This window comes from Nicotiana sylvestris, chromosome 9 (assembly GCF_000393655.2).
Source record: "Nicotiana sylvestris chromosome 9, ASM39365v2, whole genome shotgun sequence".
Lineage (NCBI taxonomy): Eukaryota > Viridiplantae > Streptophyta > Magnoliopsida > Solanales > Solanaceae > Nicotiana > Nicotiana sylvestris.
Window position 1 is genome coordinate 16777228 of NC_091065.1, and position 72089 is coordinate 16849316.

Sequence of the window (72089 nt, forward strand, 5' to 3'; positions counted from 1 at the left end):
GTTGATATAAGTATTCTCGTTTACATAAAATATGGTCTAATAATGGGGATAACTATAAGTGAGAGGTGAATTGATATAATTCGTTACAATTAAGATATTGAAATATTCCGGAAGGTTCAGATGTGTATTTGCGGTATATGTAATGTCATTTTATTAAATCAATTTGTAGATTAGTTCTCTTTCTTAACAACAAATGGCCCATTTATTTTAGGAATGCGATTAACTCATTTTCTTATAAAAATAGTATATAAAAATAATGTCAATGATTTTTTACAAAGTATAGATTTAGTATTTGTAAATAGCTTGCATAAGCCGAGATAAAAAATTGGTTTGATTTTATCTATCCCAAACTCAATCATCGTAAGCAAATTAACCAAATAATTAGAACTTTGGACTAAAAACAAGTTGTGTAGAAGAAGATTGGATTTATGAATACAGATTGCGGCATTTTAAGTCAAAGATATACAAAGTAGAGTTCGCTCCAAGTAGAATAATGAAAATTCTTCGAAAAATATTAGTTTGCTTATCAACTAATTTTTTCCTAGTTTTACACGTAATTCGCTTGGCAAGTTTTTAAACACATACACTTAGTCCTAAGACTAGGAAAATAATAAATAACTTGTGCATATAATTATCAAGCACTAAAAATACATAAACGAATTACGGATACCGTATTCACGATAAAATGGTAATTTTAGTTGCACGTTATTTATTTATTTATTTTTCATCTCATTAACTCTTCTAATTTGAATAGTTTTGAGGTATATAATTCACACGTTTAAATCATATAACCTGTGGTCAACACCTAATAAATCTTTATTTTTCTGGAAATCTCGAGGCACTCCATTCAGTAATTTCCCATGGCTTTCATATTTAAAATAGACGGACATAATACACATTTGTAGAAAATTTATATTGCCATTAAGAATATTTTGTGTAATTGTGGACACGTTCGCGTGACATGATTACATTTCTAAAGACAATTCGGAGTATGCGTTCGCACAACTTCGAGCAAACTTTCTTAATAAAAGGGGGTTTTTCGGAGGTTATTAAATTAATTTATTTCATATAACCCGAGATGTGCAGTTCACCATTTAATCATACAAGAGTGACGAGTGTTCGTAAGTTTATTTTAAGCACGCACAATTTAGGCCATAAATTCATTTTTTTTATATAATAAAAATAAAAACATGCTATCAATCTTATTGTGTACACGTATGCGTGACACGATTATTTACATTTATATATATAAAAAATGAATATACGTACGCGTGATTCGTTTCATGATAGGTCTATAATTATAAACAATCTTAACCAAAAGCGGTAATAAAACTATGTAACAAGTTAAAAAAATGTATTTAGTAAATCAAGATAAATTAGGCCAAGTATAAATTGCTAAGCGACCGTGCTAGAAACGCGGAATTCGGGAATGCCTAACACCTTCTCTCGAATTAACAGAATTCCTTACTCGGATTTCTGGTTCGCAGACTGGTAAACAGAGTCATATTTTCCTCGATTCGGGATTAGAACCGATGACTTGGGACGCCATAAAATTCCCAGGTGGCGACTCTGAAATTAATAAAGAATCCCGTTTCGATTGTCCTTTGATCGGAAAAACTCTCTTTACTTATGCCCTCCTCCGGGATGTTGTGTAAAAAAGAGGTGTGACAGCTCTGGCGACTCTGCTGGGGATTAACAAACCCAGAATCTCTGGTTCAGGGTTCAAGAATTCGAGCTTAAAATAACTGTTATAGTTGGCTTTGCTTGTTATCTGATTTTTTTTTACATATTTATGCTTAATGTACTAAATGTTGCTTTTTACCGCTTTAATATTATCTGAATTATGCATATAAAACTGCTACGAAACCCTTCTTCTTTCTGAGTCTTCTGAATTTATGGTGCACACGTGCGCGTGGCCCACCTTTCTGTTAGAAGTCATACCAAATAAGACGAAGTTGGGACAAGTAACTAGGCCGGGTAGACTTTCGTGCTCCCGGTACGTTGCCCCCACTTCGGCTCAAGCTGTCCGTTTGGGTAAGCTAGGTCTAGAACAGTATGCCTCAGGTTTTTCACTTAGAATAACTCAGCCTCATACCGGATCCCTAGTAGGAACGTCTGTTTGCATCATGTGCATTTGACCTTGGAGACTCAACACAGGGGTTGAGTCTGTCTAGGACAGGTGCACCCGAAATGAAAAGACCATCCTGATGCATCTTACTTGCTACTTGTGCATTCATTTGCCTCGGATTTGCATGTTGACCAGCTTAATTGGGAAATGATAGAAAATCATTGTGAGAGCCGAGAAAGAAAATGGGCTGTTTTAGAAAATTCCCAAAATATTTTAAAATTTTGAAGAAAAAAGAGAAGAAGTGTCGTTTTTTTTTGTTTTTTTTTTTAAAAAATAAAAAAATAAATTTTTTTAAAAAATAATTTTTTTTATGAGTGTCTGTTGTCAAAAGGAGTCTTGATTTTGTTAAAATTAATCGCAGATACAAAATGAGCACCATCCAAAACCCACCATTCGCAAATGTAGATGAGTTTCTATTTCGGCTTCAGATATAGTGGCATGAGTTAGGAGAAGATGGTCAGAAATGGGTCATTAAGTATTTGGGAAGTCTCACATATATTATGAAAGTTAAACCACGCGATGATTTGATTACGGCGTTAGTAACTTTTTGGGACCCTGTTCACAATGTCTTTCGCTTCTCTGATTTCGAGCTTACTCCCACATTAGAAGAGATAGCTGGATATGCCGGTTTTGACGGAGATTTGAGAAACCAAAATCTTATATTCCCAAAGGCTCCTCAGTGCATCGATTCTTTGGTCTTCTGAACATCAGTAATCAAATCAGAAAAAGCAATGTTGTCAAAGGGTGTTGTTCTTTCAACTTCCTGTATTCAAGGTTCGGAAAGCCGGATGGATTTGAAATTCATAAAAGGGGCCTTACTAACAAGCAGAACAAGGACACCTGGCAGATTCACCGTCGCTTCGCTTTCATGGTGGCTTTTCTGGGAATCATGATCTTCCCAAACAAAGAACGGACAATTGATATTCGCATAGCGAGAGTTGTACAAGTCCTCACTACCAAGGAAAGTCACACCCTTGCCCCGATCATTCTCTCAGACATTTATCGGGCGTTGACTTTATGTAAATAAGGGGCAAAAGTCTTCGAAGGGTGCAAAATTTTGTTTCAAATGTGGATGATCAAACATCTCCGGCATCACCCCAAGTTCATGCAGTATGGTCCAAGCAATGACAATTTCATCGAGAGTTATGAAGAAAGAATAAAAGATTATAAATCTCCAGAAGGGGTGGAAGCCTGGATATCTCGTTTAAGATCTTTAACGGGAAGTCAAATTGAGTGGACTTTGGGATGGCTCCCGGTAAGAAAAGTGATACACATGTCAATCTTGAATAGTTATTTGCTGCTGTTGGGTTTGAGAAACGTCCATCCATATGTGCCACAGAGAGTTCTAAGACAACTAGGTAGATACCAAGTGGTGCCTGATGATGAGGATTTGAGTATGCAAGTGATCGAGCTACACCCCGAAGCCACTCTCCCCGAGGCTTTAATTCAGCATATGTGGAATGGGTGTCGATACTTGAAAGATGATACTCAAGTTCCAGATCCTGCAAAGGGCGAGATAAATCCAGGATATGTTAGGTGGTTTGAGAAAAGATCCCGTGTGGATGATGCACCAGAACCTGATCTTGGAAGGCCTATAAAAAGACCACATGTTCAAACCTTTGATGATAAAATCCAAGAATGATTGGCTTGGGGAGAAAAGGAAAAGGGATACAAAGCAACTATTCATGCCTTAAAAGAAAGTCTGAGGAACCTCAATTTGGAGAAAGACTTACAAGCACAAGAAGCAGAAGGTGAAAAGAAGAGTCTGATTTGTGAAAATAAAAATCTCCGCGCTCAATTTCAACAGATGAAGAAAGCTTCAGAAGCACCAGTGAGAAGTTGGAAAGATCAAAAAATCATTATCAATCTGATGGAAAAAATGCAAGATTATGACTCAATCTTGGCAAAGACTGAAAAGGAGTTAGGCAAAGCTAGGGAAAAAAAATCATACAATTAAACGAGGAGGTCAAATCTAATAATGAACGCCAAGTAATGAGATCCGAAGAAGACAAGGCACAATTCAAGAAAGAGAAGGACCGTTGGATACATTCAGAAGCTCAACTCCATGCACAATTGGAAGAAATGAGAAGGTACAATAGAGAACATTAGCATGCAGACATCGACAGAGAAAGAGCACAGGCAAGACTCGATCAGGCCAGACTTCGAGCTCAATTGGAGTCAGCCTTAGATCGCGAAGACCGCATAAGAGATATAGCCACCACTCGCCAACAGCAACTGCAAAACCAAGACCAACGTCTCCAAGATTTCAGGGCACAAATTCATGATTTGGCGGTTTACACCTCTCAAAGTTATGTGAACTGCCAAGGGATGGATTATGAAAGGTTTCTAGAGCATGCACCTACTTTTGCCCGTCATTTGGCAATGGAGTTAGAAAGAATATATCGTACACTAGGAGGTCAGCCGGGTCAAGCCCCACCGTGAGCAGATGTTCCAATGATTGAAAACAAAGGTGGGGAGTGGAGCATATTCACAGCTGTTAGGAGTTATGTCTTTTTGTTTGATTTGGGTTTGTGTCGAGTCTTTTAAACCATTTTCTTATAATGTTTTCCAAATGTAATGTCCTTTCCGTCTTTGTATTGTTTCAAGAATAAATAAAAGTGTTGATAATTGCCTTCTGCCAGAACTACGCACGGTCTGATTCATGCGGGGACATGATACGTAGGCAATCTCTATAAGATTTGACCACAATCAAAAGAAGGAATAAAATGAAAAGGGAGGGAAATAAAGATAAGAGTGAGTGACAATAAAAAGAAAGATCAAGAAAAGCTGGGATGACACAAGCAACCGAGCAAATACATGATAGAAAATGGTTAATTGCCTAGGAACATTGCATCTCAACATGTAATTGTATATGTGTTAAACTCTCAAAACTAACAAGTGTGCTCATTTCCAAAATTCAAGCAGTTAGTTTATCTAGAGTATACTGGCACATTATCATTATCAAACCAGATCAAAAGGACCGATACCCGAAAGCTTGTCTATCCCGGATGTCGACACAGGTGTTGAGATAGAGGAGTTGGACGTCAGTAAAATGAAAGAAGAGATGCTTAAACTTAAGCAACAGATGGCCGAGATGTATCGGTCTTGGTCCACAGGACAATCACCCCCAGCTTACCCTGCTAACCCTGCCTCCACCCCACCACTAGCTTAAACTCAGGATAATCCTACCACTGATCTATCCCCGAGTTTCCCCATTTACCAGCACTACCGAGGCACCACTTCTCATGCACCACAATCTCCCCCCCAAACCAGTTCCATACCCTCCTCCACCAGTAACTCCTGTCTTCGTAGCACCTCCCCCAGCTACACTCCACAAATCCCCTAGTGAGCCTATGTTCCAGGCCCAGGACAACCAATACTACCCCTTGGAGCCCACTTTGAAAGCTTCATAAATCCATTCATTTACTCCCCGTTTTGACCTCCTAACAGAAATTGACAAGCTTGTCAAAAATACCGACCAGGAAGAGATGTTCAGGAAAGTTAAAAGCTTAGAACAATCGTTACGAGACATGCGGGGGTTAGGAGGGCAGGTCAGTGTGGCCTACAAGGACCTATGTTTGTTCCCAAATATGTAATTACCAGCTGGTTTCAAGATGCCCAAGTTCGACCTATACAACGGGCACGGCGATCCAGTAGCCCACTTGAGGGGTTTTTGCAGCAAGATGAGGGGAGCTGGGGGAAGAGACGAATTATTAATGGCTTACTTCAGTTAGAGTTTGAGCGGATCAGCTTTGGAATGGTATACCCACCAAGACCATGGGAGATGGTACACATGGGATGACCTGGCACAGGCATTTGCTTGTCACTTCCAATACAATCTGGAAATCATCCGAGATCGACTATCCTTGACAAAATTTGAGAAAAAAGCACAGTGAAAGCTTTAGAGAATATGGTTTCCGGTGGAGGGAACAAGCAGCAAGGGTGGATCCCCCAATGAAGGAAAGTGAGATGGTAGATTACTTCCTACAGGCCTTGGAACCTACTTACTATGGCCATTTGGTCTCAGCGATAGGAAAATAATTCAACGAAGTAGTGAAGATGGGAGGTATGGTGGAAGAAGGCCTCAAGTCAAATAAAATCATGAGCTATTCGGCTATCAAAGCAACTACTCAAGCTATTCAAGGTGGCGTAGGAGGGATGGAAAAGAAGAAAAGAGAGGAAGTGGCAATGGTTGATTCAGGAACTTGGTCCGGATCCAGAAGTTTACCTCATTACTACAATCAACCTCGATCCCACCAACCAACTTATCACCACAATTCACCCCAATACTACTATCACCCGTCGGAACCTCATTTTTCCGTCCACCATGTGCAAGCATACAATCAACCACATGCCCGCGCTCATTGGCATGCTCCTGTCATACCGAGTACCTACCCATATCCGCGAACCTATCCCGGACCAGGTTTCAGGCCTAATCAAGCACTCAAGGGTGAAAGGTTGCAGAAAAAGAAAACCTTTACTCTATTGGGAGAATCCTACACTAGTCTGTTCCACAGGCTAAGACAACTAGATATGCTAAGGCCGATACAATCTAAGCTGCCAAATCCTCCTCCAAAGAATCTGGACTACACTGTTAGCTGTGAGTATTATTCTGGTACACCAGGTCATGATACAGAAAAGTGCTGGCACTTAAAAAATGCAATACATGAGCTGATTGATACTAATAAAATTGAAGTTCAAGCCCCCGAAGCTCCCAATATCAACAGAAATCCGATGCCAGCCCATCAGGAGGCCAACATGATAGAAATAGTGCGGGCTGATGGGGAAACCAAGAAGCCGTCACAAACCGTCATGATGATTAGGTCTCATGAAGCCAAGACAGATGAACAATTAGCAGATAAGAAGTCGGTACCTAAGCAGAACAAAAACAATATTGAGCCATCTGTGGTTGTTGAGAAGGGATCTTCGAGCGAAGTTGCCACGAAGCAGGAAGGGGTAAAGGTGATTGTACCAGGGGTGGCCAGCAAACCCATCATAGTCGTGGAAGGAGCCCGCGTAGATCGGGTTATTATCAAGCCAGTAACCCAGTTACCAGTGATCAACAACAAGGCTATTCCATGGAACTACGAACGGGTGATGGTAATGTACAAAGGAAAAGAAGTCAAGGAAGAAATCTGTGAAGTACAAGGTTTGACTCGCTCAGGAAGATGTTTTACTCTCGAGGAATTAAGAAAAGCTAAAAATAATCCAACACCAATGAAGAAAGCCGTGACTGAAGAAAAAGCGGAAGAATTCTTGAGAAAGATGAAGCTGCATGACTATTCTATCGTGGAACAATTAAAAAAGACGCCCGCTCAAATTTCACTATGGTCATTGCTGATCCATTCGGACGAGCACCGTCAAGCTTTAATGAAGATCTTGAATGAGGCACACGTTCCCGATAAGATCTCCTTGAATCACTTGGAAAAAATAGCCAACAAAATCTTTGAGGCAAACAGAATCACATTTTCTGATGATGAATTGCCTGTGGAAGGTACTGAGCACAACAGAGCTCTTTACCTCACATTGAAATGTGAAAACTCCGTAGTGACCTGGGTATTGGTTGACAACGGGTCAAGCGCAAACATCTGCCCTCTCTCCACTCTGAGCAAGTTGAAAATAAAAGAGGAGAGGATCCACAAAAATAGTATTTGCGTACGGGGATTTGACGGTGGAAGCAGAGATTCATTTGGCGACATAGGGCTGGAGCTGACAATAGGGCTGGAGCTGACAATAGGGCCAGTTGAATTCACAATGGAGTTTCAGGTGTTGGATATAGCTGTTTCCTATAATTTACTGTTGGGTCGACCATGGATCCATGCTGCTAAAGCAGTCCCATCAACACTACACCAGGTGGTCAAGTTTGAATGGGATAGACAAGAAATAGTTGTGCATGGGGAAGACAGCTTAGATGTTCACAGCAGTGCCATTGTACCGGTCGAGGGAATCAAAAATGACCAGGGACCATGGGTTTACCAGGTTTCTGACGCAATGTTGGTAGAGAAAATTCCGGAGGGGAAATACATTCCAAATCCAAAGATGACCGCTGCATCAGTCATGGTAGCATATGAGATGTTGAAAAATGGTTTTGTACTCGGTAAAGGTTTGGGCTCATCTTTGCAAGGCATCATACAACCAGTATCTCTTCCCGAGAACTTGGGAACATTTGGTTTGGGATTCATACCCACTCTCACAGACGTGAGAAAGGCCAGAAAGCTAAAACAGAAGGCATGGGTCCTTCCAAAGCCAGTCCCACATCTGTTAAAATCTTTTGTCAAGTCTGGTACCATAAATCACTCGATAACAACAATTCCTAAATCTATGATTAATCCTGAGGAGGAATTAATTGAAAGATTTGAAAAGCTGTTTGACGATGTGAACATGGTGGAAAGCGGTGAAGATTCTAGCAACGCAGAAGTTCAATTCGTTGCGCCAGAGATATAGCTTAATAACTGGAAAGCCACTCCTCTCCCCATTCGAAAGGAGTCTTGGTAGTTTATTTTGATTTTGCTTCAGTTTGTCTGGGTTATTTCAGGGTTGTAATCCAATTTTTTATCTTGCAGTTTGTTTGAAGTGTGCAAACCTTGTTATCTTTCATCATCCAATGAAATATATTTTCCTTTTCATTATCATTCCTGGTAGTTGTTCTTTTGTTTTTCTTCTCTTTTCTGTACAGTCCTTTTTACGCTAGCTCAAGTGATATGACATGCATAAGGAATCCTCAGCCCAGTCTTAAAAATCAATCTGATTCCGAAATAATAATTCAAGAAGTATATTGTGATTACGAATCAGAATATGATGAGGATAAGGCTTTCGAAGAGATTAGTAAAGAGTTAATTCATTTTGAAGAAAAGCCCAAACCCAACCTAAGTGATTCAGAAGCCGTCAATTTAGGAGACACAAATAATATCCAAGAAACTAAAATAAGTGTCCACCTTGAACCAAAGATCCGGGAAGAGTTAATTAAAGCACTCATCGAATTCAAAGATGTTTTCGCATGGTCATATGACGACATGCCAGGATTGAGAACTGATTTAGTGGTTCACAAATTGCCCACTGATCCAATGGTTCCTCCTGTCAAGCAAAAGTTGAGGAAATTCAAGACTGATATGAGTGTGAGAATTAAAGAAGAAATCACCAAACAGTTGGATGCAAAGGTCATTCGGGTCACTCAATACCCTGTTTGGTTGGCTAATGTCGTTCATGTGCCAAAGAAAGACGACAAGATTAGAGTATGCATCGATTACTGCAATCTCAACAAAGCAAGTCCGAAAGATAATTTCTCATTACCCAATATCCATATTTTGATCGATAATTGTGCCAGGCATGAGATAGGATCTTTTGTGGATTGTTATGTCGGGTATCATCAAATTCTAATGGATGAAGAAGATGCAGAAAAAACGGCATTCATCACACCATGGGGAACTTATTGTTACCGGGTAATGCCATTTGGTTTGAAGAACGCCGGGGCAACTTACATGAGAGCAATGACTACGGTGTTTTATGATATGATACATAAGGAGATTGAGGTATAAGTGGACTATGTGATCATAAAATCAAAGCATCAGGCCGACCACGTTGGGGATTTGAGGAAATTTTTCCTGAGACTTCGCAGGTACAACCTCAAGCTTAACCCTGCCAAGTGCGCATTTGGTGTTCCATCTGGAAAACTATTGGGATTCATAGTCAGTCGGCGAGGCATCGAGTTGGACCCATCAAAGATCAAAGCCATCCAAGAATTGCCACCTCCAAGGAACAAGACTGAAGTAATGAGTTTGTTAGGGAGGTTGAACTACATCAGCAGGTTTATTGCTCAACTCACGACAACTTGTGAGCCTATTTTCAAATTGTTGAAGAAGGATGCTACGGTCAAGTGGACTGATGAGTGTCAAGAAGCGTTTGATAAGATAAAAGGATACTTGTCAAACCCACCTGTGATGGTTCCGCCAGAACTAGGAAGACCTTTGATTCTTTACTTGACAGTCTTAGAAAATTCATTTGGTTGTATACTGGGGCAACATGACATCACCGGCAGAAAGGAACAGGCCATCTATTATCTTAGCAAGAAGTTCACAGCTTATGAGGTTAAGTACACTCATCTGGAAAGGACATGTTGCGCCCTAACTTGGGTAGCTCAGAAATTGACACACTATTTGTCATCCTACACTACTTACCTTATTTCGCGTCTGGATCCGTTGAAATATATATTTCAAAAGCCTATGCCAACAGGGAGACTTGCAAAGTGGCAGATATTGCTCACAGAATTTGACATCATCTATGTGACTCGGACTGCAATAAAAACCCAAGCATTGGCCGATCATTTAGCCGAAAAATCCGGTCGACGAAGATTATGAGCCATTGAGAACTTATTTTCCCGATGAAGAAGTGATGCATATCGGTGAGATGGAGAAAATTGAAAAACCTGGCTGGAAACTTTTCTTTGATGGGGCTGCTAACATGAAAGGAGTCGGGATAGGAGCTGTGATTATTTCTGAAACCGGGCATCACTATCCTGTTACGGCTCAACTTCGGTTTTATTGCACCAATAATATGGCTGAGTATGAAGCTTGTATTTTGGGGTTAAGGCTAGCTGCAGACATGCATATCCAGGAAATCTTGGTCTTGGGAGACTCGGATCTTCTGGTACATCAAATTCAAGGAGAATGGGAAACGCGAGACTTGAAGCTCATACCATACCGACAATGTTTACATGATCTGTGTCAACGGTTTCGATCAGTGGAGTTCAGGCATATTCCAAGGATCCATAATGAGGTCGCCGATGCATTGGCTACCCTGGCATCAATGTTGCACCATCCGGACAAAGCATATGTGGATCCACTGCATATTCAAGTCCACGATCAACACACTTACTGCAATATGATTGAAGAAGAATTTGATGGTGAACCATGGTTCCACGACATCAAGGAGTATATCAGAATGGGGATATATCCAGCACAAGCCACAGGGGATCAAAAGAGAACCATTAGACGGTTGGCAAATGGATTCTTCTTAAGTGGAGGAGTTTTGTATAAAATAACACCAGACCTTGGATTATTAAGATGCATAGATGCTAGACAAGCTACGACTGTCATGTCTGAAGTACATTCAGGAGTTTGCGGACCCCACATGAGCGGATATGTGTTGGCAAAGAAAATTCTCCGAGCTGGTTACTATTGGCTTACCATGGAGCGAGATTGTATCAGTTTTGTGTGCAAATGTCATCAATGCCAGATACACGGAGATTTGATTCATTCTCCACCATCCGAATTGCACACAATGTCGGCACCATGGCCCTTCGTCGCTTGGGGCATGGATGTGATTGGACCAATTGAGCCGGCAGCATCCAATGGGCACAGGTTCATTCTGGTAGCCATTGATTATTTTACCAAATGGGTTGAGGCCAAAACATTCAAATCAGTGACCAAGAAAGCTGTGGTCGATTTTGTTCACTCAAATATCATATGTCGATTCGGAATCCCAAAGGTGATCATCACAGATAACGGTGCTAATCTTAACAGTAACTTAATGAAGGAAGTATGTCAACAGTTTAAGATTACACATCGCAACTCTACCCCATATCGGCCCAAGGCGAATGGAGCAGTCGAGGCAGCCAACAAAAACATAAAGAAGATACTTCGGAAAATGGTAGAAGGTTCAAGACAATGGCACGAAAAATTACCATTTGCGTTGTTGGGATATCGCACTACTGTTCGCACTTTGGTAGGAGCAACTCCTTATTTGTTGGTATATGGAACTGAGGCGGTAATTCCTGCAGAAGTTGAAATTCCTTCCCTTCGGATCGTCGCCGAAGCTAAGATTGAGGATGATGAATGGGTCAAAACCCGTTTGGAGCAGTTGAACTTGATTGATGAAAAACGATTGGCAGCAGTATGTCATGGCCAATTGTATCAAAGAAGAATAGCAAGAGCATACAATAAAAAGGTGCGTCCCCGAAAGTTTGAAGTGGGTCAGCAAGTGCTGAAACGTATTCTTCCACATCAGGTTGAAGCAAAGGGCAAGTTTGCCCCGAATTGGCAAGGACCGTTCATTGTGACCAGAGTATTGTCCAATGGTGCATTATGTTTAACAGATATTGAAGGAAAATGCATAGACATGGCTATCAATTCTGACGCAGTAAAGAGATATTACGCATGATTTTTCTCTAGTATAATTATTGAATATTTGGCATTATTTCGAAGATTGGAATGACGAAGGTAATTTATTCTGCTATCTAAACACTGTACCCTTTGTTCCCCCTTTGAGCCACATTTGTTTCTTTCATACCCCTCTTTTGGAATCAATAACAAAAGAAAAGAAAAAAAAGGAAAAATATATAAAAAAAAAATTAAAGGGTGAACTACGTTTGACCTGATTCCTCAAAGAGGATACGTAGGCGCCTCATAGGGTGAATAATGTGCATAATGTGCATAGTATAACATGGTAAAGAAAATATCAAAAGACCCCCAAGCAAGAAACTGGGGGCTGAGGTTGTATTTTAATAAGAAATGTGACTCCAAGAGTTGTAATTTTAAACCCATATCAAATTGTTTTAAACCTTTGATACCCTTTCTTTCCAACCATATCCAAAAGACCTTTTGATCAATCTTAGAGAAATGCCAAGTCGAGCAAATGGAGGTGATTCATATCAGGATAACACTCTAGTCCAAACAGGAAAAAGCGACGAAAATGAGAGAGTCTTATAGGTGAAAACCATCACGGGCACCATGAGACGACGAAAGCTGAGAGAAAGTAAAAAGAGAGAGTCTTATCGGTGAAAACCTTCGCAGGAACCATAAGGCGAAAAGGAATTAAGAAATAAACAAATGAGGGATGTTTGTCGGTGAAAACTCTTTAGGACACTGCAAGTCGAACAAGGTCCGTAAGTTGGCGAAAAGTAAAATTGGGTTGTGGAAATTTTGGAGAACAAAGTAAAACATCTGAAAATGAGATTGGTTAAATAGACTGGGCTGATTAATCCAAAACGCATACCATGATCATTGGTGCCAGTGACTCCAATCAGATAAGTTCCTTATTCCTATCTCTAACAGTCATCCAAATTTGGATTTTCTTTTTATTCTTAATTGTCAAAGTCGTCATGTTTCATCACTGATAATCTTACTCATCTAAAGCTTTTGAGGTAAGTTTTGTTCCAACAAATAAAAAGGAATGTCAAAATATACTACCAAGATTCAAAATTGCACAATGCAAAGTACGGAATGATATGCGGGAGGTAATATGATGAAGATAAGATATGGGTGTGAGCAAAAGTTTAATCGGAGAAGTGGTTCAGTAATGTCATGAGAGACATATGGTTACGATTAGAAGGGTCAGAAGTGAAAACAACAGTTGGGGATTCTGCGGTTAAGAGTCAATTATGAGGACAAAACAGTCCTTTCGACCGCTTCAAAGCAGTAAAGCAGGACAAAGAGAAAACCACCCCCAGCAAGAATGCCACAACTAACCACCACGCCTTAAACTAACAAGATTTTCTTTGATTTGAAACAGGGGCAAAGACAATATTTGTTTCAGGAAACACCGGTGAGGGAAACAAGTACCATGCAGGTTTGGTTGTATAAATTTTCAGGACCCTCCTGCAAAATGGGGCACAGGTTAAACCTTAAAACAATCATAAGTAAATAAATATAGGACAAATAAGCACCAAAGGGAATGTAGGTTGGCGTAAAAGTTTGCGAAAAGTTTTCAGGGCCCTCCTGGATAATGGGACATAGTTTAAAATTGGTTTAGATGGCAAGGTCTAGTAAAAGTCATGCCTTTAAAAGACATAGCTTGTATTTGAAATTGTCGTTTAGTTAAAATGTTGTCGGGACCTCCTGGATAATGGGACACAACTTTCAAATTTTAGTAATAGTTGGTAATATGATTTAGTAGCTGTCCCCAACTACCAAACTGGGGCAGAAAGTTTTCGTTGCTTTTGTCTATTTTACAGCAATCAGGCATCCACCTAGAGAACAAGGAAGAATAGTTGAAATATCAGCAATCAGGCGTCCACCTGGAGAACAAGGAAGAATAGTTGAAGTAGCAGCAATCAGGCGTCCACCTGGAGAACAAGGAAGAACAATTGAAATATCAGCAGTCAGGCGTCCACCTGGAGAACAAGGAAGAATAGTTGAAATATCAGCAGTCAGGCGTCCACCTGGAGAACAAGGATGAACAGTTGAAATATCAGCAATCAGGCATCCACCTGGAGAACAAGGAAGAATAGTTGAAGTATCAGCAATCAGGCGTCCACCTGAAGAACAAGGAAGGACAATTGAAGTAATCGAGGTCAGGAGCCCCCCTGAAGAATGGAATGACGATTAATTTCGAAGTTGTTGAGATTTCGCCCGCCTGAAGAGAGGAATGGCGATTTATTTGTAGTCGAGGTCAGGAGCCCGCCTGAAAAGAGGAATGGCGATTAATTTTCAAAGTAGTCGAGGTCAGGAGCCCCCCTGAAGAATGGAATGGAGATTAATTTTCAAAGTAATCGAGGTCAGGAGCCCCCCTGAAGAATGGAATGGCGATTAATTTTCAAAGTAATCGAGGTCAGGAGCCCCCCCTGAAGAATAGAATGGCGATTAATTTTCGAAGTTGTTAAGATTTCGCCCGCCCAGAGAAAGGAAGGGCGATTCATTTGTGGTCGAAGTCAGGAGCCCGCCTGAAGAGAGGAATGTCAATTTATTTTCAAAAGATGTTGTCGAGGTCAGGAGCCCCCCCTGAAGAACAGAATGGCGATTTATTTTTGACATTGCCGGTCAAAGTCAGGAGCCCACCCATATAATAGAGGAATACACTTAGAGTCAATAAGGCAGAGGAATCCAACCGGAATCCCCAGCGGGAAACAACAAGAATCCCAAGCAGAGAAAGGAAGTACAAGACTCGATGAAAAACAATACAAAAAGGAAATAAGCAGTTCAAGATCGGTAGTCTAAGGAGAATACAAGACAAATCGGAAGCAAAAGATACCAAAGGAGTCACCAAGACATCAAAGCAACAAGCGACACAAGGACATGATCTAGATAAGATTTTGTAATTCATATACCATGGTCTAGTCTAGCTTTTTGTTTTTCTTTAAGCAGGGTGTAATAAGGAGGTCAGCAAGCAGTAAAAGCAGCATGCAACAACAATAACATCGCAGTCCCATGGTACTCCCAGCTACCAAAACTTCCCGAACTACATTGACCTGATTCCTTCATAGCCAAGGATATGTAGGAAACCTTTGAAGCAGAGGTTCGGTCAAATCTTTCAAAAAATGCTTCCCACGGAGTATTCAAACAGGCAAAAATCACTCGTATCCGCTTACTTTATCTTTGCACGAAAACTCTTCATGTTTCCGGACAAAGAGGGGCAGCTGTGAGTACGTGATTTTTGCCTCATACGAATTACTCCAAAATAACTCCCGAAATTAGGTCTTTTCTTTAATTAAGTGTTATTTTTAGGAAATATTGTGCGGTTTTCCTGTTTGTTTGCATAGGTATGTGTGCATGTGTAACTTTTATTAATGCATTTAAAAATACAAAAAAATAATATAATGTAATATGTGTTGCATGTGCATTTAGGATTTAGTTTTACAATTTAGGAACTAACAGGTTTGTTTTAAAAAAATAAAAAAAGGAAAATCACAAAAAAATATGTAATTGTTGTAATTTTGTCATTTAAATGTGCCCTTGTGTGATTTCATTTTCTTTGTTTTGTGTGTTAATTATTGTAAGTATTAATTAATATTTGTAGTTGTATTTAGATTTTATAATTAATTAATTAGGAATTGTATTTAAATCAGAAAATTAAAAAAAGGAAAGGAAAAGAGTTCAAAAAAGCAAAGAAAGATTCGGACTGGGCCTGTTTTAGGCCCAAGAATTGCACTTTCTACCCAACCCAGATCTGTCAACCCAAAAGCCATCAAACGACGTAGTATAGGGCAAGAGCTACGTCGTTTTGATGGTGCCCGTCTAGGTAATCTCAAGACAACAAAACGACGTCGTATTGGCATTTTCCATCTGGACCGTTGATCAAATAGATCCAACGGTCTAGTTTAGTTCTTTCATTAAACCAAACGACGTCGCATGATTGTATTTAATCGGGACCGTTCATTGATTTTTGATCTGATGGTTCCAGGCCTTTCCCCATGACCCGACCCACCTGCGTCTGAGACCGACCCATTCCCTAACCTAAACCAAACGACACCGTTCAGTTAAATGAGTTGATCCAGGCCGTAGATCTTACCTGATCCAACGGTCAAGATCAGACCACCCCTCCCCTATATAAACTGAATTCATACCCCAGCCCCCTAACCAAGCATCCCCCCTCGCCTTCCTGTTCATCATCGTCTCTGAGATGACACCCCCCAAACCCTAGCCGCCCTAGTTCCCTCTCACCTGAAACCCGGCGGCAACGACGCCGCCGGTCACCACCTTAACACCCTTGAATCACCTCGACCTCTTCTTTCCAACCATCACCATAACTCCCCTCGAATCAGGCCCCAACTCTTCGAATCTTAAATCGAAGGTTGGCCTGAAAACCCAACCATCTCCGATGATCACCAAACTAATACCCAGTGACCTTCCAGCCACCCCCAACACAGATCCTCAAACCGTTTGGCTCGAATCATCTCAAAGCTTTTCGAATCTTCATTTGAACATTCAAGCCAAATATGAACTTACCCAGTTCCGTCCCAAATTCATACCAGGTGACCCCAGGCTTCCCTCACCCCTAAAACACCATTGGTTCCTTTCGAATCTGGCTAGAAACACTCGAGCCCTAAATCTGAAAAAAAAAAAACGGAACCCTAAAATTCCGAATCATGGAATCTGTCCAAATTAATTGAAGGGTTGGGGTCTAATAGACCTTAATCGAGGTGTTCTCAATTGAGAACACTTCGATTAAAGTCTGTTCGACCTCAAAATGCTTAGGTATGAGTTCGAGCCTAGGTCAGAATATTTCTGAGGTTCTGATGTATTTTACTTTTATTTTCCTTCATTTTTGTATTCATGTTTTTCTATCTATGTATCTGTATAGTTTAGTTTTATTAATTTTCCATTTTCTAGCAATTAATTCTGCTCGTCTTCATTAGACTTTTTATTTTGTCCAATTCTGTCATTTGTTTATGTTTGCTATAATTGTTATATGTAATCGATTAATAAGTTGTGTCGATTAATTAGTTTCCAGTTAATCCGTGATTCTGTCAATAACACTAAAATTATCCGAATTGCCTATTTCTTTGTTTCTGATTTGTTCAATGTCAATTGTAATATGTAATCGACTAATTAAGCTTCGTTGATTAGGTTGTTCGTATAGTTTGAATCATTTGGCATTCTGTTGATTATAGTGTTCAACTGTTAATTGTCCGATTAATTCAGATTCTGTTTAATTATGAGCATTATTCTGAATCATTGGAACTCTTGTACTGGATGTATTTTTTCTGACTGGAATTGGTTTCTAGCTGTAATAATTTAGGTGATCAGATGGGAATTAGTTTAGTCAAATGTTTAACTTTCTTCTTTAAAATGAGTGGGTACAGCTGATAGGCAGTAATATTAATGGGTTTTCAAGGGTAATTTGAGAATAAAACAGTAGGAATAATATGTTAATGTTAGTGTGTTGTTAGTGAGATTTTAGTGTCTTTAAAATAATGTGATAATGGGCAACCAAAGAGAGTGGAGGGGCTGAAATTAAGGAAAAGCTTTCCTTAATAGCTAATTAAGTGAAAAATCAGAGAAGTGGGAAATTTCTGATTTTAAAAGGGGAAAAGGGGTCCGGGCAGTAGGCTGGAGGGAGGGGGAACAATTTGTATAAAAGGGGATGTTAGGATCAGATTTTAAAAAAGAGATTAGAGAGAAAAGAAGGGACTGGATTTTAAGAACAAAGAAAGAACAGAAAAAGAGAGGAAGAAAACTGACTGATTTTAGGAACAAGAAAAAAAGAGAGGAAAAGAAAGGGAGAAAAATCAGAAAAAGGTAAAAACAGAATTTTACATTAGAAGTTAGTGTTAAGGCTGATTTTGGAGATTAAGAGTTTCAGTTTGCCTTTCCTAAGTTTTAAAAAATCAGAAATATTGTTTCCTTGTGACTGTCCGGTTTGTTTGGTGATATTGATTGGTTCGAATCTGGAATTTCTGAGTTTTCTGTTACTGTTTTGTCTGGTTTTCACGGATTTTTTTTGGGGCTGTTCAATCTGCTGAACTGTTGTGTGTGTGTTGCTGTTAATTTCGCTGACCTTCCTATTTTTCTGCTGTTGGGTTTTTGTGCTGCTACTGCTGAATATTACCTCTTTTTACCCTCATTTCCAGGTATATATTTAGACCCATGTTATTGCAAAGTTTCAATGTTGCAGAGAAACGAAATCTGGAATTCCAAATATGTCCGCTATCCATTTAAATTCATTAGTTGAGTTTCAATTTTTTAGTTAACTAACATAGCTTATGCTCGACATGGGAGCTATTAGTCCATCAGGCCTCTTTTGAAGTTAGTATAAGCTTTGCAATAATTCTATTTATTTCGGAATCTCATTAAGTATAGTTATATTCGAATTGTCGAGACAGGGGACTTGGTAGAAAGTTGACTATTCTTTAAACTTTGTATTTAGACCATGTTAACTAAGCGCTTGGTAACATGGAAATATCGGGGAACCACGCTAGTAAACTTCGTCAAGCCTGATATTGTTTAATTCTAGTTGATATAAGTATTCTCGTTTACATAAAATATGGTCTAATAATGGGGATAACTATAAGTGAGAGGTGAATTGATATAATTCGTTACAATTAATATATTGGAATATTCCGGAAGGTTCAGATGTGTATTTGCGGTATATGTAATGTCATTTTATTAAATCAATTTGTAGATTAGTTCTCTTTCTTAACAACAAATGGCCCATTTATTTTAGGAATGCGATTAACTCATTTTCTTATAAAAATAGTATATAAAAATAATGTCAATGATTTTTTACAAAGTATAGATTTAGTATTTGTAAATAGCTTGCATAAGCCGAGATAAAAAATTGGTTTGATTTTATTTATCCCAAACTCAATCATCGTAAGCAAATTAACCAAATAATTAGAACTTTGGACTAAAAACAAGTTATGTAGAAGAAGATTGGATTTATGAATACTGATTGCGGCATTTTAAGTCAAAGATATACAAAGTAGAGTTCGCTCCGAGTAGAATAATGAAAATTCTTCGAAAACTATTAGTTTGCTTCTCCACTAATTTTTTCCTAGTTTTACACGTAATTCGCTTGGCAAGTTTTTAAACACATACACTTAGTCCTAAGCCTAGGAAAATAATAAATAACTTGTGCATATAATTATCAATCACTAAAAATACATAAACGAATTACGGATACCGTATTCACGATAAAATGGTAATTTTAGTTGCACGTTATTTATTTATTTTTCATCTCGTTAACTCTTCTAATTTGAATAGTTTTGAGGTATATAATGCACACGTTTAAATCATATAACATGTGGTCAACACCTAATAAATCTTGATTTTTCTGGAAATCTCGAGGCACTCCATTCAGTAATTTTCCATGGCTTTCATATTTAAAATAGACGGACATAATAAACATTTGTAGAAAATTTATATTGCCATTAAGAATATTTTGTGTAATTGTGGACACGTTCGCGTGACATGATTACATTTCTAAAGACAATTCGGAGTATGCGTTCGCACAACTTCGAGCAAACTTTCTTAATAAAAGGGGGTTTTTCGGAGGTTATTAAATTAATTTATTTCATATAACCCGAGATGTGCAGTTCACCATTTAATCATACAAGAGTGACGAGTGTTCGTAAGTTTATTTTAAGCACGCACAATTTAGGCCATAAATTCATTTTTTTATATAATAAAAATAAAAACATGCTATCAATCTTATTGTGTACACGTATGCGTGACACGATTCTTTACATTTATATATAAAAAAATGAATATACGTACGCGTGATTCGTTTCAAGATAGGTCTATAATTATAAAGAATCTTAACCAAAAGCGGTAATAAAACTATGTAACAAGTTAAAAAAAATGTATTTAGTAAATCAAGATAAATTAGGCCAAGTATAAATTGTTAAGCGACCGTGCTAGAAATGCGGAATTCGGGAATGCCTAACACCTTCTCCTGAATTAACAGAATTCCTTACTCGGATTTCTGGTTCGCAGACTGGTAAACAGAGTCATATTTTCCTCGATTCGGGATTAGAACCGGTGACTTGGGACGCCATAAAATTCCCAAGTGGCGACTCTGAAATTAATAAAGAATCCCGTTTCGATTGTCCTTTGATCAGAAAAACTCTCTTTACTTATGCCCTCCTCCGGAATGTTGTGTAAAGAAGAGGTGTGACAGAAGTTATGGCAACTTGACGTAAAAAATGCTTTCTTATATGGAGAGCTTGACAAAGATATTTATATGGTGAAACCACCCAGGTATATCTCTAACTTATATCCTGATCATGTATGCAAACTTAAGAAAGCCCTTTATGGCCTCAAGCAAGCTCCACGAGCATGATATGGAAAAATTGCTCAGTATCTACATTTCTGCGGTTATGATGCATCGCAATAAGATCCTAGCTTATTTGTTAAAAAACAAGGAGACTTGCATATAGTTGTTCTTTCGTACGTGGATGATATGATAATAACAAGAAACAATGAAGATGAAGTTGCTAGGCTTCAAGATGAGTTTTCCATAAGATTTGACATCAAGAAGTTAGGAGAGCTACACCTATTTCTTGGCTTAGAGGTGACAAACATGAACAAATGGATCTTTGTCACTCAAGAAGGATATGCCAAGAAACTCGTTGACAGGTTTGGATTGAAGCAAAGCAAAACATGTTCTACTCCTCTTGATATACGCACAAGGTTAAGGCGGGACGAAGGCTCACTTTTTGCAGATCCCAAGCCTTTTCGAGCTCTTATTGGAAGTCTCCTGTATTTGATTATTACAAGGCCGGACATTGAATTCTCGGTGGGACATGTCAGTAGATTAATGCAAAGGACAAGAAAGCCTCACTTAGAAGCTGAAAAGAGGATTCTAAATTATATCAACTCAACATCAGACATGGGCTTGTTCTTCCAGAAGAAGAATGATTTGGTGTTAGCTACTTATACAGATGCTGATTTTGGTGGTGATTTGGAAGACCGAAGATCTACATCGAGCTATCCTTTCCTTTGTGGTGGAACAAGTGTTTCTTGGTGTAGCAAAAAGCAAGACTCGGTTTCATTGTCAACCACAGATGCGGAGTATAAAGCAGTTGCTCTCACTGCTCAAGAATGTGTATGGCTGCAAAGACTTGCTGAAGACTTGCATCTACCTATATCAAATCCAATTGTGATCTATGGAGATAATCAAAGTTCCTTCAAGCTTGCAAACAATCCAGTATTCCATGCAAGAACTAAACATATTGAGGTGGAACATCACTTTATTCGGAAAATATTTTTGATAGAACTATCAATACTTTGGAAGTGCGAAGTAAGAAGAATATCGTTGATATATTCACCAAGTAACTTACTAAAGCTTCATTCGAGTTCTTCTATGACAAGCTTGGAGTAGTTTCCAAAATATCACTTCAAGGGGGAGTGTGAAAAAAAAAATAAGCTGGTATTTTGGAAAAATATAGAATTCTCTAGAATGTCCTAGTGTAGTATCCTTGATATTTATCTAGTAGACATATCTAGATGTTCTATAATGTTGTGGGAAGATAAGACATATCTAGATATTCTAGAGTGTTGTTAGAAGATAAAGTTACTAGAATCTTCTTTGTACATTATCTAGAATCATATCTAGAATCATCCATAGGCTAGTATAAATAGGGGGTGTCTTGTTCATTTGTAATGAAGCCAAAAATCAAGACAACCATCTTTCCAAAATAAGTTCTCCTATCTAAAATATATCTTCTCTTTTCAAGCTTGCCCTTCTTTAGTTGAATCCTCCAATCTTAGTTAACGATCTTGGGCTAGCAGAAAGTTTCCAAATAATACTCTTCTTCTGCTATTCTTTAACATACATACATACATACATACATACATACATACATACATATATATGTATATATATATATATATATATATATATATATATACATACATATATATGTATATATATATATATATATATATATATATATATATTGGAGCTCTGCTTATCTAACTACACAGTATAATTTTTCGATGAAGGGTGCTTAACTGACCGTTTTGCATTGTATATGTGATTTAATTCAATACTAACTATAAATTAAAAAGTATAACGTATAAATGAAAGAAATGAGTGAATCAAACCAGTGTCACTAGGATGTATCGACCTCGAGCCAAAGTGACCTCGAGATGGATCAAGAATAATAAAGCAAGAATAATAAAGCTAAAGGACAATTCTGATGAACGGTGAGCGAAAAAGTAAGAGAGTATATTCTTTGCCAATGAGTAGATGATGTTTACAATGATTGGGATCCCCATTATATAATAGGAAAAACTCTAAATAAGGTACATTTCTATTTATAGTAAAGAATCTTCTTGGAACAACTGTCTAATCGCCTAGTACAGATTCATACAAATCTATTCCTAGATTTATGCCATGATTTTGGGGACGTGACAGGAATCTTGCTCATTCTGTTATAAATCCATAACAGCATTATCTCGAGGCCTAGTCATATTACGCTTTGACATTCCTCAAACGCTTAATTCTTCAAGCCTTGTACTCTGTCATCGAGCTTGAGCCTGGTCCATCGAGCTCGAACTTGATCTATCCTGAATTCAGGCTTAAGTCAACCCCTCGAGCTCGGGAAATCGGGCATACCAGATTTCGATCGTATACAGATAGTCCCCACGTTTCTTAGAGTAAGACAATAAGAAATGATTTGATCTTCGATGCGCCGACGCCTTGATCATGATGTCAATCTCGTGATGTCAACGGCTGAAGTGATTGAAAATTTGCTTCCACATAGTTCCCAATGTCATTAATTGGAGGCGTCTAATAGTCGGCTATTTGGCTTCCCCAACACGCTTAAGCGGCCTCTATAAATAGGCCAACTTCACAATTTTTGCAAACTTTACTTCTCAAATCATTCTTAAAATCCCTTTAGCTCCTTCAACCTCTTTGAGTTCACCCCTCTCTCAATTTGCTCTTACTACAACATCTACTCCTTCTTTTCTCTTGAATTTACAAACCGCAATGGCTAAAACATCTAAAATTGTTCCTAAAAAAAGCCTCTTCATCATCGCAGCCGGCCAGAAGTTGAACGGTGGTGCCACCTTGTATCGAGTAGTGTATTCCTGGGCCATGCGAACTAACTTCCGATTTCAAAATCGATAAACCTACATCTACACCAGGCCGATGCGAGCCCATGCCCCGATACATCTGCTTGATAACCGAAGGTGAGCTTGAGCAGGTGAAAAAGGTTTGCAACTCGAAGAACAAAGATACGGTGATCCTTTCCCCTGAAGAGGATATCATTACTCATAAGGCAGAGTACTTAAGTGTGTATATCTACCCATTTACGTTGGGTCCCGTAGATCCAACTCTGGGTCCCATAGATTGAGTGATTCTTGATTTTTGCCAACAATACCAGGTGACGCTTGTCCAGATCTACCCTTTGTTCTGGCGCATCATCAATCTAATCAGATACTTCTCGAGCCTGGTCGAGGGATGCCTTTTACCCTCGACCACCTGATCAGTCTATACAACCCTCGCCTTTATCGAGGTGGCCTAATAAAGCTGCAATGTCGATCCACGAAATCTCTCTTCTCTAGTATCGATGAGGACAAGGACCGAGGATGGATGAGCCGGTTTGTCCGAATCAGGACCTCCAACCTGATTCTTGTTGAGAGGATGTTATTCCCCGAGGAATGGAACATGAAACGTAAGTACAGGTTTATTGATATTGACTTAATATTCTGCTTTCCTTACTCTTTCCCGATCTCATCCTTTTCTCGATCTAATCTCTTTCTGATGGTGCAACTGTTGCTTAGTTTCCTGGTGCAGTCCTGGACCTCGCAGGTTGGGTTTGGAAATTGGACTCTACTTTTTCATATGCGGAACGCAACTGGCGTGACTTGGCCAAGGGTCGATGTGAGGCTAAAAACCATGGTGAGTTCTCTTGTTTGCATATTTATGTTTCTTAGTGAAATACTTACTTTATCTTTATGCAGGCCTCGGAGACGTTGTTTCTATGCAGTCGCCCTCACCTGGTGAAGAAGAAATCTCAAAGCCCACCTAGGAAAATAAAAGGAAGAGGGGGTCGCCTACAAATTCCCCGAAGCCAAAGAAGAGCAAGGCTCGAAAGCGTAAGGCCGATACCGTAGCCCTATCTCTAGAAACGGCCCAACGTCTTCGGGGTGGGGATAAAGAAGAAGAAGATGATGACTGCTTGTTGGTAGCTCGAAAAAAGAGGAAGCACCGACGCTTCAAAGGCCGCTGAAACGATGGTGGTAGATGCGGTTCAATCTTGAATCGAAGATATTTCGGAGGGGAGCTCGAGCAAAGTCCTCGAGCCATCAGGTGGAGAAAGTGTGCCTCGTCCCGGGGGGACACTTGGTGGGTGAGCTCGAAGAGACTAATTATGAGGCCCGTCAAAGACAAAATAATATCCCAAGTGAATCACTTGGGGTAATCAATGTAGATAAGTCTCTGTCGGGCCCGCTGTTCTCCGAAGGGCAATTCAGAGATGCCCATCCATGAGGACTCTGGGTATGGGAACGACCCATGAAGAGAGTGACATTTTTCGGGAGTGTCTTGTGGGGATCGAGGATGGTCCCGATCCTGACGCCTCATTTATTTTTGATGAGGCCCAAAGGCTTTTTAAACAAGTAAGTTCTTGTCCTTAAAATAACACTTGTGCTTTATCCTTGTTGTACTGAGTCTTAACTTTTTCCATTTGTGAAGGCGGTGACGCTTCATTGAGAAGAGTTTTCCATGTCTCGTGCCAAGCTTGCTCGATGTGAGGCCGAGCTCAAAAATCTATCGGAAGAGTGGAACAGCCTCAAGATCCTCTATGTCAAAAAAGAGGGGGAGGTCAGCGAACTTCGAGCCGAACCGGCAAAGGCCCATCATGATATATTGAGCTTATTGAGCAGGTAATGCAAGTTCTTTTTGGGAGTTAACTGCATACTTATTTGATTTAGTGACGAACACCTTTAATTTTGCAGGCTCAGCAGAAGGGCGAGCTAGCGGAGCAGCTTCGAGAGGAGATTAAGCTGAAAGAGGCCGAGACCCTGGGGTGGAAGTAGCAAATGGACCATCTTGCCTCGGAGAAAGAGATGTTTCGGGGCCAGTTAGCTTCGGTGGAATGCCAACTTCAAAATGCGAAAAGGGAAAGCTTGACCCGGAGCTTAAATATTGAGGAGCTCGAAGCTAAATCGGCCGTCGAGCTTGCGAAGGCTAAATCCGAGGCAGGGGCATTTGTGGCTTCTTATCGAGCGGACGCCAAAGCTGATAACACTCGGGTACATGATATCTCTATTGCGGCTGAAGTTAAGTTATCATGTTCTCTCTACCATACCCGGTGACAGTCCCGGAGAGAAACCCTCGAGGAGGTACATGCTTGTGGCTTCGACCTCTCAGCCGACATTGAAAAAGCAAAGACTTTGGAGGAAGAGACTGTCGTTTTGCTCTTTGATGATGAGGATTCTGCTAGTGGTTCCGAGAGAGGGGGAAATGAAGATAAAGTCCCCGGGGAGGAGATTCCCGAAGATGCAGATCCCGAAGATGCAACTCCCGAGGATGTGGCTTCCAGAGATGTGGTTCTTAAGGGTGTGGCCCCGGAGTAGATTAGGTTCCTTTGTTTTGTGTTTTTGTGTGAGGTCCCCTCGTAGGTATTGTAAATATCTTTTGTAAACATCTTTTATAAATATAAAGAATTTCTCTGCTTCATCGCCGATTTGTACTGAATTTTATCTCATCTTCATTTGTGAAAAAGTTTGATGTTATACCTCTAACGATCAGTCCGAGTATTGGCTCGGACTCGGAATATAGTAAACCCTTAGGTTTTTTATTGATCAATGGGAGATATTTATAATAGAATAACTCCTAAAGTTTTTGTTAATCCTCGAGCTAGGTTTAAGTCTATTTGATGTGAGCTCGGGATGACGGGACTCTTGAGTCCGAGTTGAATGAGAGTAAGGTATCGAACTCCGCATGCTTCAGCCCTTAGGCTCTTTTATATTGGCCCTTAGGCTCTTTTTGGTCGGCCCTTAGGCTCTTTAAGTTGGGCCACTTCGGCCTCTAAGATGACTATAATTTTTCCCTCTTTTTGGCTAAAAGACTTAGTTAAAATTTCTTTATGCCTTAGCATGTGTTTTTTTGTACCCATTGGGTTTTTCGAAGGTTCGATCAATCGGAATCTCATTTGTAATCCGTTTGTGTTACGATAATTGAATACCTCTTGAAGTTTTTTTCGAAGGCTAATTTTATTGAAGCCTTTAAACTATTCGAGAGCTGATTTTATCGAAGCCCTTTTTGGAGGGTAGCTTTGTTTAACCGGTTTTTCAAAGTATTTGAAGGCCTTTAACTTATGGCGGAAGTCGGACGTCTCCAAATCGCATTATTTCGGCCATAGCCTTTTTATATGACCATAGTCTTTAATATGGCCGTAACCTTCGGGTATGTCTCTTGGACTTGTTTCCCGATAACCCTTTGAACTTGTTCAAAAGGTTAGTCCCCGAGTATGATGGCCTTGGCCTTTATGTCGAGGGGATGCCTCTTTGAGGTCTTATGAATTCGAGTTTAGATTACTCAAATGCGTCAACTATCGATGACAGTCCCCGAGTATTCGTGGTGTAATTGTGTTTTGGTCTTTGAGTCGTTTCTTGCAGAATCATAAGTATGACGTTCATATAGTAGAAAATTTCGTTGAGACATAAAGTGTTTTTTGATATATAAGGAATGTTTCTTTGAATAATTTGATACATGCGTACATGTTTTGTCGTCGGGGCTCGACTATTTTATATGGACACGGCTCATCTGACCATTTGGTCAATTACAAAATTTTTCTATTGAGGCCCTCTTTGGCGTGAAATATTTTCCTCAAAAATATAATCTCCGAGGGTGATGCACCCTAGTATTTGAGGTTGATTGAAAATAAGCCTTGGATACTGTTGAGTTCTCCTTAGGTAGCACATAGTTATTGCCTCGTTAAAAACCCTACCGGTAAAATCCATTTGGGACAAAATCCAATCTAAGGGAAAAAGAGTGCAACATGTGTTTTAAAACCCAAGGTCTGCATGTGGAAAGGTGCCCTCAACATCGATCGAACACCTGCAATGAGTTAGCCTTAAATTCAAATGAAAAAGGAGAAGGCCATACCTTACCAGTAATATTATTTGAGTAATGATACATTCCAATTGTTTGATAATTTCTCGCCTTCCATCGTTCTAAGTTTGTAAGATCCTTTACCGACAACTCCGATGACTCGGTACGGTCCTTCCCAATTCGGGCCTAGTTTCCCTTCATTCGGGTCTCGAGTATTGAGGGTGACTTTCCGTATAAATAAGTCCCTGATTCTGAAGTGTCGAAGGTTGGTCCTTGTTTTATAGTATCTCTCGACTCTTTGCTTCTGTGCGACCATCCGAACAAGTGCTACTTCTAGTTTTTCATCCAACAGCTCGAGGCTAGTACTCATATCATCGTGATTTGATTCCTCCGATGCATGTCAAAACCTAGCACTGGGTTCTCCGACTTCGACCAGGATTAAGGCCTCGAAGCCGTATACTAAAGAGAACGGAGTATCCCCCATGCTGAACTTTGATGTTGTTCGATATGCCCAAAGGACCTCTGGTAGGACTTCTCTCCATTTTCCTTTGGCATCGTCCAACCTTTTCTTTAGGTTTTGAATGATAGTTTTGTTTGTTCACTCGGCCTGTCCGCTCCCAGTTGGATGATATGTTGTTGATAAAATCCTTTTTATTTTGTGTACTTTGAGGAACTCTGTTACCTTGCTACCGATGAATTGCTTGCCACTGTCGCACACAATTTCGGCAGGTATCCCGAACCGACGCATGATGTGGTCCCAAATAAAGTCGATAACTTCTTTTTCTCTGACCTTCTCGAAGGCCTGTGCTTCCACCCACTTAGAAAAGTAGTCAATTATAAACAAAATGAATTTAGCTTTACTTAGTGTCGTTGGTAGAGTACCGACTATGTCCATTCCCCATTTCATGAAAGGCCACAGGGACAGAACTGACTGTAGTTGCTCTCCGGGTTGATGAATCATTGGTGCGAAACTTTGACATTTATCACACTTTTTAACAAACTCCTTATTGTCTTTTTCCATGCTATCCCAGTAATATCCTGCTCTAATAATTTTGCGGACCAAAGACTCGGCGCCGAGTACCTTCGTGGATTTCTCGTAGAACATAATCGGTGTCCCCCGGCCCTAAACATACCGCTAATGGTCCATCGAACGTCCTCCTGTACAATGTTCCATCTTCATCTAATGTGAACCTAGCAGCCTTGGTTCGTAGAGTCCTCGACTCTTTGTGGTCCGATGGGAGTTTTCCATTTTTCAAATAGTCAATATACTTATTCCTCCAATCCCAAGTCAAACTTGTAGAATTTATCTCGGCATGACCTTCTTCAATCACAGACGTCGATAATTGGAGGACAGTCCCTGGGATGATATCATCATCTTCTACAGATGACCCCAAATTAGCAAGTGCGTCGGCCTCACTATTTTGTTCTCGAGGCACATGATCTAGAATCCACTCCTTAAAGCGGTGCAAAGTTACCTGCATCTTATCCAAGTACTGTTGCATCCTATCCTCTCAAACTTCAAAGCTTTTGTTTACTTGATTAACCACCAACAGTGGGTCGCACTTAGCTTCAATGATTTCTACCCCCAAGTTTTTAGCTAACTCGAGCCTCATACTCGGCCTCATTATCAGTCAACCTAGAAGTTTTGATAGATTGTCTAATAGTACCACCTGTTGGTGGCTTCAAAACAATGCCGATCCCGGACCTTTTCACATTCGAGGCACCATCTGTAAAAAGGGATTTTAGCAAAAGTTTCTTTTCCACTTTGGGTACGAGGGTCGGCATAAAATCGGCCATGAAGTCGGCCAATATTTGAGTCTTGATGGCCGTTCAGGGTTGATATTCGATATTGTACCCACCGAGTTCGATTGCCCATTTGGCTAATTGGCCTGATAGTTCGAGCTTATGCAAAACATTTCAGAGAGGATAAGTGGTTAGCACACATATGGGATGACACTGAAAATATGGCTTTAGCTTCCTAGATGCGCTTATTAATGCAAGTGCTCACTTTTCTAAGTGAGGATATCTAGTTTCAGCATCTCCTAGAGTTTGACTTACATAATAAACAGGGAATTGCATACCTTGCTCTTCTCGAACTAGCACCACACTTACCGCTATCTCGTACACTACCAAATATAAGTAAAGCCTTTCATCTACCTTCAGGGTGTGAAGCAAAGGCGGGCTCGATAAGTATCGCTTCAATGCTTCTAAGGCTTGTTGGCATTCCGGGGTCCATGCGAAATTCTTTTTCTTTTTGAGTAAGGAAAAGAACCTATGACTTCGATCTGATGACCTCGAAATGAATCGACCCAAGGTGGCTATTCGTCCTGTTATCCTTTGTATGGCTTTCATGCTATCCACGATTGTGATATCTTTAATGGCCTTAATCTTATCGAGGTTGATCTCGATTCCCTGATTAGACACCATGAAGCCGGGGAACTTTTCCGAGCCGACTTCGAAGGGACATTTTTTCGGGTTAAGCTTCATGTTGTACTTCCTCAAGATTTTGAATGTTTCCTGCAAGTGAGTTAAATGGTCCTCTGCGCGTAGGGACTTAACTAACATATCGTCAATGTAAACTTCTATTGATTTACCTATCTACTCCTCGAATATTTTGTTAACTAGGCGTTGGTATGTAGCTCCTACATTTTTTAGCCCGAAAGGCATTATGTTGTAACAATAAGTTCCAAACTTAGTGATAAACGAGGTCTTCTCCAGGCCCCCCTAGTTCATCTGAATCTGATTGTACCCGGAGTAGGAATTGAGAAAGGTAAGGATCTCGTGGCGGGCCGTGGCATCGATCATGCGATCGATGTTAGGCAGTGAAAAAGAGTCTTTAGGGCAAGCTTTGTTTAAATCCTTATAATCTACGCACATCTAAGTTTGTTTTCCTTTTTAGGAACTACAACCACGTTAGCTAACCACTCAGGGTATTTTACCTCCCGAATAGACCCTATTTTAAGAAGGTTGGTTACCTCATCCTTTATGAATGTTGTCACACATCCTTTTTACTACTCCCGGAAGGATATAAGGGAGTTTTCTCTAATTTAAGTGACAATAGAAACGGGATTATTTATATTAAAATCAGAGTCGCCACTTGGGATAATTTATGGTGTCCCAAGTCACCGGTTTAAAATCCTGAATCGAGGAAGTTGACTCTTATTTATGGTCTGCAAACACAGAAATCCGAGTAAGGAATTCTGTTAACCCGGGAGAAGGTGATAGGCATTCCCGAGTTCCGTGATTCTAGCACGGTTGCTTTGATCATACTTGACTCAATTAAAATTATCTAATTACCTATGTGTATCTGCCTTTTTTAATAAGGAAATTATCTTGAAACGAGTCACGCGTACGTATATCCATTTGGTTTGGCGCGTCAAGAATTATATCACGTGTATGTGTCCATAACTAATAACGCTTTATTAGTATTAAGAAATTTGGCCGAAGTTGCGCGAACGCATACCTCGATTTATTTTTGAAAATTATAATTATATCACGCGAACGTGTACACAATCACTGTGATAGATTAATTAAGGGCGAGCATAAAGCGTTTTAGCGTATTTGGATTATTCCGATATCAATAACCAAATCGCTAATTATTAAAGAAATTGGGCGTAGGATATGGAATTAACATATTTGGCTTTTCTTACATGCTATTCAGACCAAATACCAGATGGCCTAATTAATTTGAAACCTTCCTCGTAGTTCCATGAATAAAAGAAATAATGAAAGTCTTAATCTAATGTCTTAACAAAATAATTCAAACATGGGCATGAGAAATGCTTAATGCCAATATTAATTAAAGCTTGAATAGAGCTAACCAAAACCCCAATAATCCATGTAAACACTCAGAAATCAGATGTCCCTATGAATGGACGGTATTAAAGTAACCAAAATCTTGAAAGAAGGCTAATCCTAGATCTTATATTTTCATTATTCATTGAAGTAGAACTAAACAAATAAAATAAAGAGGCATAATATATCATTTTAAAATAAACAAATCACGCAAACAATTAGGAAAAAGACAACAAAACATTCTGCTAATAATAACTTAGCCCACAAGAAGGGGAAGGGAACATATTTGAACAATACATGAAGAACTGGATGAAAAAAAGTTAAAAGATCGGACCTTTTATATAAATTATCTGAGTTGGAATTACACGAGCTTAACATCCGGAAAATTGTTGATCAGAGTGTTTACCGGCGACAACAAACAGAACCAAGCGACTGGAAAGAACTCAAACAGAGACAGCCGACCGGAGCTCAAACGGAAGCGCAGCAATTCCGAGACCTCGAACACAACTTCCAAATTTCAGCGAATTTGATGGCTGTTTTTCGTTGATTTTTGGCTTTTTCTTTTAGAAGTGTTTTGGAGGAAGAAGATCCGCAGCAGCTGCTGCGTTTTTATTACATGAAGAAGCTTCATTTTTTTTTTCTTTTCTACCTTTTGGATTGTCTTATGGGTGAAAATTTCTGTAGTTTTGGAGCTTTACATGGTTGGACGTTCATGGTGGTTTAAGGTGGGTTTCATGGCTGAAGTTTTGGAGAGGAGGTCCGGTGGCTGGAGACGGCTGAAGCTGTTCTTTCTCTTTTGTTGCTGAAGAAAGATGAAGGTTGATAGGGTTCAATGGTAAGGGTTGTGGGTTCTTTGGATAAAGATATGGGTTCAATTCCCCACTAAAGTAGTGTTTTTTTTGTTTCATTTTTTTAATACATTTTTTCACTACGACATCGTTTTCTAACTTAAGTACTTAAAGTTTCTTTTGTTTAACAGAAGCAATGTTTGCTTCTTTCTTTAATACTCAGAAGTCTTTGCTTCTTTCTTTGTTTAACAAAGGCTTTCTGGATTTTAATTTTTTAAAGACAAACTTTTTCTCCCAATTCCCAAATAAAAAAAACTAGGGTTCTGCTGGGGTTTCTTCCAATTCCCAAATCAAAGAAAAAGCTAGGGTTCTGCTGCTTCCTCTGCTAGGGTTCGTCAGTTTATCTCATGAAGTAAAGTTTGCTTCTCACCAACCCTACCTATCTTGACAAAAGTTCTGAGTTTCAATAGTTTTATTTTGGGACCAGTAAAGAAAGAATCTTAGGGTCCTAAATTTTGCTTTTTCCTCTATTAATTTGTGAAGTAAATTGTCATAACTAATAATCAAATCAATAAGACAAGTAGACAACTAAGCACGGTTTTAATTATTGAAACAGACAATGAAGATGTTTGCTTGAATCTGGAAATTTGGTGTTGATTGATGAAACTTGACACAAGTTAGATGTCGTCTCATACTTTTGTAATTGAAATAAAGTACATGATGATTTACTCTTTTACTTCAAGTAAATTTCTATTTTGTGATTTTTAGTTTTTTCTAGCAAAAGTCGATATGATCACGAGTTTTTACCAAGCTCAAGCTTCTGCAACTTCTTCTAGCTCTCCTTTGACAAGTTCTCCATGTCCAGTTATTAATAACAATATTAATCCTTCCCAAGCATCGGATAAAGTGTGTTATTATGAGCCCGATCCTGCTAAAAGAAAACCAATTTCAGAATATCCTCCTAATTTACGTGACCGTATAAGGAGAAATTATATACAAAATGGAGCTTGTCAACCCCGTGGTTTTGTCTTTCCAAAAAGAGATTTTGGGGGAATAATGCGTCACTTTAATCCTCAATGGTTTAAAACTTCATGTTCTCAATGGTTAGCATATAGCATTAAACAAGATGCAGCATTTTGTTTATGTTGTTACTTGTTTAGAAATGAGGTTGGAGGATATGGAAAAAAAGTAGGTGATGCTTTCACAACGGATGGTTTTAGAGGTTGGAATAAAGCTTTAGAAAGATTTAATTCACATGTGGGTAACGTGGGTAGTGTTCATAATCGATGTTTCAATATGATGCTAGATTTAATGAACCAAGAACAATCCATTCTAACTTCTTTGGACAAACAATCTGAGAAAATTAAAAGTGATCATCAAGTTCGTTTGAATGCTTCAATTGATGTGATAATGTATCTTTTGAAAGAAGGAATTCCTTTTCGGGGCCATGATGAGAGTGTAACTTCTACTAGGAGAGGCCATTTTTTAGATCTCTTAAAATGGTATGCAGATATGAAGGAAGATGTGAAAAATATGGTATTAGAAAAAGCTCCAAAAAATAATACCATGACTTCTCCTGATATTCAGAAAGATATTGTGAATTCTTGTGCAAAAGAAACGGTGAAAGAAATTATTGAAGACTTGAATGGGAATTTTTTTGGGATATTAGTTGATGAGTCTAAGGATGTCTCTCATAAGGAACAATTGGCTCTTGTTCTGCGCTATGTCAATAAAGAGGGTGAACTTATTGAGCGATTCCTTGGCCTTGTTCATGTTAAAGATACAAGTGCACATGCATTACAAAATGAAATATATTCTTTGCTTTTACAACATTCATTGAGTTCATCTTTAATACGGGGACAAGGGTATGATGGAGCTAGTAACATGCAAGGAAACATCAATGGTCTTAAAACTTTGATTCAGAAAGATAATCCTTCGGCACATTGCAAACATTGCTTTGCTCATCGGTTGCAATTGACTCTTGTAGTTGTTGCAAAGAAACACCATGATGTAAATAATTTTTTTGACATTCTTGCTAATATTTTGAATGTTGTTGGAGGTTCTTATAAGCGTAGGGAGATGCTTAGAGATGATCAAGCTAAAAAAATAGATGAGTTATTAATGCTTGGTGAAGTTCATACAGGAAGTGGATTAAACCAAGAACTTGGGCTTCAAAGACCAGGTGATACTCGTTGAGGATCTCACTTTAAGACATTGCGTAACTTTGTTTCTTTATTCTCATCGATTGTTCATATACTTGGAGTTCTTGCAAATGAGGGTTCAAATTATCAGGAGAAAGCATTAGCCAAAAGTCTAGTGGAAGATATAAGATCTTATGAGTTCGTTTGTATATTACATTTGATGTTAAAACTATTGGCAAATACATATGATTTGAATATGGCCCTACAAAAAAAAGATCAAGATATTGTTAGTGCAATGAAACTTGTTGATTTTACAAAGAGGCAATTGCAAACAATGAGAGAATCTAAATGGAATTCTTTGATAGAAGATGTCTCTTTGTTTTGTGATAAGAATGGTATTGTGATCCCAAAAATGGATGAGAAGTATGCACTTGGAAAGTCGAAGCGTAAAATCTCAACTGTTACATATTCCCATCATTTGTACGTAGAGGTTTTTTGTGCTACTATTGATTTGCAACTTTCGGAGCTTAATAGTCGTTTTAGTGAAGTGAATACTTCTCTGCGTCTTGGTATGACTAGTTTGAGTCCCGATGATTCTTTTGCGAATTATGATAAAAACAAGATTATGAAACTTGCTACATATTATCCAAATGAGTTCCCCGCTTCTAAGCTTGAAGATCTTAGTTATGAGCTTGACAACTATATTGACTATGTGCGAGAAATGGACAATGCATTCTCTAACTTGAAAGAGCTGGGTGATCTGTCAAAGACATTGGTTAAAACAAATATTTACAAGACATGGGGACTTGTTTATTTACTTGTGAAGCTGAGTTTGATATTACTTGTGGCTACTGCAACGGTTGAAAGAGCTTTTTCTTCAATGAAGTTTATTAAAAATGATTTGCGAAGGATTGGTGATGACTTTTTGAATGATTGTTTAGTTTGTTTTATAGAGGATGAAGTATTTGAAAGTGTATCTAATGATGCGATCATTGATCGTTTTCAAAACATGACAACTCGTCGAGTGCAATTGAAATGATAATGTTTATATTCATATATTGTGTTTGTCTTTAATTACTTTTTAACTATATATTAAATATCGATACTTATTCTTTAGTCGGTTTGATATTGTATATCAGTTTTAGGTTATAATCTTATTCTAAATTTTAGAACCCACATTCCAAATCCTAGCTCCGCCTCTGTGTGTAGGTGTGGAAGGGGTTGCGGCTAATTTTGGTAAAATTCCCATAATAAGAAATCAATGGCTGCTGTATTTTTAAAGAAGAAGAAGGAGTTTTTCGTGGGTGGTGTCGCTGACCTCTCTGCTTTTCACCGTTTTTTATGTGCAAATTCCCTTCCCCAGTTATTTTCGTCGTCCCCCCGTCTCTCCCCCCCCCTGTTCCCCCAGCCCTTTTTTTTCTTTTGTTCTCTGTGTGTTGATGATATATATAACTTGGAGAAAGAAAATTTTTGCTGACCAAATTCATGTGGTCCCCACAATTAGAATTGGGATAAAGAAGAATAAAGTTTGTTATGGAAAAAAATCTTTCAAATGAAAAAGTCACGTGAATATGGGAAAAAGTGGGAAGATGGGACCACTTCCAATTCCCTTTCTTGCTTTCCGTTCTTTGATTTTTCCGTTTCTTCTCGTTCCTTTCTTTTGTTTTTCTTCTTTTTTTTTTTCTGTTTTTTTATTCTTTTTAAGATTAACCAAAATACTAACTATCTAAATAACATGAAATATTAAAAAGAGAATAATATAGCTATGTTAAAGTAATTTAATTTTATTAAATCCTACAACTTAAATACTAAACTAAGTAATTATAGATATATTTTTGGAAATTTTCCTCCTTATATATTTTTTTTTTTAAACTAAAATGTCAAGACTATTTTTTTTAGAGTAAAACTAATTAGACAGAATATCAACTAGCTAAAAAAAGGAAAATATTTTTGTAAATTTTTTTAGGATAAAATAGAGTTAAAAGTTTAAAAGATAGTGAAAATAGTACTATTAGACCTAAAATTAATATCTAAGCACTAAAGGTATAAAATTTTAGGGAGAGTCAAAAATTACATGTCTACAAATGCATGCTTCACCTTGGACTAGGGCCTCCTTTTTTGCTTTACTGGTTTGAACTTGGGGTCAATGCATAGCCGGTCATTGTTATTTTTGGCGGGATCCCTGTCATGTCTAAATGGGACCAAGCAAAACGATCCATATTATCGATAAGAAATTGAATGAGTTTTTCCTGAGTTCGGGGGTTAATCCCGTTTACAGGTATACTTTTTTCTAGGGCATGTACTCGATTAGTATGACTTGTTCCAGTTCCTCGACCGTTGACTTGGTTGCGTCCGACTCTTCGGGAACAACTAAAGTTTGAGGAATAAGGAAATCCTCCTCTTCTTCTTCGACTACCTGTTCCTCCGGTTCGATTGGGATTGGAATCGGTGATTGCTATTTGGACGCCTGTTTATCATTGGCCCCAGATTTTTCCGAAGTCGAAGGCGTTGGAATCAACGTCACTTCATCAACTACAAACATTTCTTTTGCAGCGTGTTGTTCTCTGTAGACCATTTTCACACCATATACTGTTGGGAATTTCATTATCTGATGAAGGGTTGAAGGTACATCCCTCATGTTGTGGATCCATGTCCTCCCGAGAAGTGCATTATACCTCATGCCGCCTTCGATGACATGGAATTTCGTATCTTGAATGGTTCCGGCCACGTTCACTGGTAGGATTATCTCCCCCTTCGTTGTTTTGCTTGCCATGTTGAAGCCATTTAGGACTCGCGATGCATGTACAATTTGATTTTGTAGGCCGAGTTGCTCTACGACCCTCGATCTGATTATGTTTGCTGAGCTTCCTGGATCTACTAGAACACGTTTAACTTGAATTTTATTTAACAAAATAGAATTACCAGGGCATCGTTGTGTGGCTGAAATATGCCTTCCGCTTCCTCGTCATTGAATGATAGGACGCCCTCGGGCACATAGCTCCGAGTTCGTTTTTCTCTGGTGATCAACACTTTGGTGCGTTTGAACAGCCCTTGTGGAACATCGACACCGCCAACAATCATATGGATTACATGTTGCGATTCTTCCTGCTCATTTTTTCTGTTTCCATCTCTTTCTCTGAAGTGGTTTTTAGCTCGATTACTGAGAAATTTTCGAAGATGACCCTCGTGAACAACCGAGCCACTTCCTCCCTTAGCTGCCTGCAGTCTTCGGTTCTATGGCCATGTGTGCCATGATACTTACACATCAAGTTTGAATTTCTTTGAGAGGGATCGGTTTGAATAGGCCTGGGCCACCTGGTGTCTTTGATTCTTCCAATAGCTGAGACGATCCCCGATATATTTACATTGAAATTATACTCTGATAATCGAGGTGCTTCCGCGGAGTCGGTGTGTTTATCAAACTCATTCTTACTCATGAGTCCCCGAGAGCTTTGACCTCGATCATTTATTCGATCATTCCGAGGAGTATTATGCCCCAGGCCGTTGTTTCTTCGATCGATATATGGCTAATATTGTTCCTTGTTTGATCTTGATTCCCTATCTGTATCCTCGGGGGCTTGGCTGCCAATCTATTAGGATGAACTGAACCCGAGGGGGCTCCCAACTGGTCGTCCTCGACCATGATCTTTGATTGATAACGCTTATGTTTGTCTGACCACATCATAGTTGGATACTCGATTAGATTCTGCTTTAATTGTCGAGATGCGACCGAACTACGCTCATTCAAACCCTACATAAAGCTTGCATTGCCCAGTTGTGAGCACGTGATTTTTGCCCTGCAAAAACTACTACCACAAAAATTCAAAATAAAAATAGTTGTGTTGTTTGTAATTTATTTGTATTTTGTCTGTGCATGTTTATTTCTACTTTAATTAAGAAAAATACAAAAATATGTGTTGCATGTGTATTTAGGATTTAATTTTACAATTTAGGAATTAATTAAACAATCAAGTTTGTTTTACAAAATGGAAAAATCACAAAAATATGTACTTTGCATTTTTTGCATTTAATGTCCGAATTATATGATTTTATCTTTATTTGATGTTTAATTTCATGTGATAGCAATTATTAAGAGTTAATGTTTTAGTTAATTGTCGATTTTATAATTTAATTAGGATTTTTAGTTGAAAAGGAATTAAAAGAAAATGAAAGAAAAAGAAGAAAAGAGTGAAAATCGGATTGGGCCCTTATTTTTGGACAAAAAAATCAGGCCCAAATCACCCATTTACCAGGTCCAGTTGGCCTGACCAGAGACGTCTTAAAACGACGTCGTTTGGTCACTCTTAATCAAGGTCGTTGGATTAAATCGATCCAACGGTTGAGATTCAATCTCCCTTACCCGTTTTTGACCCAACTCGGACCGCCCCAGTACTACTCCAAACGACACCGTGCCTATCAAGTGAATTGATCCAGGCCGTTGATCGTGCTTGATCCAACGACCAGGATTAAAACACCCCCTCCGTATATATTCCTAAATCCTACCCCGCCCCCTAAACCAAACCCCCCTCACCTCTTCGTCTCTGAGCTTCAGAGATCAAACAGATCCTCTTCCTTCAACCACCGTGCTCTGCCCACCGGAAATCGCCTCACGACTGTTTCGGTGGTCCAAACGACCCTATCTTTTCACAGCTGATTCCCCTCGACCTCCCCATTCTGAATCCCTAACTCTTATCCCTCGAATCCAGCCGTGTGCTTCGAATATTAGATCGAAAATCAGGCCGGAACCCTATCTCGTCCAATAGCCTCCAATTTCACACCACAGCTTCCCCATGACTTCTTCGTTCCAGTCCCACGCTCAGTTTTCTTCAAATCACCTCCGAGCTCCTCGAATCTTAGATCAAAGGAATCGACCCAAACCCTAATCCATTCAAATTCCACCAAACTCACACCCTGTGATCTCCTGGACCCCCTCACCATGAATCCCTGATCGACTCTTTTTAAATCATCGTGGGGTAGATCGGATTCCAGATCGAAGTTAGGCAGGCCAGGTTCCATGAATTTTGAGCCAGAGACTGACTTTAGCCATGTTGTTTTCCTTCGAAAACACATGGTTAAAGTCCGTCTCGGCTTGAAAACGGGAAGAGCCTCGAGTTTTTTTATCGAGTTGTGATTCGGGTAAGTCTTTTACGTCCAGTTTTGATTGTTCGCTCTTGCAGTTCCGTTTGTTTACTTTGTCCCTTCCTCTTCTATAAATTGGCATGCATTTCCCGTTTGAATTATGGTCATTAGTTTAAGGTCCAAACTTGGGCCAATCTGCGAGTTGAATTTGTCAAGAACTGGTTTAATTTGTGTTTGTTTAGTTTGGTCAAGTTCAGGCTACCATTTATTTTGTCATTGTGATCCATTAATCAGTGATGTTAGCCTGTACAATAGACCTAATGCTTAGGAAATGGTTCGTGATTGTCTAAGCCTAGACTAGTGCTATTAATCAGGTTTCGTTTCATGACACTTGCTTTGCCTCATATCTAATTGCAGTCTCATATTGATAGTAGTTGGGTTTAGCCAAATTGTTGTGAATTAAAACTTATTATATAGTGTGTGATTCCCTTTGTGTGCAATTCATGTTGTTGATTACCTGCCTAGTTGGTCATCAGGAGGTCTACTGCTCTTTCCAATCTGAAGTTTTGTAATCTGTCCAGTTGAGTTAGGAGTCAATTGTTAGGATTTTGATAGTTTGAACTGGTTATAGCTGAAAGGTTCAATGCAGAGTGAAAGGGATTGGGTAGGACAATAACTTCTGAGACTTTAGGAGGGTATTTTAGGATTTAAAAGGTTTGAAAATGGCTTAAGATGAATGGGCTGACAGTAGAGTACTAAAGTACCCTTAAACTAATGCAATTGTTTAGTAATAGTGGGGAACAAACATAATAGCATGAGGAGACCTAAGGGTAATTTAATTAAAGTATGCACTACCCATAATCATTGAATAAAATAAAGAAAATACAAGGGTTAATGGGGGACAAAACAGACCTTAGTGGAGTTCTAGAGAAGATGATGGGAAAAAATGTTTGATTAATGGGTCTAAATGCTCCTAAGAGCTGAAAAGGATAAAAAAAGATTGGCTATAAAGGAGAGGGGTCTGGACAGTAATAAGGGGGGATGGGAGAGAGGTATTCTGAGAGGTTTAGGAGTTCTTGAAGGATTCAGTTTTGAAACTAAGTCTGAGAGTTTGAAAAAAGAAGAAAAAATAGGAAAGGATTGAAAGTTACTGTTCCATTGGTTCTTAGTTGGATTTGGAGTCTTAAACACTGATTCATGCTCTCTGTTGCGTGTTGAATCTACTCTTGAAGTCTATTGGTCTACTTTCTAGTTTAAACTCAAGTTCTGTTAGGCTTACTTTGGGTGTTTGTGTTGCTATTGGTATTGCTGGAGCTTTAACTGGTTTTTCCTGATTTATTCCTGGTGTGTTTTGCTACTGGAAGTGTTGTGGGTCAATCTCTTTTCTATTTCGTTCCTGGGTTGCATTTTGGTCCTTCTGGTACCACATTGGGTCACTTTCAAGCTGTTGGTTATCTGTTGTTGTTTGTTGTTGTTGTGTTGTTACTGCTCTGCTGATTCTCATCTTCCTCTTCTTATATTTTCAAATGTCAGGTACACTATTGCATCCTTCGAATGACTGTAGGCTGAAAATGTGCGGAAAAATGATATATGAAGAAGTGAAGCTTGTTTCTGATTTAACCTCTCTTTGAGTTGTGTGTTTAAATTCTACACTCACTGATGATATAGATCCCTGTTAGTCTATAATAGTTGGACTGAAATTAAGTTGTATGAGTTTCTCATGTTGTTTAAAAACATAGTTCATACTACTACATGTGGGCATCTGTGAAGTTAAGAACGAGCTTAATGGACTGTTAAAATCAATCGGAAGCTATAGTTGTTAGATTATGTTCTATTAGTTTTGAGTATTTAGCTTGCACACCATTTGATAATTCAGATATCACTGCAGCAATTGAAAAGAAGAGAAGACTGTAAATGTGACTAGCATTGTTAGATAGCACCAGTCGTAGGCGTCAATTATGATTTTAGCATTTCTGATTGTGTTGTTCTACTGTTAAATAATCACAGATTTCTCAAAACAATTGGTAATGGTTCACCAGTTTTGAAGCAGGAACATGTAATTCAAATTAAGGGTACTGGTTGCCCGGATTGACGTTAATAAAGGTAGTGTTAAACCAAATTGGACTTGATGCATGATATAAGCCATTTCTTATATGTAAATAACGAACAGTAGAATGAGTAGGAGTAATATTCGCGTTTTATTCATGTAACTGATGCTGTGGAGATTTGACTTGGGGCCCTGCCCTTAGCCGTTGTTTAATTGGGCTCACATTTGGGCCCAAGTTGGTGTTTGTACTGATTTCTTACACGGACTGTAGAAAGGCCCAAAACCGTTGAATGATTTGAATTTATGTGCCCATGAACCCCAGTTATAACAAACCTTATTGTACCGGACTTTGTGAATTAAGTTGATTGGGTAGGATTTCTTTTTCTTTTAGAGATAAATAAGAAAAATGTAGTCGCTTTAGGATTGTCCTTTTAAAATAAACGAGATAAGCCTCGCCTAGTAAAACTCACAGATTGCGGGGCCCTCACGATTGTATATATTGATTACTTAGAACTCGGGATCAGCCGCTTAGCGAATTTCACGGCCTTCTTCCCAAAATAACAACGCGTTAGTCTCTTTAGGCGCGTACTTCAAATAATATTACCTTCTTAAACACAGGTGCACATTTATGTGACCCAAATCCAAATCTCAACGAAGTCGAAATATGTCGATAATCACGGGTACATTGATTGTGACGTGGTTCGAGATGCATTTCCATGACGTTGCAATTTTTTTTTAAATAATGAATGAGATGAGCCTCGATAAAAAAAATACATAAGCTGCGGGGCCCTTTATAAGTGTTTGTAAAATTGTTTAGACTTTGGGATGGGCCGTTTAGCAAAAGTTCACGGCCTTCCCCAAAATGATAATACGCTAGTCGCTTTAGGCGCGCCTTTAATAATTTACTTTCTTAAACTCGGGTGCACATTTATGTGACCCAAATCCAAATCTCAACGGAGTCGAAATGTGTCGATAACCACGGGTACATTGATGTGACGTGGTTCGAGATACGTTTTCACAACGTTGCAATTCTCTGTTAAAATAATAATGATAATAATAAAAGCGGTTAAAAGTTAAAATTTGCACATAGGTTCATAATTGTATAAAAATCAGATAATTAAGCCGAATATGATAGTTGAGCGACCGTGCTAGAACCAAGGAACTCGGGAATGCCTAACACCTTCTCCCGAGTTAACAGAATTCCTTATCCGGATTTCTAGTTCGCGTACTGTTAAATAGAGTCAATATTTTCCTCGATTCGGGATTTAACCGGTGACTTGGGACACCATGAATCTCCCAAGTGGCGACTCTGAATTTCTTAATATAAATCCTGTTTCGATTGTCCTTTAATTGGAAAAACTCCATTATACCCTTACAGGGGTGTAGGTGAAAAAGGATGTATGACAGCTCTGGCGACTCTGCTGGAGACGCGAACCCAGAATCTCTGGTTCAGGGTTCAAGAATTCGAGCTTGGAATAATTGTTATTATTTGGCTTCCTTTATTATTTGATCTTATTACATGTTTTGGCCTAAATGTGCGAAATGTTGCTTTTATCGCTTTGATATTATTTGAACTGTATATAAACTGCTACGAAACCCTTCTCTTCTCACCTCCGGGGATGTGCTTGTTGGTTGAGACTCCCTATTCTGTTAGTTTCATACCTTGGAATAAGAAAGAGGCCGGACAAGTTACAAAGCCGGACGATCTCGCCGGTCCCCGGTACGTAGCCCACTCCTAGACTCGAGTTGTCCGCTCGGGTACACAGTCTAGAACAAATACCCAGGTTACGAACCAAGAATAACTCAGCTTCATGCTAGATCCCTAGTAGGAACGTTTGTTTGCATCATGTGCATTTGACTTTGGAGGCTCAACACAGGGGTTGGGTCTGTCTAGGACAGGTGTACCAAAACGACAAAAGACCATCTTGATGCATCCAATTTGCTACCTGTGCATTTGTTGGCTGCGGACTTGCATGCTGACCAGCTTTTGAATACTTTGAGGAAAGAGAGATAGAGGTAGTTAATCGCCTGTTTTGAAAAAATCGATGTCCAAATAGCGTCGAAACTCTGTCGAATTTTTGAGGAAATGAAAAAAAAGGGGTTTTGTTTATGAAAAATGGTTTTGTTTGCCATTGAAAAGAGTCTTTTTTTCAAAAGAAGTTTGTTTTATCTACCCGAACTACGCCGGTTTGATCCTCACAGGGTGCGGGATACGTAGGCAACCCTCATCGGGTCCAACCTCCCCTTTTACAGAAATAGCCAAAAAATGTCAAATTTTAATTGTCAACATAAATAAGTCAGGTGATGCCATTTTTGGCAAGAATAGCCGAATGTTCCCGAAAGGGACGCCGGAAGGCTGACTTTGCATAAACGGCCACTTTTAGTCATCTTTGGATTTTTGACCGGTTGACTCACCCAACTTTAAAATCTTCGTTCCCGAAGTGCTGAAAAGCCGTGTTTGGAGCAGGATCTTTCTTTTAATCTGTGAAAAATTAAAAAAATAGCCAATTTGTTGAGTCAAATAAATTTTATTTTTTGCTCAAATCACCTTAATAAATGTGCAGGATGAGCACGATGCAAAATGAACCTTTTTCAATAATGACTAAAATCTCTTTCAAGTTGCGACTATGGTGGGATGATTTAGGTGGTGAAGGGCAAGATGAGGTCAAGAAATATCTAAAAGGTCTTACGGGTTTATTGGAAATCTAGCCTCGGGGGGATATCATAAGAGCTTTGGTCACCTGCTGGGACCCGGCACACAATGTCTTCCACTTCTCCAATTTTGAACTCACTCCGACTTTGGAGGAAATAGCCAGGTACATCGGAAATGTTGAAGTTCCGTTGAGGCAAAACTACCTGGTTTCTCCAAGAGCTATCACTGAGCATCGGTTTTTAGATTAGTTAAAGATACCCAGGACGGTCCATAACCCAGATCTGGCCGCAGGTTTTTGTAATCAGCACTTCATATACGACATATACGGTCATGTCGGAGGATTCAACACCCCAGGTAACAAGTTATGCAGCAAAAGTAACCGTCAGAAATGGGACGAGCATATACGAGTGGCTTTTATGATAACCTTTTTGGGCCTTTTGGTATTTCCAAGGAAAGATGGAAACATTGATCTGAAAATAGCCGGGGTCGTCAGTACATTGCTCATTCAAGATAAAAGCACTCTTGCGCCTATGATAGTATTTGATATCTTCCGAGCTCTCACAGCCTGCAAAGCCAGAGGGAACTTTTTCGAGGGGTGTAACTTGTTGCTACAAATATGGATGACTGAGCATCTCTGCCACCATTCCCAGCTCTTGAGTTATGGATCCTCGAAGAAAACTTACATAGAAGAGTTCTACACAAGAATCAAGGGGGTCAGTCTACCCGAGGGAGTTACGGCATGGACATCATTCTTTCGGACCCTCACCGCTAGCCAAATACAGTGGACACTAGGATGGTTGCCCGTTGACGAGGTCATCCATATGCCTGCAGCTAGGACCCACTTTCTATTGATGGGGCTCAAGAGCATTCAGCCTTATGCGCCATATCGGGTTTTGAGACAACTCGAGAAATGCCAAACAGTGCCACAGGAGGAAGATCTTAGTGCTCAAGTAATTGAGATTAGCCCTGACGGACAGTTCCCTGAAGCAAGAGTCCGTCAGATCTGGAGTGAATGCCAATGTTTAAAAGCAGATACTTGCATGCAGGATCAGGCCAAAGGCGAAGTGACGCCAGGATACCTTGCTTGGTACATGAGAGAAATTGAGCATGAGAGGCCGGCTAAAAGACCCCATCTCTAGGAGTTCGTCCAGGCGTCGCAAGAACAGTGGGATTGGTTGGCTAAAGAGCACGAGTACAGGGTTACAATAGGCAAGTTGGAGAAACAAGTTATAGATTTGAAATTTGAGAAAGATTTGCATATCACTGCAGATGGGGGAGAAAAGAGAAAACTAGCTCAGGAAAACGAGGTCCTCAAAGCTCAAATCCAGGAAATGAAAATAGCTACCGGAAACCCGAAGAGAAGTCGGGCTGATGAAAGGCTCATAAACGGTCTAAAGAAGAAAGTCCTCGAGTATCAAGAAGACTTGGAAAAATCTAAAGCTGGTCTAGCGAGAATCCAGGTGAAATGGATAAAGAAGGCAGAAAAGCGAGCACGGTCTATGCAACAAATGAAGAGGGACTACGAAAGGAACATCGCTATATTGAGAGAAACAATATCCACTCTCAAAGAGCGGATCTTCAGACAAGCCCGAGATGCCAGAGTAGATAGGAAGCGCTACTATGATCTAATGGCCCGAATGGAGAAACAGATGAATGAGTTTCAGGATCAACTCCTTTACAACGCTCAAATGTTAGGGACGCGGAATCAACAAATAGAGCGATTGCTTATGGAAAGGGACAGAATCGAGGGAAGAATCCACGATATCGGGTACTACATCACCATAAAGTGCCTAGCTTGTGAGGATATGTCCTGTACCACCTTCTGTGCTTCAATAATGATTTATGCCCACCAGATCATGGAATATTTGAAAGATATGCAAAGGGGACTTGCACCAAAGCCCGCAGCGAGGCCGAACGACGCCCCGCGGGCACCAAAATTCAAAACTCTAAAACATTCATAGTTTGAGTATGTATTTTCCTTGTCTTCAGAGTTTGTTGTCCGTCGGAGTTTGTATTTCCCTTTTTGGTATAAAGTCTGTAGTCTGTATCAAGCCTGTCAATTTCCTTTCAAAAATGTTTTGCCTTGTAATAAAACGTTTTGCTAGTAAAGGTTGAAAAATCCAAAAATGGTGTCTTTATTTTCCGCACTTGTGGCAGAACTACGCCCGATCTGATTCATGCGGGGACATGATACATAGGCAATTCACATAATATTCGACCACCACTAAAAAGAAAAGAGAAAAGGCAAAGTGAATAAAACAAAGGAAAAGAAAGAAATAAAAGGAGAGATAAAGAAAGTTTTAGAAACATTTAAACGAGGCACAAACAAAGTAAGCCGGAATGACGCATGCGGTCGAAGCAAAGACATGTTAGAAATGGTTAAACCGCCTAGGAACATTGCATCCCTCAACGTGAAATTGCAATATGTGTTAAACTCTAACGCTAACAAATTTGTTGTTTATCCAGAGATTTCGAACCAGTTAGTTTGTTCTGGCAGATTACCATTACCAAACAAGATCCAAAGGGCCCATACTAAAAAGCATGACTAGTTCAGACCAAAGTATCGAGGATGAAAGGACGGAGAATCAAATGCTGAAGGAGGAAATGGATAAGATGAGACATGAGATGAAAGAAATGCAGCTGGCCTTAGCTAGGGTACAAAAAGTGACTAACCCTCCCGTTATTCCCACTCTCCCACCAGGACACACGCCGAAATACCCTCCCCCCGGCCCTTCGACAAGCCTCTCCAGTCACCAATACTATCAGGGAAGAAATGCCTATGATCCCCAAGCTTCATAACCCAATCAGAACCCTCCTCCACCAAATGTTCCTATTTTCGTGGCACCCCCACCAGTCACGCTGCAAAGATCATCCAGCGAGCCATTGTTTCAGGCTCACGATAACCAATATTACCCCCTAAACCAACCTTCAAAGCACCCGAGCCTCATACTTATAACACTCACTTTGAGATCCCGGTAGAGACTGAAAAGCCGGCTAAGAGCCCAGAGCAATACGAAGTGCTTCGAAAGTTTAAAAGCCTGGAGAAGTCCTTTAGGAATATCCATAGGCTAGGCAACCAAGTCAGTGTGGCCTACAAAGATCTGTGCCCGTTCCCCGATATTCAATTGTCGGCAGGGTTCAAGATGCCAAAGTTTGATCTATATGAGGGCACGGTGATCCGATGGCACATCTGCGAGGTTTTTGCAGTAAGATGAGAGGGGCCGGGGGAAAAGACGAGCTGCTAATAGCTTATTTTGGTCAAAGTCTAAGTGGGTCTGCACTGGAATGGTACACAAGGCAGGATCCTAGTAGGTGGTACACCTGGGACGATCTGGCCCAAGCCTTTGCAGGCCACTTCCAGTACAACCTTGAGATCGTCCCTGACTGTCTCACATTGTTGAAACTTGAGAAGAAGCCCGGGGAAAGCTTCCGAGAATTTGGGTTGCGCTGGAGAGAGCAGGCGGCAAGAGTTGATCCTCCGATGAGAGAGGGGGAAATGGTGGACTACTTTTTGCAGACTCTGGAGCCAACTTACTTCGGTCACTTAGTGGCATCAGTTGGCAAATCTTTCAACTAGGTGGTGAAAATGGGTGGTATGATTGAAGAGGGACTTAAGTCCAACAAAATCCTGAGCTATTCGGCAATCAAAGCAACAGCTCAGGCCATTTAGAGCGGCACGGGAGGTGCGCTCGGGAAGAAGAAAAGAGAAGAGGTCTCAACAATAGAGGCAGGTAATTGGCCCAGATCGAGAGGTCCTTTACCCCGCTACCAAGCCAGACCCCATCACCCAAATTACCCACACACTCCAAATTACCCTCCACAACCCTACTACCCACCACAAGAGCCACATTTCTCTGTCCACCACGCCCAAACTTACACCCAGCCTCCAGCTCGCCCGCAATGGCGTGTGCTGGCTCCCCAGAATACATATCCACCTCCACAAAACACATATCCACCTCCACAAAACACATATCCACCACTAAGGGCCTACAGGAATCCTTCAGGACCAGGTTTCTGTGGGAATCAGACTTTCAGGAACGAAAGGGTGCAGAGGTCAAGAACATTCACTCCGCTGGGAGAAACCTATACTACTCTGTTCCACAAATTGAGGTAGTTAGGACTATTGAGTTTTATGGAGCCCAAATTGCCAAATCCCCTTCCCAAGAATCTGGACCACTCGGTAAGTTGCGAATATTGTTCGGGGGCTCCCGGGCATGATACTGAGAAGTGTTGGAAGTTGAAGACTGTTGTACAAGATCTTATTGACACAAATAGGATCGAGGTCCAGGATCCAGAGGCACCTAACATCAATTAGAACTCGTTGCCGGCATACCATGAAACCCACATGATCGAACTAGTGCACGAAGGAGGGAAGCTCAAAAAGCCCTCACAAACGGTAATGATGATCCGTGCCAGCCTAAAAGAAAAGTCGATCAGTGGAAAGGTGGTAGTACAGTCAGAAAGAGTAGAAGGCAAGCTAGTGGTGGTAATGGGGAAGAGTTCGTCTGATGTTGCCAAGAATCCAGAGCGGGTCAAAGTAACGGTGCAAGGGATATCAAATAAGCCAGTAGTCGTGAAGGGGGCATGTACAGGACCAGTTGTTATCAGGCCAGTAATGCAGTTTCCAATAATCAGCGAGAAAGCTGTACCATGGAGCTATAGTCAAGTAATTGTAATACATAAGGGGAAGGAAGTTGTGGAGGAAGTATGTGAGGCCCAGGGCTTAACTCGTTCGGGAAGGAGTTTTGCTCCCGTAGAGTTAAGAAGGCCCAACCCAGCGGTGGTAAAGAAGCCAGTGACGGAGGAAGAGGCTGAGGAGTTTTTGAAGAAAATGAAGGCACAAGACTACTCCATTGTGGAGCAGTTAAGAAAGACCCCAGCGCAGATTTCGTTACTATCACTGCTGATCCATTCCAGCGATCATTGCCAAGCACTGATGAAATTCCTGAATAAGGTCCATGTTCTGGATAAAATCTCTATGAACCATTTGGAGAAAATAGTGCACAAAATCTTCGAGGTAAACCGAGTGACATTTTCTGATGAGGAGTTGCCAGTAGAGGGTACAGAACACAACAAAGCCCTATACTTGACCGTGAAATGCGAAGACTCGGTAGTCACTTGAGTACTGATTGATAATGGTTCCAGTGCCAATATCTGTCCTTTGACTACCTTGAACAAACTGAAGGTCGATGGTGACAGAATTCACAAGAACAACATCTATGTTCGAGGGTTTGATGGTGGTGGTACAGACACAGTGGGTGACATCATATTTGAATTAACAATTGGTCCAATCGAGTTCATTTTGGAGTTTCAAGTGTTAGACGTGGAAGTGTCATATAATCTTCTATTGGGGCGACCCTGGATCCACGTCGCCAACGCAGTGCCTTCTACATTACATCAGATGGCCAAATTCGAGTGGGATAGGCAAGAGATCGTAGTACATGGGGAAGACAATGCAAGCGCCGTAAGTGATGCCATCGTACCTTTTGTAGAGACTGATGATGATAAGGGACCGTGGGTTTACTAGGTTTTCGATACGGTTTTAGTAGACAAAGTTCCCGAAGGTGAAAGCGTCCCACTTCCCAAAATAGCAGCGGCAACTGTCATGGTAGCCTCGAAAATGTTGAAGAACGGGTTTGTGCCAGGCAAAGGTTTAGGGGCTGATCTTCAGGGTATTGTTCAGCCGGTTTCTTTGCCCAAAAATCTGGATACCTTTGGGTTGGGGTTCAAGCCTACAGCGGCGGATGTGAGACAGGCCCGCAAGTTGAAGAAAAGAGTTTGGCTCCTTCCCAAGCCAATCCCGCGCCTATCCAGATCATTTGTCAGAGTAGGTATCAGAAAGTTGTCGGTCCCGAAAGTTCTCGGACCACTAATTGGGCTAGATGGAGATTTGAATGAGGTCTTTGAAAGGTTGTTTGCCAATGTCAACATGATAGAAGCTGGAGAAGGGTCCAGTAGGTTAGATGTACAGTTTGTGGGGCCTAGGGCAAATATCAACAATTGGATGGCTACTCCTCTTCCTACCCGGAGGGAGTCTTGGTAGTGGGCTCTGATTTTTCTTTCTTATCTTTTTGGATTATTCCAGGGTTGTAATCCAGTTTTGTATACGGCAAAGTGTGAAACTCTGTTATCCCGTATTTTAATAAAGTGAAAGCTTTTGTTTTCTTCTTATTTTGTTCTAATTTTGTTTTTTTTCTTTTCTCTTTCTGAACAATTCTCTTTATATTGGTTCTAATGACATGACATGCACAACGGATCTTCAACCCAGTCTAAAAAATCAATCTGATTCCGAACTAATTGTACAAGAGGATGATTATGATGATGAATCGGAATACGATGAGGATGAAGCCTTCAAAGAGATAAACATAGAGTTAAGCCAGTTTGAAGAGAAATCCAAGCCCATCTTAAATGACACAGAAGCCATCAATTTAGGGGATGCATCGGTGAAACTAAAATAAGCATCCACATTGCAACGAATATCAGGGAAGAACTAATCAAAGCACTTATTGAGTTCAAAGACATTTTTGCATGGTCGTATGATGACATGCCGGGGTTAAGCACAGATTTAATGGTTCACAAATTGCCCATTAACCCAGCATGCCCTCCCGTCAAGCAGAAATTGAGGAAGTTCAAAACAGACATGAGTGTGAAGATTAAAGAGGAAGTAACCAAGCAACTGCAAGCAAAGGTTATTCGGGTCACTCAATATCCTGATTGGTTGGCTAATGTGGTGCCAGTGCCGAAGAAAGATGGGAAGATCAGGGTGTGTGTCGATTACCGCAATCTGAACAAGGCAATCCCAAAGGATAATTTTCCATTACCCAACATTCATATCTTGATCGATAATGGTGCCAGACGTGAGATCGGGTCTTTTGTGGATTGCTATGCTGGGTATCATCAGATTTTGATGGATAAAGAAGATGCGGAAAAGACGGCTTTCATTACGCCGTGGGGGATTTATTGCTACCGGGTAATGCCATTTGGTTTGAAGAATATTGGGGCAACGTACATGAGAGCAATGACTACTGTGTTTCATGACATGATACACAAAGAGATTGAGGTATACGTGGATGATGTGATCATAAAATCCAAGCATCAGGAAGACCACGTAGCCGGCATAAGGAAGTTTTTTCAAAGACTTCAAAGGTATAATATTAAGCTCAACCCGACCAAATGTGCATTTGGTGTTCCATATGGAAAGTTGTTGGGATTCATCATCAGTCGGCGAGGCATTGAGTTGGACCCGTCAAAGATCAAATCCATCCAAGATTTGCCACCGCCAAAGAACAAGACAAAAGTAATGAGTCTGTTGGGAAGGTTGAATTATATCAGCAGGTTTATTGCTCAACTCACAGCAACTTGTGAACCCATTTTTTGGCTACTGAAGAAAGATGCTGCGGTAGAATGGACGGCAGAATGTCAGGAAGCATTTGACCAAATCAAAGGATATTTATCAAATCCACCTGTGTTGGTTCCACCTGAGCCGGGAAGACCGTTAATTCTTTATCTAACGGTCCTGGAGAATTTGTTTGGCTGCGTACTGGGGCAACACGACATTACAGGAAGGAAGGAGCAAGCTGTCTATTATCTCAGCAAGAAGTTTACAGGCTATGAGGTTAAGTACACTCAACTCGAGAAGACATGTTGCGCCCTAACTTGGGTGGCCCAGTAATTGAAGCATTATCTGTCATCATATACTACTTATCTCATTTCACGCTTGGATCCACTGAAGTATATTTTCCAGAAGCCTATTCCCACAGGGAGATTATCAAAATGGCAGATATTACTCACAGAATTCAACATCGTCTATGTGACGAGGACGGCCATGAAGGCCCAAGCATTGGCTGATCACTTGGCCGAGAATCCTGTTGATGAAGAATACGAGCCCTTGAGGACGTATTTTCCTGATGAAGAAGTGATGCATGTAGATGAGTTGGAATTATCTGAGGAACCAGGTTGGAAGCTCTTCTTTGATGGAGCCGCAAATGCGAAGGGAGTTGGAATAGGAGCGGTACTTATTTCTGAAACAGGACATCATTATCCTATTACGGCTCAACTGCATTTCTATTGTACCAACAACATGGCTGAGTATGAGGCATGTATTTTGGGTCTACGGCTAGCTATAGACATGGATGTCCAGGACATCTTGGTCTTAGGAGACTCGGACCTCCTGGTGCATCGGATTCAGGGTGAATAGGAAACAAGGGATTTGAAGCTCATACCATATCGACAATGCTTGCTTGATCTGAGTAAACGATTTCGATCAGTAGAGTTCAGACACATCCCAATCATTCATAATGAGGTCGCCGATGCTTTGGCCACTTTAGCATCGATGTTGCACCACCCAGACAAAATTCATGTTGACCCATTGCATATCTAGGTTCGTGATCAGCATGCTTATTGCAACGTGATAGAGGAAGAAATGGATGGCGAGCCATGGTTTTATGATGTCAAGGAATACCTCAAGATGGGGATATACCTGGAGCAGGTCACCGGAGATCAAAAGAGAGCCATTCGGCGACTGGCAAATGGATTTTTCCTCAGTGGAGGAGTGTTGTACAAAAGAACACTAGATTTGGGATTGCTGAGATGTATAGATGCTAGTCAAGCCACGACAGTTATGACAGAGGTACATGCTAGAGTTTGTGGGCCACATATGAGAGGATATGTATTGGCAAAGAAGATTCTTCGAGCAGGGTACTATTGGCTCACTATGGAGCACGATTGTATTAGTTTTGTGCGGAAATGCCATCAGTGTCAGATACACGGAGATCTGATTCATTCTCCGCCGATAGAATTGCATACAATGTCAGCACCATGGCCATTTGTCGCATGGGGCATGGATGTCATTGGACCTATTGAGCCGGCAGCTACCAACGGTCATAGGTTCATTCTTGTGACTATCGATTATTTCACTAAGTGGGTTGAAGCTAAAACTTTCAAGTCGGTAACCAAGAAGGCAGTGATAGATTTTGTTTATTCCCATATCATCTGTAGATTTGAGATCCCAAAAGTGATCATCACGGACAATGGTGCTAATCTTAACAGCGGTTTGATGAAAGAAGTGTGTCAACATTTCAAGATTACACACCATAATTCCACACCATATCGTCCCAAGGCGAATGGAGCGGTTGAGGCGGCCAATAAGAACATAAAGAAGATACTGAGGAAGATGATAGAAGGATCCAGACAATGGCATGAGAAATTACCATTTGCATTGTTGGGTTATCGTACTACTGTTCGTACTTCAGTAGGTGCAACTCCTTATTTGTTGGTATACGGAACTAAAGCAGTGATACCGGCAGAAGTTAAAATTCCATCCCTTCGGATTATCATTGAGGCTGGGATTGATGACGATGAATGGGTCAAAGCCCGATTAGAGCAGTTGAACTTGATTGATGAAAAGAGATTGACAGCAGTATGCCATGGCCAATTGTATCAAAGGAGAATGGCAAGAGCCTACAACAAGAAGGTGCGCCCCAGAAAATTTGAAGTGGGGCAGCAGGTGTTGAAACGAAGCCTGCCACATCAGGCCGAAGCAAAAGGCAAGTTCGCCCCAAATTGGCAAGGGCCATTCATTGTAACCAGAGTGTTGTCCAATGGCGCTCTGTGTTTAACAGATATCGAAGGGAAATGCGTCGACATGGCTATCAATTCTGACATAGTTAAGAGATATTATGTATGATTTCTTTTGATTGTAATTGTTGTTTGTTTGCACTTGGCATAGTTTCGGAGAATGAAATGACGGAGGCAATTTGTTCTTCCATCCAAACACTTCAACCTTTTCTTCCCATTTTGAGCCGTATTTATTCTTTCATACCCCTCTTTTGGAATCAATAATGAAAATGAAAGAAAAAAAGAAGAGAAAATAATAAAGACAAAAGAAAAGTCATAAGAAAAACAAAGGAATTGGGAACTACATTTGACCTGATTCCTCAAAGAAGGATACGTAGGCGCCTCACGGCTCGGTCATAGTGTAACATAGTGTAACAAAAAATAAAAATCCCCAAGCAAGAAACTGGGGCAAAAGTTGTGTTTGTAATTTTGGGAAGAAGGTTTGATTCCAAGAGTTGTAATGTTTTACTCATCAAAATTATTTTGAACCTTTTGATACCCCTTTTTCTTTTAGCCATACACGAAAACCCATATTGATGTCCGAAAAAGACCTCCCGATCAGTATCCGAGAAGTGCCAAGTCATGCAAACGGAAGTTGGGAATAACACTATGATCCCCAGTAGAGAAGAGGATCATAAGCTGGAAATGAATTGATAGCCGAAAGAATCCCCAGCAGAGAGAGTCATATCGGTAACACTTCATCCCTAGCTGAAAAAATAAAATAAAATGAGAGAGTCTTATAGGTGAAAACCTCCACAGGCACCATAAGGCGACGGAAGTTGAGAGAAATAAAATGAGAGAGTCATATCGGTGAAAACCTCCACAAGCACCATAAGGCGACGTAAGTTGAGAGAAATAAAACGAGAGAGTCTTATCGGTGAAAACCTTCACAGGCACCATAAGGCGACGAGAGTTGAGAGAAATGAGAGTCTTATCAGTGAAAACCCCTCGAAGGGCGCTGTAAGGCGACAAGACAAGATTGGCGGAAAGGATCACATTTGGCAAAGAGTGGAGTGCCTGTTTATCCCCAGCAAGATGAGGCCGTCCGAAAGATTGATTGATACAAATAGACTGGGTTGATTAATCCGGAATGCACGACATGATCGTTGGGATCGGTTATATCATTCAGATAAGTTCTTTTCTTTCCTTTTCCCCAGCTTTTGTTCAGAAAGATTTCTTCTTTTTCTATCTTTTGAAATCATCACTTTTTCATTTCTTAGTCTAAAGACTTTATCTCCCCAGCAGTTTGTTTTTGAAAAGTATTTTCAGAGCTTATTATCAGTCGCCAAGATGGTGCAAAAACACAATGTGGATAGGACGGGCCAAAGATAAGGCGACAAAGCGAAAGGAAGTTTGTCGCAAGACCAAATGATGAATGGGTCTAGATTCCAAGAGGACCAAATATCCAGGGGAAGTTGGAGAAAAACAGAAAAAACAACAGTTGAAAAGTTATGGATCAAATTCTAAGAGGATCCCCAACAGATTTGCGAGATGCAGGAACAACTCCGACAGATTATCGACCACGTTCCGCGATGGTCGGACAACACAGACAGGGAAGGAAGAGAAAAGAAAAACCATCCCCAGCAGGAATATCATCCCCAGCAAATAATATCACCCCAACAAGTTTTGTAATAAAACACAAAGTAGGGAAAGGGATAAGGGGAACACCATCCCCAGCAGGAGTGGCACGACCATTCACCACGTTTTAAACTAAAAAAAATTTTGTCTTTGATTTGAAGCAGGGACAGGAAATGTTATAGATGATGAAAAAACATCATGATACAAGAAAGATTGTCAAACTGGGACAGAAAATTTTCTTTCATTTTGAAAAATTTCCTAGAAGTCCGGTACCCACTTGGGGAAGAAGCAAGATAGCACAAGTTTGCGGAAAAATGGTATCCCAGCAGTTTGCGTAAGAAGGCCAAACAAGTTTTAAAGGAAGCAATCTCGGAAGGAAGATAACGCAAGTCTTAAGGGAAGTAGTTCCAGTGGAAGGAAAGCACCAGCTTTAAGGGAAGTAGTCTTTGAAGGAGGTATTATCTCTAAATGGTTTACTGAAGTCAGGAGCCCGCCTGGAGAATGGAAGTGTTATGTCTTTAAGAAATAGTGAAGTCAGGAACCCGCCTGGAGAATGAAGGTGTTATATTTTTTAAGTCATAATTGGAGTCAGGAGCCCGCCTGGAGAATGGAGGTATTATATTTTTAAGAAGTTGTTGAAGTCAGGAACCCGCCTAGAGAATGGAGGTGTTATGTTTTTAAGAAATTGTCGAAGTCAGGAGCCCGCCTGAAAAATGGAGGTATTATCTCTAAATTGTTTATTGAAGTCAGGAGCCCACCTGGAGAATGGAGGTGTTATGTCTTTAAGAAATAGTCGAAGTCAGGAGCCCGCCTGAAAAATGGAGGTGTTATATTTTTGAGTTGTTGTTGAAGTCAGGAGCCCACCTGGAGAATGGAGGCTGCTTTATCTTTAAATTGTTGTTGAAGTCAAGAGCCCGCCTGTAAAACGGAGGTTGTTATAATTTTAAGTCGAAGAAGTCAGGAGCCCACCTGTAGAATGAAGTTTGTTAAATTTTAAGTTGATGAGGTCAGGAGCCCGCCTGTAGAACGGAGGTTGTTACAATTTCAAGTCGAAGTCACGAGCCCGCCTGTAGAACGGAGGTTGTTATAATTTTAAGTCGAAAAAGTCAGGAGCCCGCCTGAAAAATGGAGGTGTTATATTTTTGAATTGTTGTTGAAGTCAGGAGCCCACCTAGAGAATGGAGGCCGCTTCATCTTTAAATTGCTGTAGAAGTTAGGAGTCCGCCTGTAAAATGGAGGTTGTTATAATTTTAAGTCAAAGAAGTCAGGAGCCCGCCTGTAGAATGAAGTTTGTTAAATTTTAAGTTGATGAGGTCAGGAGCCCGCCTGTAGAACGGAGGTTGTTACAATTTCAAGTCGAAGTCACGAGCCCGCCTGTAGAACGGAGGTTGTTATAATTTTAAGTCAAAGAAGTCAGGAGCCCGCCTGTAGAACGGAGGTTGTTATAATTTTAAGTCGAAGAAGTCAGGAGCCCGCCTGTAGAATGAAGGTTGTTAAATTTTAAGTTGATGAGGTCAGGAGCCCGCTTGTAGAACGGAGGTTGTTACAATTTCAAGTCGAAGTCAGGAGCCCGCCTGTAGAACGGAGGTTGTTATAATTTTAAGTCGAAGAAGTCAGGAGCCCGCTTGTAGAATGGAGGTTGTTAAATTTCAAATTGCTGAAGAAGTCAGGAGCCCACCTGTAGAACCGAGTTTGTTATATTTGAAGTTGATGAAGTGAGGAGCCCGCCTGTAGAACAGAGGATTACGCATTCAAGTTGAAGTCAGGAGCCCGCCTGCAGAACAGAGGAATACATTTCAAGATCAAGCCAGAAGTCAGTAATGCGGAGGGTTACAACAAAAATACCCCCAGCATGAATCCCATTTCAGAAATCTGAAAGAAGACTACAGGAGCAAGTCGGAGATAGATAAGATTTTGTAATTCCTAGTTTAAGTCTAACTTCTTGTTTTCTTTTGGCACGGTATAATAAGGAGGTGAGAAAGCAGTAGTAATAGCATGCAGCAGCAGTAACAGCAACATTGCAGTCCCATGGTAGTCCCAACTACCAAAACTTCCTGAACTACATTAACCTGATTCCCTTTTAGCCAGGGATATGTAGGAAACCTGTGAAGCAAAGGTTCGGTTAAATCTTTTCAAAAATGCTTTGCGCGGAGTATTCCAACGGGCAAAAATCGCTCGTATCCACTCACTTTATCTTTGCATGAAAACTCTTTATGTTTTCAGACAAAGAAAGGCAGCTGTGAGCACGTGATTTTTGCCCTGCAAGAACTACTCCCACAAAAATTCAAAATAAAAATAGTTGTCTTGTTTGTGATTTATTTGTATTTTGTCTGTGCATGTTTATTTCTACTTTAATTAAGAAAAATACAAAAATATGTGTTGCATGTGTATTTAGGATTTAATTTTACAATTTAGGAATTAATTAAACAATCAAGTTTGTTTTACAAAATGGAAAAATCACAAAAATATGTACTTTGCATTTTTTGCATTTAATGTCCGAATTGTGTGATTTTATCTTTATTTAATGTTTAATTTCGTGTGATAGCTATTATTAAGAGTTAATGTTTTAGTTAATTGTCGATTTTATAATTTAATTAGGATTTTTAGTTGAAAAGGAATTAAAAGACAATGAAAGAAAAAGAAGAAAAAAGTGAAAATCGGATTGGGCCCTTATTTTTGGACAAAATAATCAGGCCCAAATCACCCATTTACCAGGTCCAGTTGGCCTGGCTAGAGACGTCTTAAAACGATGTCGTTTGGTTACTCTTAATCAAGGCCGTTGGATTAAATCGATCCAACAGTTGAGATTCAATCTCCCTTACCCATTTTTGACCCAACCCAGACCGCCCCAATACTACTCCAAACGACACCGTGCCTATCAAGTGAATTGATCCAGGCCGTTGATCGTGCTTGATCCAACGACCAGGATTAAAACACCCCCACCGTATATATTCCTAAATCCTACCCCGCCCCCTAAACCAAACCCCCCCTCACCTCTTTGTCTCTGAGCTTTAGAGATCAAACAGATCCTCCACCTTCAACCACCGTGCTCCGCCCACCGGAAATCGCCTCACGGCTGTTCCGGTGGTCCAAACGAACCCATCTTTTCACCACTAATTCCCCTCGACCTCCCCATTCCGAATCCCTAACTCTTATCCCTTGAATCCCAGCCATGTGCTTCGAATATTAGATCGAAAATCAGGCCGAAACCCTATCTAGTCCAATAGCCTCCAATTTCACACCACAGCTTCCCCAAGACTTCCTCGTTCCAGTCCCACGCTCAGTTTTCTTCGAATCACCCCCCGAGCTCCTCGAATCTTAGATCAAAGGAATCGACCCAAACCCTAATCAGTTCAAATTCCAGCAAACTCACACCCTGTGATCTCCTGGACACCCTCACCATGAATCCCTGATCAACCCTTGTCAAATCATCGTGGGGTAGCTCGGATTCCAGATCGAAGTTAGGCAGGCCAGGTTCCATGAATTTTGAGCCAGAGACTGACTTTAGCCATGTTGTTTTCCTTCGAAAACACATGGTTAAAGTCTGTCTCGGCTTGAAAATGGGAAGAGCCTCGAGTTTTTTTATCGAGTTGTGATTCGGGTAAGTCTTTTACGTCCAGTTTTGATTGTTCTCTCTTGCAGTTTCGTTTGTTTACTTTGTCCCTTCCTCTTCTATAAATTGGCATGAATTTCCCGTTTGAATTATGGTCAGTAGTCTAAGGTCCAAACTTGGGCCAGTCTGCGAGTTGAATTTGTCAAGAACTGGTTTAATTTGTGTTTGTTTAGTTTGGTCAAGTTCAGGCTACCAATTATTTTGTCGTTGTGATCCCTTAATCAGTGATGTTAGCCTGTACAATAGACCTAATGCTTAGTAAATGGTTCGTGATTGTCTAAGCCTAGACTAGTGCTATTAATCAGGTTTCGTTTCATGACACTTGCTTTACCTCATCTCTAATTGCAGTCTCATATTGATAGTAGTTGGGTTTAGCCAAATTGTTGTGAATTAAAACTTATTCTATAGTGTGTGATTCCCTTTGTGTGCAATTCATATTGTTGATTACCTGCCTAGCTGGTCATCAGGAGGTCTACTGGTCTTTCCAATCTGAAGTTTTGTAATCTGTCCAGTTGAGTTAGGAGTCAGTTGTTAGGATTTTGATAGTTTGAACTGGTTATAGCTGAAAGGTTCAATGCAGAGTGAAAGGGATTGGGTAGGACAGTAATTTTAGGGACTTTATGAGGGTATTTTAGGATTTAAAAGGTTTGAAAATGGCTTAAGATGAATGGGCTGACAGTAGGGTACTAAAGTACCTTAAACTAATGCAATTGTTTAGTAATAGTGGGGAACAAACATAATAGCATGGGGAGACCTAAGGGAAATTTAATTAAAGTATGCACTACCCATAACCATTGAATAAAATAAAGAAAAGACAAGGGTTAATGGGGGACAAACCAGACCTTAGTGGAGTTCTAGAGAAGATGATGGGAAAAAATGTTTGATTAATGGGTCTAAATGCTCCTAAGAGCTGAAAAAGGATAAAAAAAGATTGGCTATAAAGGAGAGGGGTCTGGACAGTAATAAGGGGGGATGGGAGAGAAGTATTCTGAGAGGTTTAGGAGTTCTTGAAGGATTCAGTTTTGAAACTAAGTCTGAGAGTTTGAAAAAAGAAGAAAAAATAGTAAAAGATTGAAAGTTACTGTTCCATTGGTTCTTAGTTGGATTTGGAGTCTTAAACACTGATTCATGCTCTCTGTTGCGTGTTGAATCTACTCTTGAAGTCTATTGGTCTACTTTCTAGTTTAAACTCAAGTTCTGTTAGGCTTACTTTGGGTGTTTGTGTTGCTATTGGTATTGCTGGAGCTTTAACTGGTTTTTCCTGATTTATTCCTGGTGTGTTTTGCTACTGGAAGTGTTGTGGGTCAATCTCTTTTCTATTTCGTTCCTGGGTTGCATTTTGGTCCTTCTGGTACCACATTGGGTCACTTTCAAGCTGTTGGTTATCTGTTGTTGTTTGTTGTTGTTGTGTTGTTACTGCTCTGCTGATTCTCATCTTCCTCTTCTTATATTTTCAAATGCCAGGTACACTACTGCATCCTTCGAATGACTGTAGGCTGAAAATGTGCGGAAAAATGATATATGAAGAAGTGAAGCTTGTTTCTGATTTAACCTCTCTTTGAGTTGTGTGTTTAAATTCTACACTCACTGATGATATAGATCTCTGTTAGTCTATAATAGTTGGACTGAAATTAAGTTGTATGAGTTTCTCATGTTGTTTAAAAACATAGTTCATACTACTACATGTGGGCATCTGCGAAGTTAGGAACGATCTTAATGGACTGTTAAAATCAATAGGAAGCTATAGTTGTTAGATTATGTTCTATTAGTTTTGAGTATTTAGCTTGCACACCATTTGATAATTCAGATATCACTGCAGCAATTGAAAAGAAGAGAAGATTGTAAATGTGACTAGCATTGTTAGATAACACCAGTCGTAGGCGTCAATTATGATTTTAGCATTTCTGATTGTGTTGTTCTACTGTTAAATAATCACAAATTTTTCAAAACAATTGGTAACAGTTCACTAGTTTTGAAGCAGGAACATGTAATTCAAATTAAGGGTACTGGTTGCCCGGATTGACGTTAATAAAGGCAGTGTTAAACCAAATTGGACTTGATGCATGATATAAGCCATTTCTTATATGTAAATAACGAACAGTAGAATGAGTAGGAGTAATATTCGCGTTTTATTCATGTAACTGATGCTGTGGAGATTTGACTTGGGGCCCTGCCCTCAGCCGTTGTTTAATTGGGCTCACATTTGGGCCCAAGTTGGCGTTTGTACTGATTTCTTACACGGACTGTAGAAAGGCCCAAAACCGTTGAATGATTTGAATTCATGTGCCCGTGAACCCCAGTTATAACAAACCTTATTGTACAGGACTTTGTGAATTAAGTTGATTGGGTAGGATTTCTTTTTCTTTTAGAGATAAATAAAAATAGAAAAAATGTAGTCGCTTTAGGATTGTCCTTTTAAAATAAACGAGATAAGACTCGCCTAGTAAAACTCACAGATTGCGGGGCCCTCACGATTGTATATATTGATTACTTAGAACTCGGGATCGGCCGCTTAGCGAATTTCACAGCCTTCTTCCCAAAATAACAACATGTTAGTCTCTTTAGGCGCGTACTTTAAATAATATTACATTCTTAAACCCGGGTGTACATTTATGTGACCCAAATCCAAATCTCAACAAAGTCGAAATATGTCGATAATCACGGGTACATTGATTGTGACGTGGTTTGAGATGCATTTCCATGACGTTGCAATTTTTTTTAAATAATGAATGAGACGAGCCTCGACAAACAAAATACATAAGCTACGGGGCCCTCTATAAGTGTTTGTAAAATTTCTTAGACTTCGTGATGGGCCGTTAAGCAAAAGTTCACGGCCTTCCCCAAAATGATAATACGCTAGTCGCTTTAGGCGCGCCTTTAATAATTTATTTTCTTAAACTCGGGTGCACATTTATGTGACCCAAATCCAAATCTCAACGGAGTAGAAATGTGTTGATAACCACGGGTACATTGATGTGACGTGGTTCGAGATACGTTTTCACAACGTTGCAATTCTCTATTAAAATAATAATGATAATAATAAAAGCGGTTAAAAGTTAAAATTTGCACATATGTTCATAATTGTATAAAAATCAGATAATTAAGCCGAATATGATAGTTGAGCGACCGTGCTAGAACCACGGAACTCGGGAATGCCTAACACCTTCTCCCAGGTTAACAGAATTCCTTATTCGGATTTCTGGTTCGCGGACTGTTAAACAGAGTCAATATTTTCCTCGATTCGGGATTCAACCGGTGACTTGGGACACCATGAATCTCCCAAGTGGCGACTCTGAATTTCTTAATATAAATCCCGTTTCGATTGTCCTTTAATTGGAAAAACTCCATTATACCCTTACAAGGGTGTAGGTGAAAAAGGAGGTGTGACATCAATGATCCGAGATCGGTGGTAATTCCATTCGCTCCATTTGAAATCACGATACGAACTCCCTTAACATCTCATCGTTCCTATGTCTTATCTTAAAAACGTTAGATTTCCTCGTTGCCACCTTTATGTCCCCGACATGTGCTTTCACGAAGACGTCTGCTAACATAGCAAACGAATCGATAGAGTTTGGGGGAGATTTGTTATACCAAATCATGGCTCCCTTTGACAAAGTTTCCCCAAATTTCTTCAACAATACCAATTCGATCTCATCATCATTTAAATTGTTTCCTTTCATCCCGCAAGTATATGAAGTAATATGTTTGTTAGGGTCGGCTGTCCCATTGTATTTGGGTATATCGGGCATACGAAATTTTTTAGGAATAGGCTTCGGAGCCTCACTCGGAGGGAACGACTTTTGTATGAACTTTTTGGCAACCTAACCTTTCAAGACCGGAGGTGCCCCCGGTATTTGATCGACACTAGAGTTATAAGTCTCCACCTTTTTGTCATTATCCTCAATCTTCTTTTCACCGGACTCGATCCTCTTGGTGAGTTCTTCGAGCATCCTCATAATTATGGGGTCAGTCCTCGAGCCACTACCATTGATCTCTCTGGCGCCAGTTCAACACGTCGAGTGTTTTCTGGTTCGGCTACACTCGGAGTTTTGTTCTGACTTTGAAGTTGAGCAATGGACTGTTGAGCTTGTAGCATCTCGAATATCACTTGGAGGCTGACTCCCCCATCTCATATACCATGCGTTCCTTGGCTACCAGATTGAGCTTTCATGTGTACACTCCCTCCGAGGTTTGTGCTTAAATCTGCGTTCAGAGCAATGTGTGAACTAACATCAACTGGTTCCATATTTGGCGCTTCCCCAGGGTTTATTGGTGGTGTACTGACCCCTGTATTGTTGTTTTCCCCATGAAATTTTAGACCATCATTGTCGTGTACAAGTGCGTTTTGCGAGTTTGCCATGTTTTAGCCTGAGAATAAAAAATTCTTGACAAGAAAAAGTATAAAAATAATGTGTGTTATGAGAATCAATAATGAAATAATCATTATTATCTTTAGCCCCACGACGGGCGCCAAACTGTTTACCTCGCAAATACGAGTAACAATTAAATTTGGTTTGTAGTTTTAAAGATATGTGATTTAGTTCAATACTAACTATTAATCAAGAAGTATAACATATAAATGAAAGAAATGAGTGAATCAAACTAGTGTTGCTAGGCAGTATCGACCTCGAGCCAAAAAGACCTCGAGATGGACCAAGAACAATAAAGCAAGAATAATAAAGTTAAATGACAATTCTAATGAATAATGAGCGAAAAAGTAAGAGAGTATATTTTTTGCTAATAATTAGATGATGTCTACAAATGATTGGGGGTCCCTTTATATAATAGGGAAAACCCTAAATAGTACATTTCTATTTACAGTAAATAATCTTATTAGGACAGTTGTTTAACCGCCTAGTACGGATTCGTACAAATCTATTCCGGAATTTACACTATGATTTTAGGGACGTGGCAGGAATCTTGCCCATTCTGTTACAAATCCATAACGGCATTATCTCGAGGCCTAGTCATATTAGGCTCCAACGTTCCTCGAACGCTTAATTCTTCTAGCCTTGTACTGTGTCATCGAGCTTGAGCCTGGTCCATCGAGCTCGAACTCGATCTAACCTGAATTCGAGCTTAAGGCGACCCATCGAGTCTAGGAAATCAAGCATACCTGATTTCGACCATATACAATTATTGTTGTTGTTGTTATTCCGAAGAGATGAAAGTTTTAACGGAGCTATGAAGTAGATTAGTATTCTTTTAAAATATACTGTTTGGCAAAATTAAATCGCTAAAACTACCTACACCGATGATAACGTAAGATATTTTTAACACTACCTAAGTGGTAAAAACTGTCAAAAAGTTTTGAGTATGGAGCAGAGTGAGCAATGACCAAACCAAGTTTTACAGTACCAAATAGAGCACGTGTCGACACAAGAAAGCAGTAAAAAAAAGTTAACAAATACTTTACCTACATCTACTGTACTAGATTTTAGTAACCAAGTGCTAGTAAAACCATAATAATCGCGCCGGCTTTCCTTCTCCTAACAAACTCTTTACATTTTCACTCATTCGTTCTTATCACCAAACAATTTTTTGTGTTTTTTTGTTGGGTTTATGAATATATATATACCTAAAAACTCACTCTAAATTCTATACTATCAAACTTTCCTCTCCATTTTCTCTCCCTACATCTACCATTTTTTTCCACTTTGTTCATCAACAAACAAACAGACGTAAATTGATTTAGGAGTTTTTCTTCTTCTTTTGTTTTATGGAATGACGGACTATAGATTACCAACGATGAACAATAATATATGGAGCAGTACTACACCAACTCCCCGGACTTCAGCTTCTCCGGCGTTGGTGTCAGTGACGGGGACTACCGGAGACCCATTAAAGTCGATGGCGTATTTCAGCGTAGAGTCACTGCAACAGCGACTCCAGACATTAATCGAGGGAGCTCGCGAAGCGTGGACGTATGGCATATTCTGGCAATCGGACGTCGTGGATTTCGCGAGCCCTTTGGTGTTGAGGTGGGGTAATGGGTATTATATAGGGGAAGAAGACAAGAATAAGTGTAAAACGATGTCGTTTTCGCCTTATTTTATCGCGGAGCAAGAACACCGGAAAAAAGTTTTCCGGGAGGTGAATTCTTTAATTTCCGGCATACAAACTAGTAGTGAAAATGACGTTGTGGACGAAGAAGTAACAGATACTGAATGGTTTTTTCTGATTTCAATGTCCCAGTCGTTTGTTAACGGAAGCGGGCTTCCGGGCCTGGCAATGCATAGTTCAAGCCCGATTTGGGTTACTGAATCAGAGAGATTAGCTGCTTCCCATTGCGAACGGGCCCGACAGGCCCAAGGATACGGGCTTCAGACTATGGTTTGTATTCCTTCAACTGATGGTGTTGTTGAGCTCGGGTCAACTGAGTTGATATCCCAGAGCTCAGATTTGATGGACAAGGTTAAAGTCTTGTTTAACTTTAACACTGATATGGGCTCGCCTATGAGCTTGGTATCGGGCTCATGGGGTGTTCAGTCTGAGCCTGAGCCCGATCTGACGGCCCTTAGGCTTACGGATCCGTAAAGGATGTTATTACTTCGATTCCTAGAGTAGTATTACTTCCATCAAATCTTGGAACAATGAAGAAGTCGAGCAAAAATGTTCTTTAGCATTTTTTTTCTTTTATTTGTTGTTTGCTTTCCTATTCAAATAGAACAGCCTATTTGTATAAACTTCTAGAGGCATATAAAATAATATTTGTTATATCTTCTCACCTTTTAGTTACCTAATTTCTTTTCGAAACATGGAATATCCTTCCATTCCTTTTTAATTACCATGTTATTTTACGCTCCATAAGAATTCATAAATAAGAAGTACTTTTGATTAGTTATTTTATAACTCTTTAATATGTACTCTATTAATAGTATTACTTTCAAGACTATTTAATATTAAGGGAAAATATGAAAAAAATGATTAATTTTATTTTGATTTTTTCAAATGACAAGTATTTTGAGCCAAATATTTTTGGTAACCTTGACAGCTAAAAAGGGACAAAGGGAGTAATGTGCATCAGATACCTTAAGACCTAATACAGTCCAACACTTTCTATAACTGTCTTGCTTTCTTTTGGCTGTTGTCGACAAAAATTATTCAAAGATTAATTACTTTTTCTTTTTTATATAAAAGATAACAAAATATTCAAATTTAAAATCCCAAAAGATATGCATATTTCATTAGTTAAATATTGAAGAAAGCTAATACATTATTAATAAATTCATAACTAAAAGTATAAAGATTTAAACTCTAAGAAAAATATTTTAAAATTACCTTAAAAAATTAATTTTTTCAACATTGATGGAAGAACTTTATAATTGCAACTTGAATTGGCAAAGATTCATATCTAAATTTTCAACAAAAAAATATTCAATAGCTTTCCCTTGAAGACAATCTAAGAGTTTAACAGTTAATTTTCTATCTAAATATATTTTAGAATATCTAATAGAAAAGATATCATACGCAAATCTTCATGATACTTTTCAAAATTGATGTGGTTAATTTTACAATTATATCAAGATACTCTCCAAAAGGGATAAGAACGATGGTTAAATGCATTTTTTAATGTTTTGTACTGAGGTTATTATTTTTACAATAACACAAACCTTATTTTTCTTTAAATATCAATCAAAATGTACCAACACATGAGTAATTCCATACTATTTTATCTCCCTATCATATAATCTGCCACCCTTGTATATGGGTACAAAACATATAAGGAACTGTAATACTCCAGAAAATTTTGCTAAAGAAATTAAGGTTTTATGGTGTCGAGGTAGATTAATTAGTACAAATATAGTAGAAATTCGGCTCGGACTTTTTGGGTTGAAGAATGCACTAAATTATTAATGAAAACTTTTGGCCGAAGAAGGCGATTTCGCGGTCGAATTTGCGATCGCAGATTCATTATACGGGCCGCATAAGTGCCACAGAATGCAGCAGAAACGAGCCAAGTTTGAGGACCATTATGCGGTCAATTCTGCGACTGCAGAATTATTTCGCGGACCGCAAAACTTGTCGCGAAATCAACTTGGAGATTTTCAGAGACAAGTTCTGCGCTACATGATGCGACCGCAGAACAGGTCTGCGGGCCGCAAACTTGCCGCAAACCAAACACCAAACAACCCAATTTTTGGGGATTAATTTCGCGGTCCATTTTGCAGGCCGCACGGTAGTTCTGCGGTCCACTCTGTGATCGCAGGCCTGAGTTCGGAGAGTCTATTTTCTAATTTTTATAACCCAAGCCAACTTCGATATATAGCCCTTGAAGCTCATTTTGGAGCAAAAATCTGTCATTTTAGAGAAAAGTGAGAGTTCTAAATAGAGGAAGAAACCCAAGTGCTTTGTTCATCAAGATCTTGTTTAAGCTTTGAAATCCAACAAGGAAATATCACAAAATCTTCAACTAAGAAGTAAGGTTCAAACCTAGTCTTCAATTTCTAGTTTGGGTAAAAATAGGTGATTGGGAGTATAATTCTTGGGTGTGAGAGTAATATTTATGCATACTTGTACCAATAAGGTTTGTGGGAAGATTGTTGAGTTCAAATAGGTAAAGATTGGATTGAATATGGTAGAAATCTTCAAAGATTTTAATTGATGATTTAAGGGTCGAGTTGATGTCGAAATTTGGTAAAATTTGTATGGTTGGACTGGTGGTTGGATGGGCGTTCATATTTTGTAGCTTTTTCCAGATTCCGAGACGTGGGGCCCACTGTTTTTTGGGTTGAATTTTGATTTTTATTGAAAATGTAGAATTTTCATATAGAATTAATTCCCACAATTTGTATTGACTGAATGGAATTAATTATGACTAGATTGGAGGCATTCGGCGGTCGATTCGCGAGGCAAAGGCATAGCAGTATAAAGAATTACACAGTTTGAGGTACGTAACACTTCTAAACTTGGTTATAAGTGTATGAATCCCCGAATTTGGTGTTATATCAATTGTTGGAGGTGACGCACATGTCAGGTGACGAGCGTGTGTGATTGCACCTTAGAAATTGTGACTTGAATAAATTCTGTGGAGTTGTAAAATTAAAGAATCATGTTATTATCCGCATATTCTCCACGTGTTAGAGAAATTGAGCTGGGACTCGTATTAGATATCATGTTTAGGATACGTGCCGATATTTTGGGACCCACAAGGTCATGTTGTTGTTGAATTTAATTGTTTTAAAATGTATATTTCATAATCAGTCATGTTCATCCATTGTGAGGATATTTATGGGATCGGGGTTGTCCGCCTGCAGCAGGCCATATAGGCTTTATTAATATTATTTGTGGATAGGTGTTGCTCGCTTGTAGCATGCCTTATAGGCTTTATTATTATATGGATCGGGGCTGCCCGCCTGCAGCAGGCCATATCGGCTTTATATTACGCTTGGGCTGAAGGAGCCCCTCCGAAGTCTGCATCCAACATAATGAGCGTAGATGATTATATATTCGGGATGGACTTCTTAGGGCATGGACTTGCCTTACTTGTTTATTTATAATTGTGATAAATTTCCTAGACATGGATCTTGTCCGAATCATTTATATATTTTGAAATAAATTATCCATGTGCTGGATTGGTATTATACGGTACTGAGTGACTGGCGGTCAGTCGATGTATACATATATATATGGGATGGATCTTCCCTGGGTTGGATTGGCCATATACGGTACTAAGTGACCGAGTAACTTGTGATCGTGAGTACACGAGGTTATCTACTGAGATGTCATATTCCTCATATCATTCAAAATTGATCTGTTTTACTTTTACTGAGTTTAACTGTTAAACTTGAAAGCATGCCTACATTTCTGTTATGTTATTTCTATACTGGATTGTCCTGCAAAACTCGTCACTATTTTCATCCCAGAGGTTAGTCTTTTTACTTATTAAGTTGGTTGTACTCATACTATACCCTGCACCTCATGTGCAAATCCAGGTACTTCCGGATATGGCGGTTGCCAAAGTTGAGGACTTATCTGTTGGAGACTATCGAGGTAGCTGCTTGGCGTCCGCGGACCTTGACTCTTTTTCCTTTCAGTTATTGTATTGTTCTATATTTCAGACAGTGTTTTTGTCAATCAGACTTTGTTATCATTTTGATGCTCATGTACTCAGTGACACCGGATTTTGGAAATGTATTTTATATTAGTAAATGTGAGATTTTCTATGGAATTCAAATATTATGTTTCAGTATTTAAAAGAAATGGTGGTTTGTTGAGATTGCCGACTTGCCTAGTATTGAAATAGGCTTTATCACGACATGTGGATTTTGGATTGTGACGGGAACCCATTGGAGTGGCTTAAATCGTGAGGCAACAAGAATGAACCTATTTCCCTTTTTAGTTAGTTTTTAAAAAATAAACTCTTTTTAATTTAGAAATAATATAACTTTAGAATTCTCTTTTTAACCTCAATGAAATAATTTATAGCGATACAAATATCTATGAATTATTTTGGACTATAAGTTTCAAAAGTTTTCTTACTTCTTAAACTCCGTCCAGTCAAGTAAGTTCAAACAAATTAAAACGAAGGGAGTACATATTATGTAGTCTTCATTTTTTTCTCAAATTAACGACACATTTTCTTATAAGAATTTAAATTATATACATCATAAGTGTAATTTTTTTTCCCATCATCAGGTCATCAAAAGAATATACACAAGTAACAATCAATTATTTCAATTTTTGGGAGAAAAATCGTAAAGTAATTAATTAATTTTTGAACATATAAAATTAGATACTCTATGTACAATACGATACAATAAAGTACAGTTGCTTAACTTATATAATATATTTGATTCATTAAAAAGAAGAAATAACACATTAACAGTCACTCTTGGATAATAGAAATGCAATATTTCAGATATATAGCTACAACGGACTTTAGATATTCTTTTCATATGTAATTTGCTGTCTCTTTTAAGTTGCACTTGCCTTTAGCCAAGCCAAGTCTTTTAACTTCTAAGGTCATATCGGATAGTATTTATTACTCTCTCCGTTTCAAATTTATACTCTATGATACACTTTCTTTATTGATTCATTGATTCCAATTAGAATTAAACGTGTACGAGGTACAGTAAGGCACAATATCTCAAAAGCACTTTTATATTCAAAACACAAAAATAATCTGAATTGAAAGTGCGCTATAAAAACAGGGTATGCATAAGGTTTTGATATATTTTCTTTTAGGCACTAATATAACAGCGCCTTGCATAACGTTTTCGTATAATAACTTATTTTTTAAACTTACTTATCAACATTTATCTTTATTTTTTATTATTTAAATATATAATATGTAAATTAATCAACATTAAACTCCAGTTCAGTTAAATACTAGCATAGAAAATGAGATCGGAGTGAGTAAAATTCTGTTTTTCCAAACTATAATTATAGTTTTATACTTTTATCACAATTTATATATCAAGGAATGTGGTGGGATAAAAAAGACTCCTTTTTAATTAGATGCATGTGCTTACTGTAAATGAAGAAATTCTTACTAGAGAATGTTTTATTTTTTAATGCGCCTTATGCGGCATGAATATGAGAGAAAATGCACAAATAGCCATTTGTAGGACTTTTATTTAAAAGAATTTTTAAATATTATAAAAAATAAATAAAATTTAGTCGCGTTTTCAGACCATCAGATTTGTAATTTAAATTGCACGAGTCTAACATTAGGCCTTTGGATCTATCTGTCAGTTCAGAAGGTTTGAAGTGAACCTATGACAATTCAAAGTTTCGAATAAGTAGGAGAAGAAGGAGAAGGAACCTTTGAAGTTTGTCAACTTTGATTAAACTTTAAATAATTTAGAAATTAGATCCATTTTAAATAGTGTATTAGTGAAAAAATGGGCATGACATGTGAATTAACGAGATGGTGATAAGTGGCATTTGTATTAGGTTAATAAAGATTGAATGATGAGGCGCGAATAAAATACTCACAAGATTGATTACGGAAGGTATCGTATCTAATAACTGAGAAAGAAGAAATAGGCACGAGATGCATGAAGACTATAAAAGAGGAAGATTTACGAACAGTTATGAATATGAAAAGGGAATCAACATTATCCCTGATTATGCGTGATCGCTTATTATTACCATAAACGTTACAAGTAATTTCAGTAACCGACAGTTAATGCAGTTAATGTTAATACAACAACAACAACAACAACAACGACCCAGTATAATCCCACAAGTGGGGTCTGGGGAGGGTAATATGTACGCAGACCTTACCCCTACCCCGAAGGGTAGAGAGGCTGTTTCCAGGAGACCCTCGGCTCAAAAAAGCAACAGGAGCCGATATATTAGTACCATAAAAATGCATAATAAAATAACAGCAATATAAGAGATATGAAATACAGAATACGAAATACGAAATAGATGGCTGGTATAGTAAAACTAGCAGGTAAAGCCCTGCATCAATAGACGACCAATGACATTCTTAGTCTAACTCCTAACTGGCTAGTCTCACTCTATTGTGCTGTAGAAATATTCACAAGTTTCCCCTAACCTACAACCTTAATGCTCGACCTCCATAATTCCCTGTCAAGGGCCATGTCCTCAGTAATCCTAAGTCGCGCCATGTCCTGTCTGATCACCTCTCCCCAATACTTCTTAGGTCGCCCTCTACCTCTCCGCGTGCCCACTACAGCCAGTCGCTCACACCTCCTCACCGGTGCATCAGTGCTCCTCCTCTGAATGTGCCCGAACCATCTGAGTCTTACTTCCCGCATCTTGTCCTCCATGGGGGCCACACCCACCTTCTCTCGAATATCTTCATTCCTAATCTTATCCATCCTTGTATGCCCGCACATCCACCTCAACATCCTCATCTCTGCTACTTTCATCTTCTGGATGTGTGAGTTCTTTACCGGCCAACATTCAGTTCCATATAACATGGCAGGCCTAACCACTGCTCTATAAAACTTACCTTTTAGTAACGGTGGCACTTTCTTGTCACACAAGACTCCCGACGCTAACCTCCACTTCATCCACCCCACCCCTATACGGTGTGTGACATCCTCGTCAATCTCCCCGATCCCCTGAATAACCGATCCAAGGTACTTGAAACTACCCCTCTTGGGAATGACTTGAGAGTCAAGCCTCACTTCAACTCCCGCTTCCGTCGGCTCAACTCCAAATTTGCACTCGAGGTATTCCGTCTTCGTCCTGCTCAACTTGAAACCTTTAGACTCAAGAGCATGTCTCCAAATCTCTAGCCTCTCGTTGACGCCGCCTCGTGTCTCGTCAATTAGAATAATGTCATCAGCAAATAGCATGCACCATGGCACCTCCCCTTGAATATGATGAGTCAGTGCATCCATCACCAGGGCAAATAGGAATGGGCTGAGCGCAGACCCTTGGTGCAACCCCGTAACAACTGGAAAGTGTTCAGAGTCGCCTCCTACTGTCCTAACCCGAGTCTTAGCT

General features: G+C 39.6%; 3 protein-coding genes and 1 long non-coding RNA gene across 4 annotated transcripts; 3 read left to right on the forward strand and 1 right to left on the reverse strand.

The window, feature by feature from the left end:
- The first annotated feature begins 20740 nt into the window (after positions 1–20740).
- LOC138877271 (uncharacterized mitochondrial protein AtMg00810-like) lies at positions 20741–25329 on the forward strand. The gene is made up of 3 exons (XM_070156867.1): positions 20741–21487; positions 24253–24387; positions 25249–25329. Exons 1-3 carry the CDS (start codon positions 20741–20743, stop codon positions 25327–25329), a joined length of 963 nt encoding a protein of 320 aa, XP_070012968.1.
- Positions 25330–32721: 7392 nt separating this feature from the next.
- LOC138877272 (uncharacterized) lies at positions 32722–35112 on the forward strand. The gene is made up of 2 exons (XM_070156868.1): positions 32722–34114; positions 34196–35112. Exons 1-2 carry the CDS (start codon positions 32722–32724, stop codon positions 35110–35112), a joined length of 2310 nt encoding a protein of 769 aa, XP_070012969.1.
- A 1416-nt stretch (positions 35113–36528) lies between these two features.
- LOC138877273 (uncharacterized) lies at positions 36529–36846 on the reverse strand. The gene has a single exon (XM_070156869.1). The coding sequence runs from the start codon at positions 36844–36846 to the stop codon at positions 36529–36531; it is 318 nt and encodes a 105-aa protein (XP_070012970.1).
- Positions 36847–64884: 28038 nt separating this feature from the next.
- Positions 64885–68778, forward strand: LOC138876997 (uncharacterized). Its single transcript, XR_011402321.1, has 3 exons — positions 64885–64994; positions 67484–67551; positions 68597–68778. It is a non-coding gene; the product is annotated as an uncharacterized lncRNA (long non-coding RNA).
- Positions 68779–72089: the final 3311 nt, after the last annotated feature.

What these genes read in the sequence shown, in the direction of transcription:
- LOC138877272 (XM_070156868.1), top strand. Translation starts at nt 32,722, where the DNA reads ATGATCACGAGTTTTTACCAAGCTCAAGCTTCTGCAACTTCTTCTAGC. An exon ending in ACTTGGGCTTCAAAGACCAG is followed by an intron (nt 34,115 to 34,195) that starts GTGATACTCGTT and finishes ATATACTTGGAG; the next exon opens with TTCTTGCAAATGAGGGTTCA.
- LOC138877271 (XM_070156867.1), top strand. Translation starts at nt 20,741, where the DNA reads ATGATAATAACAAGAAACAATGAAGATGAAGTTGCTAGGCTTCAAGAT. An exon ending in TCAAGCTTGCAAACAATCCA is followed by an intron (nt 21,488 to 24,252) that starts GTATTCCATGCA and finishes ATCTTTATGCAG; the next exon opens with GCCTCGGAGACGTTGTTTCT. An exon ending in GAAGAGCAAGGCTCGAAAGC is followed by an intron (nt 24,388 to 25,248) that starts GTAAGGCCGATA and finishes TTAATTTTGCAG; the next exon opens with GCTCAGCAGAAGGGCGAGCT.
- LOC138877273 (XM_070156869.1), bottom strand. Translation starts at nt 36,846, where the DNA reads ATGGCAAGCAAAACAACGAAGGGGGAGATAATCCTACCAGTGAACGTG.